The sequence below is a fragment of the Hoplias malabaricus genome, chromosome 4, assembly GCF_029633855.1.
Source record: "Hoplias malabaricus isolate fHopMal1 chromosome 4, fHopMal1.hap1, whole genome shotgun sequence".
Lineage (NCBI taxonomy): Eukaryota > Metazoa > Chordata > Actinopteri > Characiformes > Erythrinidae > Hoplias > Hoplias malabaricus.
This window is the reverse complement of record NC_089803.1, coordinates 68,023,375-68,095,463: the sequence shown is the minus strand read 5'-3', so window position 1 is coordinate 68,095,463 and position 72,089 is coordinate 68,023,375. Positions and strand designations below refer to the sequence as shown.

The following is a 72,089-nucleotide window of genomic DNA, read 5'->3' as shown; positions in this document are numbered from 1 at the left end:
TTTCGTTGTGGTCAGCGTAGAGCATCAGAAGGGAGGAGGGCATCCCTGGCGGAAGCTTCTTTAGCTTGTTTTCACTCACGTCCAGCAACATCAGTGACCTTAACCCTTTGAAGGCCCCAGTAATGCTCTCAGAGGTCAGGTGGTTTTTGCCCAGGTGGACGGTGGTCAGGTTCTCCATGCCGGACAGTGTGCCTGAGGGAAATGATGTGAGCTTGTTTCCAATTAACTTTAGTTCATCAAGGGACTTGGAGAGAGGGCCAGGAGGTTTGGTCAGCTTGTTGTGACTAAACAAAAGCTTCTCCAGCTTGCCTAGCTTGTCAATGGTCCCTGCCATGATCTTGTCACTGGTGATGTGGTTGTGGTCAAGGACAAGCCAGCGCAAATCAGTGACATTGTCAAAAACACCAGCCTTTATCTCTTCGATTAGATTGTTCTGTAGGTAGAGGTATTTGATTCCTGTAGGGACGATGGGAACATACTTCAGGTTGCGGTCATTACAGTACATGGCAGTTGGGAAGGTGATGGGACATTCGCATTCCTGGGCACAGTGGGGTGTGGATGGCATAGATTGGTGGACAGGTTCATAAGGTTCATACTCATAGTACTCATACTGGCACAGGCACACACTGATCAGGCAACCGAAGAGAAGAACACGAAGAGGGAACATAACTGCGTGGCAGAGACCAAAATAAGCTGAGAGAAAAAGAGAGAGAGAGAGAGAGAGAGGGGGGGGAGAGAGACAACCCTTATGTTCAATGAAAACCATCTCTGCTTAGATAGCAACATTATAAGAATGATTATACACACGAACATGCCTGTTAAACTTTTCGAATACTTGGATTCGAATACTTTCAAAATATCAAGGCCCAACTGCACTATATCTCTGAGAAGCTCAACACTAAATCCAAGTTTCTCTCAGGTTACAGGATACTACACACATCAATGAGCTATGTTTGTCCCTCCTTAAAAATATACAATCTCTGAAGATTGCTTCATATTCATTGTGCACATGTATGGACCCCCATTTATTTTCCTTTTCACTGAAAGCTGACACTTGAGGAATGGTAGTAAATGAAATGATGCACCATCAACTACACACTATACCAATATATAAAAGGCATTCAAGATATAGTCATTAAAGTGCTGTTAAATCTGCAAAACACTAGTAAGCATTCGAAGCCAGGATTTTTCATAGATGCAAAGAAAATACAATAATTGCTAATATAAATAAAAATAGTTCTCAAAACTTTGGTCATCTATTCTCATAAAATATCGGTTTTCAGCCAAAAAAAAGAAGAAGCAAAAAAAGAGGTATCAATCTACAGTAAATACATGCAGTAGATATTAGATTTTACAGTAATGCATCAGTCTGTACAGTTGCAGTAAGTGCATGCAGTAGATTTTATTCAGACTTTCTCAGATTCCCAAATACAGCAAACCAGATGTGGCTTTGAACAGACTCCAAACAGAAAAGCAAACAAGATCAGCAAGTCGCCCACAATAAAACCGAGATCCATCGTAATTCCCAACAGAATGCCTTGACTAACAGGTAGTAGCTGACTTACCTTTACTCTCTCTTCCTCTGTGTCAGGCTGCAGGAGGAGATGTGCACGGCCCAAGGTCTCTGGAGAGGAAGAGAGAAGGAGGGAGAGAAAGGGAGGGAGAGAGCTAGGGAAAAAGTGAGAGGAGGGAGAGAGCGAGAGACTCACCCAGTTAGACCACAGTGGCCCAGAGTGATGGAAAACAGTAGACAGTCAGACGGGAGTTGGTGGGCTGTTCACTCGGACATGATGGTCCTACTTCTGGTGTAATACTGGTGAAGCCAAAGGAGCTTGTTGTCATCTACAAAGTGGTAGTGGGTGCGAAGACTCAATAGAGAGGCGTCACAAAATATGTATATATACACACCTGTGGGGTTAACACACACACAAAAGCTCACACACACCTCCTTCTTCCTACTTATTCTGAATTGCACTGTGAAACAAACAAGCTTTTGTGAAAAAGACATGCATAAACAACGAGACATGCAGAGCATGACCACGCCTCTGCCAGCCTTAACTATTCTCTTGTAAAAGACAAATGATTACAACCAAATATTCCTAAAAAAAGCAAAATAAAAACACTTAAAACAATGGGTAAAGTCAAAAGGGGGGTGGGAAAAAAAGAAGGTATTTTGGGTGTATGTGATGCCAGCTGCCTGCTATTATACTACCCAGTCTGCAGCAATGGCGCTCCAGTTGTAAATAAGCTTCTGGAAAAATTGACAAGACGAGGCCGAAAGTGGGCCAGAGCAAACTTACATAAGACTACTGACTACTGTTGCCTCTTCTGACCGTCTGCAGTGCATGGCATTTGAGGGGAGCATGTCCAACTCTTCACAGATGTGTGGGTGTAAATTAGAAGCCAACATCCTTTCATCTTCACCCGCAGAGGTATATTTCTCTGCATATGGTCAGCACAAAGCCCGTTCCTCCAGGGCCTGTTGCAGACGTCTGGACACCTGACACCCAGATCAGTGCATAGATCTCTGCACTGCCTGCAGGACACAAGCTGTGTTATTTTGTACCTTTATCATAAACTGTGCCTAGTTGTTAGTACTTGCCTGTTCTGAAGCTGAAACATTCTTTCAAAGAACAGATTTCGTTCATACCACATTGTAGCCACAAGGATATCCTGGCTTCAATTTTATTAGTTTTATCATAAATTCTGAGTTAAATATGACCTCTGATGAAACTGACACCTAAGTATTTTCTCATGCAGAATAGTCTTTCTTTGTTGTCTTTCTGACTTTACAAATTCAAGATGTGCTTACTGCCTTAATTAACTATTGCTTAGACATGAAGATTTCAAAACATATTATGGTTCTTTGACTCAGTCAGCAGTTCTGAACAACTCAAAACATATTTTCACATCTACACATCTCGTTTACAGTAACAGTTCATTAAAAAGCCATCCATATTTGCACTTAAGGCAACAGAAGCAGCGTTCTTAAAGAAATGTTAGGCGTCTTACCTGAGGGCTCCTAATGGTGGTGTGGGGGTGTTCCTGACCAAAACTGGAAATCAAAAACCAAGAAAGTGTTACCCATTGTGCTATACATGTCAGATCATGGTTATCAGAGCTAAGCCTCCAGTTCAAGTGCTGTCTGAAGAAAGATACTGTACAGTTATATTTTTGTCTGTAAAAATAATAAATACAACACTGTCCTTTTTTTTTTTTAAAAAAGTTTTAAAAGTAGTGCATTATATTCTCTTTACCAGAGGATACTGTTTGTACCTGAACTTTTAAACAAAGAGACAGAACTGCAATAGGCTTTAGTTACAGTAGTGACAGCATTTTCACATGAAATTGCAGAAAAGTAGAAAGTAGCAGCTGTGTGCTGACTAGGTCTCTGTTTAAATCTGTGTTCTCTCAGTCCCTCCTCCTCAATACTGGCATCTGTTAGTACTTGAAGGCCTTGGGAGAAGCATTATATTGAACGCCATTATTCTCAGAACAGGGAAAATGCTCTTGGGTCTATAGTTGTCTTTCGCGTTTCATAGAATTTGATTAATGAAGAACACCAAGTTGATTCTAGCTTCACGGAAAAGCACCAAAACATATGGACTTTGGGTTGATGAATATTCAGGTTTTATGGCAAGGGAAACTTTGGGCTCCAGGGAAACCTCTGACAAGAGTTTTTTTTCTTTTCTGTAAAATAAGTTTTTTTTTTCTATTTCTTAAAAGAAATAAATCTTTCTCTTAAATGAAATGCAAGATTGGCTGATTGTAGCTGTTCAAAAAAGCAGAGAGTAGACTAACACTGTGTCATGGAGAAAGTTAAACTCATACCAGATGGCAGGGCAAAATAAAAACACACCCACACAGATGGCTGTATTAGTGTCTGTACAAGGTGTTCCTGTAGCTAAATAGTGACACCTAGATTATGCCTAATCTTAACCACAAACTTATTCTCAACAACATAAAGAAACCCAGAGTTTTATTTTCTGAAAAGAAAATGTTTTGGGTAAAGAAAAAAATTATTGTCAGGGGAAACACAGAAGAATCGTCATGATGTTATTATTTTTAAAGCTGTTCTTCAACCATGTATCATCTAGTCCAGGGGTCACCAAGTAGTATAACTAACCAGCTGCTTAAAGACTGACTTAACTTGCTGGTTAAGCAAGTAAAATCAGGTGAGTTTCTGCTTTATTGGAATGAAAACCTGCAGTCATACATTGTGCATTAAGGATAAGATTGGTGAGCCAGTTTCAGTAACCGAGGAACAGAATGCCAGGGTGCCACCCGATCCACATTGCACCAGACCCGGATTACTACCTCTCCCACAGGTGGTGGGGCCCATGGGAGAGTGGACCCATAATGCTCCTTTGGGCTGAGCCTGGCCTGACCCCATGAGTAAAAGTCTGACCACCAGGCACTTGCTGAGGAGCCCCTCCCCCGGACCTGGCTCCAGGGTGGGGCCCCGGTAACCCTACTCTGGGCAAGGGAAGCTGTGTCCCTGTTGTATGTTTCATTAGGATCTTATGGATCACTCTTTGTCTGGCCCATCACATAGGACCAGTTTGCCTTGGGAGACCCTACCAGGAGCTATTGCCCCCGACAACATAGCTCCTAGGCTCATGCAGACATGCAAACCCCTCCACCATGTTAAGGTGGTGATCCAGGGAGGGGGTGGGTGAGGTCTGCCCCGGTCTTTTCTGGGAGTGTTGGGTACTGGGCTCTTTGCTGCAAGCCATCCAGTCCCTGTATAAACAGAGCTGGAGTCTGGTTCGTATGGCTGGCAGTAAGTTCGACTGGTTTCCAATCGGAGTTGGACTCCGTCAGGGCTGCCCATTGTCACCGGTTCTGTTCATAATTTTTATGGACAGAATATCTCGTCGTAGCCAAGTGGCAGAAGGTGTCCGGTTCGGTGGGCTCAGGATCCCATGTCTGCTTTTTGTGGATGATGTGGTCTTGTTGGCTTCATTGAGCCGGGACCTCCAGCTCTTGCTGGGCCAGTTTGCAGCCGAGTGTGAAGCAGTAGGGATGAGGATTAGCACTTCCAAATCTGAGTCCATGGTAGTAAGTCGGAAAACGGTGGAGTGCTCTTTCCAGGTTGAAAGTGAGATCCTACCTCAAGTGGAGGAGTTCAAATACCTCGGGGTCCTGTTCATGAGTGAGGGAAATATGGAGCGGGAGGTTGACAGGTGGATTGGTGCAGCATCTGCCAATTGCAGACTCTGTGCCAGTCCGTTGTGGTAAAGAGAGAGCTGAGCAGAAAAGCAAATTCTTAAATACCATTCAACCTACGTCCAAACCCTCACCTATGGTCATGAGCTTTGGGTAGTGACCGAAATAATGAGATCGAGAAATGAGTTTTCTCTGCAGGGTGTCTGGACTCTCCCTTAGACACAGGGTTAGGAGCTTGGACATCCGGGACAGACTCTGAGTGGAGCCGCTGCTCCTCCACATCCCAAGGAAAATTTCAGCGTTGACTCAGAATGAGTCTGGTAGCCTCAATTCAGGCATAGCTGCACCTTCTATGGATCAGACATCAGGTGTGTTGTGGACCAAATCTGTGCTACTTCAATATTAACTCCAGTAAAAGTAAACATCCTCTGTTTATACTTTCACTTGAGTAAAAGTACAAAAGTGTTTGCCTTCAAAAGTATTTAAGTATCAAAAGAAAAAGTATTTAAGTGTCATAATTTATTATGACTCTAATGTCCTATTATAATTTTTGTGACAAGACTTTAGATTAATTTAGTTAAAAAATACTTTGAAATCAATCTTGGTTTATCAATATTTCAATACAGTGTCATTAATTAGTCTGATACTGATATCTATTAAAAGTATCAAAGCAGAAATTACTGAAGACAAACTTTGTCCATTAGGTTGAACCGAATTGCTGTGAACTTACATTTTGCGAGCAAGCTGTTTTGGGTTTTTTTTGGGCATCTTAGTTACAAGTAAAAATAGTATAAAAATGATAAATTCTTAAATAAAAATGTTAGACAATTCCATGGGTGCTGCGGCAAGTTAGGATTTTCATTCGTCCTTTTGGAATATGCAGTTCTGCTGGCACTCGATTCTGCTGCACTGACGTTGAACTGGAAAGCTCTAGGCCAACCCACTTTTAACAAAGTGTACGCTGTAACCTGATTGGTGTGATTATGTGATCCTTAGGTTTTAAAATTCACATTTTTATGCATGCATGAGACAAACGTAACAACAGAAGTCTCAAAATGTAGTAGAATATAAATTAAGATATTTTATTGTGAAATGTAGTGAAGTTAAAGTAAAAAATATAAGTACTCCAGTAAAGTACAGTAATGAATTGCATTTATTTCGTTACTCTCCACCACCAGTGGTTAGCTTAGCCTCTAACCACTCGATTGACACTTCCAGCTGCAGCATGCTGGACCTGTCTTCTCATCTCTCTCAGAGTGGCAAGTTATGAAAAGTGGAAAGTTAGGCTCAACAGAACTCACAAAATTGGAAAATGGAAAGACCTTCACATCTGTTCCACTGGCTCGTCTGTGCTATGTCCACTCACGTACATTTGTTTACCGTCTTGCCTGTCTGAATATATTTGACTAAATACTCTGTCTCCTCCAAAGGTTTGCTGCCTGTTCCCTTTGTTTCTCAATATTTTCAGGTGCCACAGTAAGCAAAAAGAAAAAAATAACTACTGTTAATACACTTCTTTGTTTTTCACTGATCATGTTTTAAGGGTCCTCCCAAAATTCATATTTTACATTTTGAAGAACATCTTACTACTTTACTGCAATATAAAAACAAGAAGACAGCAATCTTGTGGAGATGTACTAGCCTGCTAAATGTGAGTAAAAGAATATGTGAATTATGTGTGTGTGTGTGTGTGTTTGTGCTTTGTACAGCTATTGATATAAATGCAGGCCATGTGACTTTTAAGCACAAGCAAATACAAGCAAATAATAATCCATTCATGGTGAAAAAAGCAGAATTATATTAATACAAAATAGTATTCTGTTGACTTAACTCAGGATGACATCTACGCAGAGGAAAGAAATGCATTACATCATTACATACTTTATTATAATTAAACGTATTTTCTTCATTTTGAACCATTTTATCCCATCCTCCAGATCCAGATCCTCAGGTTAATGTGATCTTTTTTTTTTTTGCCTGATGTGCATGGTTAGAAATGATCTCATTCTTGTGTTCCGGTTTCCCCTCACATTTCTTTTCTTTTCACAGGTCTTTTCTACATTTGTTTTCAGCTTGTGTCTTGTGTATGCTAGACCTATATCTCTATATCTGAGAACCTCTGGGTTTTTCTTAGTTTGTTTTCTGTTTCCCTGTACACTCTAGAGTAATATGAGAGTTCAGTTCCTCCTCTCCAGGGCCTACTGATGTCTCCCTCTCTCTCAGTCTCTCTCTCTCTCTCTGTCTGTCTCTCAGTAAATAGTCCACATTTTTAGTTTAGTACCTCTTTCCTTTGGTTTGCGTTTGTGCAAATGCCTCTTGTCTCTGCTTTGTTTCTGTTTGTTTTGTGTCTGATTTGTTTCTTGAGTTGATCTTTGTTAGCCTTTGTAGCCCTTGCCTTCTTTCTTAACTCTTAAATGCGTGTCTAGTTTTGTGGCACTCCTTCTTATAGTTTCTTGTTTTATATTGTGTTAGTTCTCTAGTCCTCATTTAGTTCTAATGTGTCTTAGTGTATCTTGGTTTGTTCAGTCTCTGTTCTGTGTATTTTGTCCTTTATATTGTGTCACTCTCTGGTATTATCATTTAGGTTTTCTGTCATTTTTGTTTAATAAAATGGACACCTGTGCACTTATCTCCACCTCCCTGTTGTTTGCTCAATGTGCTGAAAAATCTGTGGGAAGCATCTGATCATTTAATAACAAATAAAGATTGTTTGATGTCAAGGGAAAGAAATACTGATCACAGGCCCTGTGAGGAATAATGGTGGCTAAGATGAGCCAAATCTGAGCAAAGATCCTGGGAAATTTATTAAGAAAAATGGGGTAATGAACACTGAACACTGTCAATGTCCTGAAAATTGTATACTCAAATTTGACAGCATCTTTTTGGGCATTTGTTTCTGGACACTTTCTCATCCAGTTACCAAAATGATTTGGTTTTAATATGGAGCTACTCCACAGCTCAAAATTGGGGGTGGGGTTAAACCCTCTAGCCCATTCTTGGAATGGTTAATTTGACCTTAACGTAGCTCCCCTACAGCATCCCATTTTTGTTCATACTTTAGGGTTGTCTACATATGGCATTCATACAGTGAAAATTAATGTGTGAAAAAAAAGTAATAACAAAAATAAACCAGGTGAGCTCATGGGAAATTCTAGAAGTTCTGCTGAGACAAAACGTCTGAAGGAGTCTCTGAGTAATATCATTCACAAGACATTCCATTACCCAGTGATTTATTAACAATGGTGGAAAACAGTAGTTCAGCTGTTGCTCTGGATTTTTCCATGCAAGAGATACCACTGGCATATGGTGTACATCATCTTCATACATAACAACCCACTCAGTGACCACTAATGACCCCTGGATGGAGGTCTGTGTGCTGTGGATGGAAAACTTTCATGTCAATGAAACTGTTTAAAAGTTTTATTAAGTATTAATGAGCAATATTGGTCACTCAGTAAAATTAACTTTGATTTTTGCACAGTTTTTGTGGTTACTAATAACATATCCTTCTGCATTTGAATTATTATATCACTTTATTAATCAAAAGCAAAAGCAGATTTTGATGTTTCAATTTAGAGGCTGTGAATGATTGCTTGGCAGCACAGTGGCGCATGTGGTAGTGTCACGGTCACAAAGCTCCAGTGACCTGGAGGTCGTGGGTTCGATTCCGGGTGACTGTCTGTGAGGAGTGTGGTGTGTTCTCCCTGGGTCTGTGTGGGTTTCCTCCGGGTGACTGTCTGTGAGGAGTGTGGCGTGTTCTCCCTGTGTCCGCGTGGGTCTCCTCCGAGTGACTCTCTGTGAGCAGTGTGGCATGTTCTCTCAGTGTCTGCGTGGGTGTCCCCCGGGTGACTGTCTGTGAGGAGTGTGGTGTGTTCTCCCTGTGTCCGCGTGGGTTTCCTCCGGGTGACTGTCTGTGAGGAGTGTGGTGTGTTCTCCCTGTGTCTGTGTGGGTTTCCTCCGGGTGACTGTCTGTGAGGAGTGTGGCGTGTTCTCCCTGTGTCCGCGTGGGTCTCCTCCGAGTGGCTCTCTGTGAGCAGTGTGGCATGTTCTCTCAGTGTCTGCGTGGGTGTCCCCCGGGTGACTGTCTGTGAGGAGTGTGGTGTGTTCTCCCTGTGTCTGCATGGGTTTCCTCCGGGTGACTGTCTGTGAGGAGTGTGGCGTGTTCTCCCTGTGTCCGCGTGGGTTTCCTCCGGGTGACTGTCTGTGAGGGGTTTGGTGTGTTCTCTCTGTGTTTGCGTGGGTTTCCTCCGGGGGCTCCGGTTTCCTCCCACAGTCCAAAAACACACGTTGGCAGGTTGATTGGTGACTCAAAGGTGTCCATAGGTGTGAGTGCGTGAGTGTGTGTGTTGCCCTGTGAAGGACTGGTGCCCCTTCCAGGGTGTATTCCTGCCTTGCACCCAATGATTCCAGGTAGGCTCTGGACCCACCGTGACCCTGAATTGGATAAGGGTTACAGATAATGGATGGATGGATGAATGATTGCTCGAATGAATGAGTGAGTGAAAAGCCAGTTTCATGAAGCACTTTGCGTCTAATAATCACAAAATAACTCAAAATATAAAGTAATAAAAAGATCTTTAGCACAGTTCACGTTGTATCACCCCTCAGCCAATGGTTTAAATTCCGGAAATAACCCGGTTTTTCTGTATTTAAATATATAGAAGATTACTCTCAATGAAAGCTGCATGCTTATTTTCAATTACAATATGTGTTATTTCACCTGTCTGCATACAATTTTAGCAATAAAGCTTCACAATGACCCCATTCCTTGATACTTGGTCGAAATAAGGGAGGTATACTCTAGAAACTGCAGTGTTTTCCATGAAATTTTACGAGCTCTATCTCACCTCATAAATATTTGGGCGTATGGCCTGCTGTGAAATCAGCATATAATCAAAGCAACTTTTGTTTTTACACTTTAGGAATATCCACACAAGGTTGAGAAATAATGAATCATTTATTTATGTTTGACCAAATGTATCTAAACACACCTTCGACTTAGTGAAATCAAAAATGCAGCCATTGTTCACACTGGCTTTTAATGGTGTAGCTCTGGAGGTCATCATGCTGAATGCCTTTCATAACTCCCCCATAACTAGTCAGTTCAGCAATAGAGCATTCAGCCTCACTGCTGTTTAAGGGGCCTTCAGCAATCAAATCCTAAGAGCAATGTTCTACCATTCAGTTTTAAAGCTTTTTTGGAAGAGTAGAGGCTATTACTGAAAAGGGGAGGACAGATCTGTTTTTAATATATTTAATTCCAGAAGAAATGTTGTAGATTCAGGTGTCCACAAACTTTCTTTTTGACTTTATGTACCCAGCTTGTTACATTTAATATGGAGTCTCTATATAAATGTGTTTTCCCTGCCTCTCTGAGCCCCGCTGAAAAAGATTGTGTATATAATCAACAGAAGTGACATTGATTTTTTTTATCCCCTTAAATCAGAATACAATGGCTGTTGTCTGGTGGAAAACAAAAATCCCATTTTAAAACAATCCATATTTTGCAATAAGACACTTTTTTCTAACCCGAAGAAGTCAAGCTATCCTTTTCACCCTCAGCATTCTTGTATAAGCATTAAGCCCATAAGGTCTAAGTCAACATCTCAAATCTGCAATTTCATGGGTTAATTTGGTTCATGGCCAAGTGCTTGTCAAATATGCTTAATAAAATAAAGCTTCATGTTTTGACATTCTGATTCTAGCTGTTAAGTACCACATATGGTTCCCATTCAGGATATGTACATGTGTCAGCACTGCAGTAATTTAATCTGTGCAAATTACGCAGGTTATTCAACCACAAAGGAGGCCACAGAGAACAGACAAATACAGATTTTGTAAGAATGAGCTTTTTAATTTTAGAGAAATGGGCTGTGATTGGAGGGACTCTTTAGCTAGAACAATAGAGCTCATTACAACAGCTCAGATGGGTCTGAATGCCCTCTCACCAGTACACTGACTCAGTTCACACAAGATGTAATTTGACCGAGTTTAAATGAAGGATTGTTTGGTTTACCGATAACACTGTATGACAAATAAATCATGGAAAATGAGTGAATTTAGAAAATGTCTGTCGGCTCTACTGTACACTACTGTAGTACAACCTTTTACAGTATTTTCTATACTGTTTACTGTATTTGCATAGCATCAAATCACTACAAAAATGACTGTGAGCACAGAGTATTTCTGTATATCTACAGACTGGAGAGTTTGTACAGCTAAAGAATACAGACTTATGAGCTGACACATACTGCTGTGAAGGTCATTTTTGTGGTCAGTACTTTACTAGGCCCTACATGGGTTTTGGGGGGTGGGGTAGTCCATGGGGAGTAGCTCTCATGAAGCACACCCTCCAGTTAGGGGAGACTGTTCAAGTCTTGTGTTCAGTGCTCAGTTGTGCTTAATCTGAACGTTTGCTTGTGCTAATAAAGCTTTAACTAAAAAGAGCCCTGCTCTACTCACCTTCTTTGACAAATTTGCTACACTGGTGTCAGAAATGGGATACAGCTGAAAAAAGAAGGTGCATTTAGCAATGTACTAAACAAATTAAAAGCATAAAGTGTCCACAGTGATAGCCAGCAAAGTGAGGTCACCAAATACCGTGCACTTTAGCTATGATTTTAGCAGCGCTAACACAGTTCAACAGGAACAGAGAGCGGCCCGAGCCATTGGTGAAAAGACTGGGCCATCCATGCAAGCTGTGGCTCAAATGCAGCATCGGAGGCAAAAGTGCACATATAATCTTAGGTTTTATTTCTCCAATAGAAACCAATGTATTAAAATTACGGAATTTCACAAACGTCCGGTATTTTGTTTTTCTAGAGCTTACATAGAATTTAGAGAAGCGTTTTGTTCACAAACTAGTCCCGCCCTCCCCTACTCCAATTGGTTCGCTTGAGTGAGAAGGGGGCGTGCTGAAGTAGCCTAAAATCTTCGGATTGCACGGTCTGACTGTAGAGCTACCGTTATTGGTCAATAACCTTCTCAGTAAACATTTAATTGGTCAGTCTGCACGTCAGTAGTCCATGTTTACATCAGGCAAACCTCTACCCTCATCTTGAGCAGCTATGCCGGAACGTAAATGTAAGTTCTTGGATGAATTAAAAAAGAAATTCCCATGTTTTGTGTAGCAAATAAAGGTGTAAAGGACCTAAGAACACACATAGGATCAACTAAGAATACAACGGCAGCAAGGGGTGAGAGCTCATCACCCCCCCCCCCCCCATTTAAAATGTGCAGAAGTGGATACTATGCAAATGGCAACCATGTTTTTCCAGTTAGAAAATCAAGAAAACATGTCATTGGACCAGGGGCGCCAAAACTTTTGCCAATGCCCGCATGTGTTCCCTTTGATGGTTTAGCAGATGCAGTGAGGAATGGCGAGTTCTTACTGAGGATAACCAAATATACACACAGCAGCAGTGCAACACGTTAAAAAACACACTACCTGCAGCCTTTCACCTGGAGATACATTACACACACTCTTCCACGTGTGCAACCACACTCTCACACACACCCACATGGTCGCACATGTGCTGCAGGAGTGCTATGTAAGACACTGAACAGGTGCAAAGGTTTAATAAACATCCTCTTAATGAAACGCACAGCAATCTGGTTAAAGTGTGACTGAAAGGACACACTACTCCTGCGTGCTGCAGCATGTGAATGACATAAGGCCTTTACCACACACACACACACACACACACACACACACACTGTAATCCTCCCTCTGATGCTCCACACTCCATTCCACTTTTATCAATGACTTCTTCAAGTTCACTTTAGATCTCAGGTGTCTGGTACAACACACACAATACCACTTGTTCTTGCACTTCAAACAAGAGATAAGTCACCTGACAATGGGTGAGTTTTAATTATGTAAAACGGCATTGTATTTAACTTGGACAAAATCTTCTAGCCACCTGCTCATCCAACATTTCTACTAAAATAAATAGAGTCTACTAAAATGAGTAGAGTCTCTAGGGAAAAGGTTTCACTTTTTGTTGCAGTAACCTATTTTTTGCTTCTCTGAAGGCTACACACTAGATGTTGGAAGATTTCTGTGAAGGTTTGTTTGTATTCACCCAAGAGAGAATGTGTGAGATGGAGGGAGAGAGAGAGAGAGAGAGAGAGAGAGAGAGAGAGAGAGAGAGAGAGAGAGAGAATTTGCAGTATGTTTTCAGGAGGATCTTTTCCACAGCAAGAAGAAGGGGTCATATTGCTTCAGTTACATAAGTGCTGCTTTCTCTCTCTCTCTCTCTCTCTCTCTCTCTCTCTCTCTCTCTCTCTCTCTCTCTCTCTCTCTCTCTCTCTCTCTCTCTCTCCATCTGTGCAGACATAAATATGGGACTATATACACATACACTAATACACTGTATCCCTGCAGTTTGTCTCTTACACACACACAGAAAGAGAGTGTTTGTGTGTGTGTGTGTGTGTGTGTGTGTGTGTGTGTGTGTGTGTGTGTGTGTGTGTGTGTGTGTGTGTGTGTGTGTGAGAGAGAGAGAGAGAGAGAGAGAGAGAGAGATCCAGTAGACCCTAGGGAGGAGGGACTAAACTCTCATATTACTCTGGAAAAACAACAGCAGGAAAAGTATAGATTTAGCAGGAGAAAAGGAGTAAATAATTTCCTGATCTGTCCACAAGGGGGCATCATAGATGTGAGAGAGAGAGAGAGAGAGAGAGAGAGAGAGAGAGAGAGAGAGAGAGAGAGAGAGAAAGTTAAATGAATAACCAGATTGCTATTTGCAAACACCATAAAACATTTTTATGACTGCATACACTTCTATCAGTTCTGTTTCTAAATCAGTTTAATGTCCCTTTTCCTTTTTTTCCTAACATTACATGGTTTAATCACTCACACATACTCCTCTTTCTTATCTTAGTTAAGAAACTGTGCTCTTTAAATGTAAACATTTCTTATTGTTTTAGTGATATTAATCATTCCAGTTTATCCTCAGAGTAAGTTTCAGCTCCAATTCCTGAACTGTTGCACCAAATATGGTAATATTTTTGAAGTATCATTCAATAACAGTGATTATTAAGATGACCAGAAGATTGTCATCTGTTGACAAAGGAAGCCAGTCTGCACCACACTGCTGTGTTTGCTCAGTGGCTCGCCTCTAGAAAAAATGACATGGGAATGTATTGTTTGACAAGTGGTGGTCCTTTAAATGTCCTTTTTCCACTGACTGAATGGATACCTGCAGCAGTAGACGGGCTAGAGTAACTTTAAAACTAAAATTGTTGGTGTGCTTGATAAATGAAAATCACATGATGTCAGTCCTGGTTCCGTGTTACCACTGCCGTCCATGCTCTTACTTACCGACAGTTCACCTCATTAGCGAACATAATTGCACAATACTCCATTGTCATACACACTTATTTATTAAGTTGTTATAAAGAGTCACAGACATGCCCCGATCTCCTGCAAATGAATATAGTGTATGACTAGGACACTGTGAATGCCTGAATAGCTCCTTGGAAGATTTTGTTAATTGAGAGTGAATGAGTGAATTACAAGTAGCCTACAAGTAGTGTTCTCATCATCAGGTGATCATAAGTTTAATTTCCAGTTATGTCTCAGGCATTCACAGGTGGGATGTCTCCGTCTCTCCCCTATCACTCAGAGTAATCCTAGTCCATGAGCGTGTCAGTTAGCTAATGTAACAGGCCTGGAGGTTAGTGTTCTTGTCCAGTTGTGTAGAGCTGTTCAACCATGTTGTGTTATGCAGGAAGCAGGGACTAGTCTTAACACTCAGTCTTTTTTTGGTACACTGAGAGACAATGGTGCTGTACATGTATACACTACATAGACAAAAGAATTGGGACAGAACACATTGAATTTAAGAGTTTCAGTGTAGTCCCATTGCCACAGGTGTTTAAAATCAAGCATGATTTCATGCAGTCTAGTTTAACATTCCTGATAGCATGGATCATACCAAAGACCATGGTACTGTAGTAGGATACTATCATTGTAAAAAGTCTGTTTGTGAAATTGAAATATCTTTCTTAGCAGATATTTAAAGAGTGTGAGTGTTATTTATGTGTATAAATGTGGAAGCACTTAGGAACCACAGCAACTCAGCCACAAAGTGGCAGAGCACATAAAGCTACAGAGTCCTGAGGCGCAGTGTGTAATAATCAACAGCAATCTGCTGACTCAATAACTGTAGGATGCCAAACCTGCTGTTATAGCGGCAAAGGGGGAACCAATTCCACATTAATGCTTGTGGATTTAGAATTGGATATCAAAAAATCTGTATATGTAGGTGTAAGTCTGTAATACGTAGGTGTCCCAATAATTTTGTCCATATAATGTGTAGTTGTACATCAATCTATAAAAAGTAAATATATAATTATATATTAAAGATAAAACAGTGGTTTTGTGGCCCATTTATACATGATATGTGAAATTTCTCTTCATTCACTTTTACCAGAAAAAGGGGAACATGTTACTTACAAAAGGTTCAGTGTAATATATGATTGAACACGATATAATATGATATTTCTGGCACAATTACCCTCCCCAAGTACCAAGTAAATGTAGTGAAGATGTATCCTTAAGGTTACCACACCAGTCAATGTTACGTACAGTATGGCTGAGAACCAGTGGCTGGAGTTTGTTGAGGAAACTGGCTGCAGAATGAATCCAAAATGCCCGGGGATCCCTATTCTATCCATTTGTCTCCTGAACACACATCCTATCTTTTTGATTCTCGTGAACAGGGCAGTTTCTTATTATAAAGAGTAAAAGCAGTGTGTTAGCTTTCCCAAAGGAATTTATCAGGAAAAGGAAAAAATAATTGTATTTGTCAATGGAAAGTCAATGAAAAAGTGATGGTATTCCAATTAATTTTGGAGTATTTCTAGTGGTTCATGCCTCATGAAATTTTCACACTGTGTTCAAAGGATGTTTTTGCTTTTGACAGATATGATATACACATTATAGAATTAACTTAGTGGTGTGTGTAAAAAAAACATATATTATAACCTGTACAGGGTGTGTTCATAACTTGTTGTGTAGGCTCTGAACCCACTGCAACCTGGATTAGGAAGTGGCTACAGAAATGAATGAATAAAAGGGTCTAAATATATTTTATTATTTTCACCCTAATTCAAATCTTCATTCATAAAATCCAAGAATTACATACATGTACCAGGTGTGTGTGTGTGTGTGTGTGTGTGTGTCTGTGTAAGCCCCCAGAGAGTGTACGTCTAGATTAGACTAGATTTGGTTTCGACCATGAGCCCCGTTTCAAGAGAGGTCACCTTTATTGCTGATATATTAAAGTTTGAAATACTACTGTAAGTGCTTGTGCTTTAAGCAAAGAGAGGGAGATTTTTTATACAGCATTTATGTACAGCTTCTATACATGAGACAATCACTAACATGACAGAGGGGGACATGCTTGTCCATGTCTACTTGCTCCTTCATCTCCTCCTCATACTAACACAAAAGAAGAGACATCAAAAAAGAAAGAGAGAAATACACACACGCATGTAGCATGGCACTCAATACACCACTCCTTTTGAAAAAGCAAGCATATAGGTCTTTGGGAATTGCTTCTGTTAAAAAGACAATATAGTTTATTCTATATCTTGAAGAGCTATGTTCACCTTGGCTGCATTTTCTATACTATGTTACATGGCAGTGGGGTTTAGGATGATCAGAGAACACAAATGCAAATAAACTGAAAGGAAAATGATAAAACACATCTGAAGCAAGAGGAAGAAAATGACTGCAATGAGAAGTTTCTCTTAATTCAAATTTCCTGCTATGTGAAGTGAAAATGGAAAATGTGCGTGTGACAACACGCCGTGAACACTACTGCTATGCAGGTAATAATAGTTGAGTACACCTATTAAACCAGCTTTTGACCCTTCACTGCCCGCTCAGCAGGCCGGACTAGTCATCGGAGTTTAGGAAATGGCTTAAGTCCCAAAGATCCAGAGAGGCCAGGAGTGGATCTTTATACAAACATAAATCCTCATTTAATTACATTCTGCTGAGTCAAAGGGATATATATATATATACACACATATATTTGTGTGTGTGTGTGTGTGAGTGTGTGTGCACTTGGTTATTCTAAGTGGTCATGGCTTTTTTTATTTAACAAAGAATCAATACTTATAAAATCAAGATTAATCTTCTCCACTTTTTCTCTAATTCCAGTAGCGCTATATGGACATACAGGAAAGACAATGAGAGACAGAACCTAGAGCTTTTAACTACACTAAAGTTATCGGACCATTTTTTTTTTTATGGATAACTTATTGATATGGTTATTGCCCAGTACAATGTGTAGAATTAGTGAATGAGTGAATGTAGCATGGTTTCCTGTTTGAGCGTCACTTTAGTGGACCCCAAACACGCTTTTGAGTCACTTGAGTTACAACATTTGAATTGAGTTTACACACTCGTGGTGCTGCTGGAAAGAGATGGGATGAGAACAGTGATCAGGCGCTCAGATTGGACGCTCTACTTCTTCCTGTAGTTGCCCAGCTGAATGGCGGAGCGGTCAAAGACACAGCGGAAAGTGACGGGTTGAACTTCCCAGTAAGACACGGGGTTACTGAACAGACTGATGCCAGAATACATCGCCTTCTTTGTGTTGTAGCTTGGAGGGCAGAAATCTTCTGTTCCAACATTAGAGATCTTGTTGGAGTGGAGATAGATCACCTGGGAAGAGGGAAGACTGCAGTGGTTAAGGACTGTCATCATTAAAGCTACCCTCCAATTATTTTTTACTATTTTTCTAACCGTTGTCTGTATATTTTGTAAGAAATATGCTGGGAATGATGCAGGCTTTTGTATTTTGAGAGATCTGTGGGATTTGGCTTATGTGCATTCAGATCTGTCAAACCCATCTAATGTGTGTGTAGTGGTGCAGCATTGAACACCGGTTCCCCATAGGACTCCTTAGGATCATCACTGGCAACCTCTCAGCTCTCATCTGTTGCAGGAATTATTGCTGGAAGACTATAACTACATACAGTACTGTGCAAAAGTTTTAGGGACCTGAGATTTAAAAAGCTATTTATTACTGCAATAAATATTTATTTGCGGGCAGCACGGTGGCGCAGCAGGTAGAGCCGCAGTCACACAGCTCCAGGGGCCCTGTGAAGGACTGGCGCGCCCTCCAGGGTGTATTCCTGCCTTGCGCCCAATGATTCCAGGTAGGCTCTGGACCCACCGCAACACTGAACTGGATAAGGGTTTACAGATAATGAATGAATGAATGAATGAATGAATAAATGTTTATTTGCTCAAAACAAACAACAAAAAAACAGTAAAAAATTTGAAAAAAAATTAAATTATTACAATATGTAGTGTTATTCTGTATGTGAATGTGTTGGTTTAACCCTTTCCAAATCTCTCCTCGTTGTAGTCTAGTATAATTTAAGGTTATCACTTAATAGCTAATTTTACCAGTTAATTAATACTTCTTTATGTTATATCAAGGGTGATGTTGATTTAATAAATCCATACCCTCAATGAGAACAAACGTTGGTCTTCACACTCGCTCACTTTTTTACCCTTTTGCATTTACTGTATTATTGTAATACAATTTTCTTGTATTCATTTTATTATGCATTTTTCTAAACAGGAACCACACTTTTTGAGAAGATTACTCAGATTCTGCACAGTACTGTACATTTATTCGTACATTATTTTAAAATAAAAATTATGCAGTCATTTCCCAATAGGTTTTCAAAGTTTAGTTATTCTGCACTAGCCAATACATATTTTTATTAATCTGCGCATGTAGCTTTGTAGTGCTCGGCTGGTGGGATGTGATACAGTGGCTGGTCTTGAGCTGTTTATGTGTTTTCATATGTGTTCACCTGGATGTATTTGTGCTCAGGCAGGCCAGGGGGCACACTGGTCAGAGTGTTGTGGTCCAGATGTAGCTCCCGCAAGTGAGGCACCATGGCCAGAGTCCCATTCTCCACAACACTGATCTCATTATTGCTCAATCCCAGCCTTAACACACACACACACACAAAATCATTTGTAACAATACAATGTTCTTACCTAAACATCAGATGATTTTTTCCTTCTGTTAAGTAGAACACAGAGGTCTTTTCACTCATCCATTTATTGCTTTATGTTTTAATCAAGGGAAATGGTAAGAGTCCAAAACTTTAAAAGAGTCAATACACGAGAAGGTTACATGAGAACTCTGAGCTTCATGGATACAGCCGTGGACCTGGGCACTGCAGATGGAAAATGGGACTAACAGTTTTCTGCCTTTTCTTCATTTTCCAAAATAAACCAATGGATCGTGCTGAATTGTATTTATGTAATTTCATGGCAAGAACCCCTGAGCTTAATCATTTTCATATGAACCTCACAATTATCACACGATAAAATTAGATTGGTTAATTTTGCCCAGTACCCTTTCACAAGTCTTTCCTATGAAAAAAGCTATGGAAACTGGAAGAGTGTGACTGTGGATGTGGATGCTGGGTTTGGGTTCAGTGGTTCTGATTGGCTTAGAACTGAAAGGTTGTTGGTTCTGTTCCCAAGACTGGCAAGAAAACTGGGGGTGGTGGGAGTAAAAGAACAGCACTGCCCTCCTCCCTCAATCTATGGCTGGGTGGCCATTGAACAAGGCACCGGACCCACAACTGCTCCCCGGGCACCGGAGATGGCTGCCCACCACTTTAGGTGTGTGTTCACAGCCCCTAGTGCACTAGTGTGTGTGTATGCTCACTGCCCAAATGGGTTAAATGTGGAAGACACATTTAATAATTTAATAATTGCACCACTAGTTGCAATGCATCATATGATATCCACACCACTATGCACTGTGGACTGATTCTCATCAACAGTTCAGTAGTGGAACAGGGATATTGTCTCTGAAAGAGGTGGTGGTGCAGCCAGTGCATACTGGCCTTGGCTTAGAAAAAATAAATATGAGTGAAGTGAAGTCTTACTTGGCCAGGTTCTTCAGTCCTTTCAGACTGTCAGTGGTGACTTTGGTGATTTTATTCCCATCCAAATGAAGCTCAGACAGAGAGCTGGGTAGACCTAGAAACAGCAGTTTAGTTACAGGAAATAGTTGTTAAAAATGGTTTTAAAATTGTCTGGTATAGTTATATTTAAAACCTTATATTATTTGTTGTAGCAAGAACTCATTCCACACTATTTAGGACGAAATATACCCTATCCCTCAAATGTTTAGCACTAATTTGCCCAGTGTGTTTACCTTTGGGGATGGCGGTAATATTGGTGTCAGCGATGCGGATGTAGGAAACCCTCTTCAGATCTGCAAAAGCCCCTCCATCCACTCCTGAACTGGTCAGCGGGTTGGAGCCAAGCTCTAGAACAAGTGAAAAACTTTGTTAAGGTAGTATTCATTTCATTATTTATGCATGAGAAAATGGTAATATATTCAAGACCATGTTCATCCTCCACTATAATCCATTGGTATGCCAACAGTGAATAACCGGAAAGGCCTGCGGTCTGTGATTGGCTGATCTGTGCAGGTGTGTTCCATGCCGAGGGCCACAGCATTTTAGCAAAGCTGGGGCGGCCATTTCACACACGGCTGAACAAGCCCCAATGGAAAAGATTTTTAGTGAGTTTGGGGGACGAATACATATGAATGTGCACTGCAGTGAAGTGGAAAACTCTGAGTATCTGCAAGGAAACACACAAATATGCACAAACACACACACATTCTTGTACAAATACAAACAATGCCCTCTGCAATAACTTTAATGAAAAACAGACTCTTGCACGTTATGAGAAAAATCAGTGGAAAAATATTCTAAATGGCCATTTGAAGACTTGTACTTGAAGGTTGGGGTTCTTTTGGACACATTTACACATATATTGGGTCTACTTTTAATTCTGACTGGCTTTTAACATCATAGACTTTGTCCTTATTCTCATGCCGCTGATTTCTGTCCAATCACATTTCAATATTTTTGTGTGTTACCACTATAGTACACTTGTAAATCCTTAACTCTTCCAATAAATGCTCTTATTCTTTTGTTGTTTCACTAGAGGAGGGTGGGTTCCAGAGAGCATGGCTTTTCATTCTTGGCTCATATCAGTGTTTCTTCATGTTATTGTGAGGGAGTTTTTACAATGCCATTGTCGCCTTTGCGGCACTCATTTGGGGCTGGGACCTGGATGTCTGTAAAGCTGCTTTGTGTGAAGTCAAGTGATAAAAAAAACATCTATAAATAAAATGGGATTGAATTACATTTTCCTAGAAGTTTTTCAACGTGACACGTGGATATGTTGCACTGTTATGACTTATGCTCCTTCATCAAATCTCTGTGTAACTGTATGCTGCCGGCTCTAGGGATTGTTTGGATTCACTCCATAGTGCTGTTCCACGAGTGTCACATAGTAACAGACTCTTAGCCTCAAAATAAATGCAATTAAATATTTAATGTATCAGATAACTTTTTAATCCTTAACATCTGGTGCAAATACAGCTGCTAAAAACCACTGCAAACACTGCCACAAAGGCATCATTTTGTCTTGTAAAACCAATCGCCAGAAATACATGTCTGTTACTTAACATTTAAAAGAACAGGGAAGGTCACTGATGGAACATTGTAGCTACTGAAGCTTTTCTACTGAGCCACATTCTGTTGATGGTCCTCCAGAGAAGCAGAACTGGACTAAGACCATGACCCCACACTTACCCATGACGATGACGTGTGCCATGCCAGCAAAGGAAGCTTTCTTGATTTTGCTGATCTGGTTCTCATGGATGCGCAGCTCCTGGATGCTCTTGGGCATGTTGGCAGGAACTTCCTTCAGCATGTTCTTGGAGAGGTAAAGCCTCTGGAGGTTGACCAGGGGAGCAAATGCCTTGGCGTGAATGATGGTGATCTTATTGTTTACCAAGATAAGAGCCTGGAGGAGCCAAAAGGGTAAAAAAATAGTCATCAGGTTTCAATGGGAATGTTGTGAACTGAGGACACTTGTAAGAACAGACAGCCTCTGGATATTCACTGCCTGCTGTTGTTGTTTACATTCTGTGCTGATTAAGAAGTGTGTGGTAATTATATAACAACTGAGTTGAGGCATCAACAGCATTGTTCCTGTTCTATCAAGTTTCAGAATAACCTTGAACACTACTGACATCTTGGAAATATAAATGGACGATTCAGCTGCAAAGCTTTTGAAAGGACTCTCTGTGTTTGTTTCCTTTTACTGGACCATGAGTGCCTGAAAAGTGTGGATTAAGCTGTTAAGCATTTGGCTGTCCAACATGTAGGAAAACAAAAGGGATTGATACTTAGTAGTAGTGCCTTTTCCAATAGCAGTCTGCATTCGAGCAAATAAAATGACCATTTATTTCCTCAGAGGTAATTAAACAGTTCTGGCAAACACAGCAACGTGGATTGTTCTCCAATTTTTCTCCGGATCAGATTTAAATCCCACTGGAGGCCTTTGGATCCAGGCTGTTAAAGGGTTAGCCTATTCCAAAACATAGAGTGAAAGATTTCTCCCTCCACCCAATGCTGCTGATACATATCCAGACAGGCAGAAATGCAGGGAATGTGTTGATTCTCACAGGGGCAAGTAATGTACCGTAGAAACTGAGCTGGACCTGTGACAGCACCCTGTATTTACTGTGCTTCAGAAAGCACTATTAGTGTACAGACAGAGGGCTGATTTCCAAAAGTGGATAGTTTCCCCTCCCTGCACCTGGAACTGCAGGCATATGTTAGGACTGGGAGAATCCAAATGGAGAGTGAAGTGGGGGAGGTTTCAAATCGCATTTAGTTGTCTTCGTACGATAGTTGTATTACAGTGATATGATGTATAAAACATGAATCTTGAACATGAATACATGGTGTAACATCATGCTCATGCATGTCTCAGCAAACAGAGGACAGGAGTCCAGACGAGCTGGAGATGATCACTGTCTCTGGATGAGTAATTTGGACCTCCACCCAGTAATTTGCATGTTCCTAATTAATTTGAGAATAACATGGGTATCTGTTATCTACTATTACAAACGTCACAGGTCTCATATGAATACCCTGCCCTGTATGTAGCACTGCGTGATGGGGGAGCCCTAGCTATTGGTTAGAACTAGTGATAAAGGGTACATATAGATTTCAGAGTGTATGAGAGTATTTCCTGTATTGTTTTCTCTTGCTATTAGATGCATCTTGATGCAGCAATATTATCTGATTGGTCTTTCCTTACACCTCTACCATTGTTGTGTTATACTCATTATAGTGATTTTTCCCAGAGACAGAGCTGTGTTTTGATACCTGCTGGCTATTCTAATATTGTCATTTTAAAAGATTATGATGGCAGACACACTGTCTGATCTGTTTCCTTCAGGAACACGCCAGAGAGCAAATCACTCCCCTACCCCCAAGTATTTTTAAAGAACAGATTGGTTGGAATTCTTTGCAGATGAGATAAATATTTGAGTATCCAGTTTCCAAACACCAGGAACATTTTGGACTGTGCTATTTTTCATTCCCTTTTGCCTTTGAAGAGCACATGAAAACTTGCTTTCAGTGATCATTTGAGATGTTCTAGAAAGCTCTACATTTTAAACTTTCTCATCAGAGTTAAATGAGGACAGCCTTACGCAGTGCACTTTAGATCTGAAAGGATTTTGTAGTTGACATGTTTCTGACAGTCTAATTTAGTGAATTAAAGCAACAACCATGAGAGAGAGAGAGAGAGAGAGAGAGAGAGAGAGAGAGAGAGAGAGAGAGAGAGAGAGAGAAAGATCTAGCTTACATGAAGCCCTTTAAGGCCTTTGAAGTCATTCTCTCTGATCTCGCTGATCTTGTTGTTTTGTAGGTCCAACAGAGTGGTGTCTGCTGGGATATCCTCTGGAACATTCTTCATCCCTGAGGAACAACAAAGGCAGGATCGATAAGAATATTTGAAGGTGATAAATTGGTGTGTGTGCAAATGCTGAGCTTAGACTTTGAATGTACTTTTCAACATTAGCACTGTTACAAGGAAAGCATGCATGTAGAAAAGCAGCTAGTGTCGAAAATGGAACCTGTCTTAAGATGGCTTCTTGCCTTGGACCTCACTGAAGTGTTTCTTCTATCCAAGGACTGTTAAAATAAACCTTACTCATCCACTGAATGTGTCTGCTAGTTAAAAACGTCCCCTGAGATGAGTGATTACGATGGAAGGAATGCAAGGAAAACATATCAGAAAAAACTCTTGATTGTTTTCAGTGGGATTCATCTGGCAGACAAAGGTTTCTCTGTGAGGCTCAGAGCATGGGCTGATGGGAAAGTGAGTTTTTTAGGGGACTCTGGAAATTTCCCCACATTAAAGTGGTCACTGGCTGTGGATCAGGTCGGCTGCTCTCTGTCAATTTTATGGCCAGAGAGTAATGACAACCCTGAGGTAGAGTCCAGTGCTTTGGCCACTAAAGAAAAAGGCTTTTAAAATCCAGACGGACATTTTAGATGCTTATGAAACCACATTGACTTAGACTGCACCTATATTTATATACGTATAGTGTAGTCTATACTTCAAATCATTTAGAATTGTATTCTGCAAAGTTTTCATCAACATTAACTTGGTAATGCCAAGAAAGGACTCGAGTGGGATGAGTGTGTAAAACTGTCCACAGGTGTGAGTGTGTGAGTGACTGGGTGAGTGTGTGAGTGACTGGGTGAGTGTGTGAAACTGTCCACAGGTGTGAGTGTGTGGGTGACTGGGTGAGTGTGTGACTGACTGGGTGAATGTGTGAAACTTTCTAAAAGCTGTGAGTGCATGAGTGACTGGGTGAGTGTGTAAAATTGTCCACAGGTGTGAGTGACTGGGTGAATGTGTGAAACTGTCTAAAAGGTGTTAGTGTGTGAGTGACTGGGTGAGTGTGTGAAACTGTCTAAAAGGTGTGAGTGTGTGAGTGACTGTGTGAGTGTGTGAAACTGTCTAAAAGGTGTGAGTGTGTGAGTGACTGGTTGAATGTGTGAATCTGTCCACAGGTGTGAGTGTGTGGGTGACTGGGTGAGTGTGTGACTGACTGGGTGAATGTGTGAAACTTTCTAAAAGGTGTGAGTGCATGAGTGACTGGGTGAGTGTGTAAAACTGTCCACAGGTGTGAGTGACTGGGTGAATGTGTGAAACTGTCTAAAAGGTGTGAGTGTGTGAGTGACTGGGTGAGTGTGTGAAGCTGTCCACAGATGTGAGTGTGTGAGTGACTGGGTGAGTGTGTAAAACTGTACACAGATGTGAGTGTGTGAGTGAATGTATGAAACTGTCTAAAAGGTGTGAGTGCATGAGTGACTGGGTGAGTGTGTGAGTGACTGGGTGAGTGTGTGAGTGACTGGGTGAGTGTGTGAGACTTTACATGTGAGAGTGTGTGAAACTCTTTAAAGGTGTGAGTGTGTGAGTGACTGGGTGAGTGTGTGAGACTTTACATGTGAGAGTGTGTGAAACTCTTTAAAGGTGTGAGTGTGTGACTGACTGGGTGAATGTGTAAAACTGCCCACAGGTGTGAGTGTGTGGAGTGACTGTGTGAGTGTGTGAAGCAGTCCACAGATGTGAGTGTGTGAGTGACTGGGTGAGTGTGTGAGTGACTGGTTGAGTGTGTGAATCTGTCCACAGGTGTGAGTGGCTGTGTGAGTGTGTGAAACTCTTTACAGGTGTGAGTGTGTGATGCCCTGTGATGGTGGTGGGGTTTGGGAAATTTTCTCATGGGCCAAATTAAACACAATGACAGCTCTGTTATACAGCATTGGTTCTGGAACACGATTCTAAAACATTTCTGTAGCTAATGATCTTAGTACATTTAGATATTTTTCATAAATTAGCCACAATATCGATCTAACCTGACTGGCCTAAAAGGTGAATTCTCTTGCCGCAGTGTGTTTCAATAGGTCTAAGTGTGTGTAGTAAGGTTTATGACATGCCTGGTGTCTGAGCTCCCTGACCTTAGACTTCTGTTTCAGGAGAATATAAACGGAATATGTCTCACAGCCCATTAACATTTCCACAGTGGTGTATCCTGAGTAGCTCGGGTTAAAGTGAACCACTGAGTGTACAAACACTGGAATTCAGAGGTGGGCAGCAATATGACAGTAAGTGGGAAGGAGTGATTTATTTCACCATTTTTGACATGAACCATTGGCTATATGAGTTCTAACATTGGGCCTAAAAGCTTTTCTCTCTCTTTCTGTCTGTGTGTGTGTGGGGTGGTATATAAACAATTTGGAGAACTTGTCACTGTGTATGATATAACAGCAGCTGACTGGGCACAATGCAAATGGCTCAGACACTCATCGTTCCAGCGTTTGTGAAAGGTGTTTCACGAATGGTTCCTTCTGCTCTGTTTAGTCTCTGGAAAAACTCGTCTCACGGCTCAGACCACTGACATGGATATAGGTCAGGCATGAACTATTTACACTGAATGGACTTGTCTATTACAGTTTACTCAGGATAATACGAAGATTTTATCAACATTATAATACCCGCCAAACAAGGCTGTGTAAACACTTCTGAAATGTTGATTACATCCGCTGCATATTACAATTTACTGAAGATAATACATAGTTTATATCAACAATATAATGCTGGAGAGAAGGCTTGCTCAGCCCTTCTGCATAAACAGTTCTGAAATGTTGATCACTTCACTGCACGTGATAAACAGAGCCCGATTGTGGCCGGAAATAGGAAGGAAATAATATATTTGTAATTCCATAATGAACTGTCACATGAGAATAAAACAATAGTGTAACCATCTGAGGCGGAGGTCAAATGGAAGGCAAGAAGTAAGACAAGGCACATGAAGAAGTCCAGCTGCTCTGCTGTTTAATAATTTTCTTTTATTTGGTTATCGCCTCTTCTCTCCACTCCCAAAGACAGCAGAAGTGTTTTACGGCCTGGACACTGGCCTGTGTGTTTTACACTACGTCTAGCATGGACAGGCTTTGATTCTGTCCAAAAGAGTTTTCACGCCAAATATTTTAACGATTCACAAAGATCTTCAGTGTAGGCTTTGGAAACAGAGATTGTGTGTAATATTTTATGAATGTCAATAGAACATTTGTTTGTTCAACTTTAGCAGAACATTTTTAACACTGGATATGCTGCAAAGTCTTTACTGTGAAGTTTATGAAGTCACCAATTATTAATCCATTTTTAATCACATATTACATATTATATGGAACAAAAGGTGTTCTATTATTATAGCCCTTTTTGACAAGGTGCTATATAGAAGCATGTATAGCACATTCTCCATCAATCTGAAGAACCCTTTTATGATGCAAACACACCTTTAATCTGGCAAAAGGTTTTTCAAGTGTTCAGGGTTATATATAGAACCATTTCCTTTACTAAAGAGCTCTTGTAGAACCAACATTTTTAGGTGTGTACTCCTACTGCTATTGGACTACACAACTGGTGTGACGATATTGAGAGAGAGAGAGAGAGAGAGAGAGAGAGAGAGAGAGAGAGAGAGATTCAGAATATGCTGTGCATTGCAAAGAAGTGTGACCCCTGACGTCATGGTTCAGATTGTTCAAACGTGCTTTCATCCTATAACTTTGCAGTTGGCTCAAGTCAATGGCCATGTTATATATGCACTTACTGACACAATCACTTCTCTAGGAAACTTGTGTGTCTACACATTGCACACACATTTCACATTGGGGTTTCATCCTGTAAGCAACAGCAACAGCAAAAACACACAAACATACCAGAGTCTCCACACATTTCCTCAGCAAACGGGTTCCATTTACAATCAGTAGCGTTTGGGCCCTGCTCAGTGTTTTCAGTGCTGTTTTCCACACAGCTGTGTTAAAGGAGCTTGTTTTTCACCACAAAATATGGGTGAGTTTAGATGGAGAACAGGCCTGTCAACTCCCCTCCCCTGCCCTCAGTTTCTCTCCCCTCTCCTACCCCTTCCCCTCCCTTCCTCTCTTCCTTTCCCTCTCCTCCCCTCCTCTCCTGCCCTTTCCCTCTCTTCCTTTCCCTCTTCTCTCTCCTTCCACACAAGGCTGCCAAAGCGTCTGTAGAACAGATGAGGACTGGAGGATAGTGAATCCAGCCTTTTCTCCTTCTCTGTCTCTCTTTTCCTCTAGGGAATGCAATGTTACTTTATGAAATAATGGAACTTACTCTTCCTCAGCATTTATTTGTCTGACCATCTGTGATCCTTTAACAGACCCAGAAAGGAGCTGAGCATGATTACATTGCCATAAGCATGAGCTCTCACTGTTTGTAAAAGTGGACTGGTAACAACTTTGCTGTTTTGAATTAGTTTAATAAAGTCCGCCAGAACCGTCAGGGTATGATTCATCCAGAACCTGGAGTTCATAGTAGACCTAGAATACTGTGCAAAGAAATCAGAGAATGCTGCCCATGTGTTTATTTTCCAGTTAAAATGCCCATTGTTGCTTTTCAGAAGGTATTTCAGAGAATTGATATATAGGGGAAAAATGGCAGCTTCCAGACATGGAGTTAAAAAATATGAAAAGAAAAATACAACATTGGACTCCAAACAACCACACAAAACCTGATAGAGCACCAAAACTGACACATTATGGTGCTTTTTCCAGTGTATTGTACCTACACTACTCAACTGTGCTCACTTTCTGGTAACTGATTGGTTATTAACTACTACAGCTGCCCCACAAAATGTAGCTGGTCATATTGCAAAACTGTAAAGGAATTGTGAGTTTTGGAAACCACATCAGTGGCAGTAATGTTAAGTATTCTTGTTGTTGTTGTTTGGGACTGACAGCACTGTCATCAGTACAGGCAGATCAGCAGTGCTTCAATGTTGCACTGTCCAGCTCTCGTTGGATTATTTTGTTGGCCACTGATCCAAGGAGAATTTAAACCTCTTCAGAATAGCATGGAGTAATTTAATGATCTGCCTCTGTCATTCAGATAAACACAAATGTGATCACTGCTGTTGCTTGGAGAGTTTACAGATGGCCTGTTTCTGTGCATGCTTCCTCTGTGAGAAGACAGCTCAAGGCAAAGTGTCCACCCTTCAGTTTGTCACTGTTGATCCTACTGATACCTGAAACTGGTGGGAGAGTAGGGCAAGCACATGCTTCTTCTGTGAGATGTGAGATCAGTCCATCACATCATTCACTATCACTAATGCAACACCCTGAACACTTTAACACACCAAAGGAGAATGCAAACTGCCCAGATCTGTCACATCAGTTGACGATGTGAAGATGTTTGTGCTAGCTAGCCCCATGAGCAGTGAGAATGGGGAAGAGGGCACCATCTTACTCACACAGAGAGTGAGCCAGAAAGGACTCTCAGCCTCAGATGGCTTCAGCTAAGATTGAAATCACAATCTTCTGACAATACAGCAGCCATTCTGGAGCCCCCAATAGTAAAGGATTTATATTATATTTAGCTGCTGAGGTTTCTGTGTAATTTCTGCTAAATATAGCATATGTTTCAGCTTGTTTCTTAACAATGAAAAGATAAACAATGTGTACCTAATGGCTTTTTTCACTGAAAATTACATCAATGAAGGTTGGTCTTTGACTTTGGCACAGTCCCGTACATAGCAATCAGTTTACATATAGTTTAGCCTGGAAATTGTGTTTAGATTCAAACTGGATGCAAACTGGAGTTTAATTAGAGCAAGAAACCCAGGAATGATGATGAAAATTTAAATTTACCACAAGTCTGGAGGACTAAAGGTCTTTAAAAAATAGGGAAGAGCTTCGGAGTCACTGAGTCTACTTCAGTAAAACACAAACACAGACCTCACAGTGAAAATCTAGTGAAGACAAAGAGGATAGAGCTCAAAAAATGAACACATTTTTGACCTCTTTCTATAACAAATACTCTGCTGCCGAAAAAAACTAACAAAAAACTGATTAAAGATAGTCTTAAACTTTTCCAGGTTGAAAAATAGAAAGATAAATTCACACACACCCACAAGTCTGTGGAAGTAATTAGGAAAAGGAGGAAGCTGTCCTGCAGCCAGAGCTTGGTTGTGTGTGGACGTGAGTTACATTTCAGGGCATGTGAGAACATTTACTGTGGCTTACAGACACAGGCACCTTATTAAAGCCATAACTTGATGATGGGCAGATCAAGCGGGAGCAAATAATTATTCATGAGTCTATAAAACACCTTCACTTCTGCCTGTTAATGCACATCAGTTCCAACTGTGAAATGGTGTGGCTTTCACAGACCTGCAGCTTAACAGCTTCCGTGAGGCAAATACCATCTCATTTTTGGGGAAGTCAAAGCTGATAGACTTATCACTCTGGTGACATGCTGAAGCCAATGAGCCAAAGTTCTGCCTTGCTGATTAGATATATGTTTCCTTCTCCCTACACTGGATCTTTGCGGAACTGGACATACAGAGTATGTCAGAATTAAGTGCACATCTGGAGAAACAGCCTGAATCATTTTAAGGGGAATGTAGATTGGGGAAACTGTCATGCCAAATGAGTTAGGACTGTTCTTGTTACTTCAAACCACATAACATCATAAGGAAATATCAAGGATAAATATGATACCAGAAAAATACATGGTAACTTTAATACTGCTGGGCGATATGACCATAAATCAATATCAGAATAAATGTTTAACTGATTACGATTAATAAATATGTTTTCATCTTTTGCCCTCATAGTTCACTGACAAGTCTTGTGCTGTGAATATGCTCAAGTATTAAAGCTGGGGCATTGTTTGTAATGTTGCTGAGAACCTGACATTGTCTTTTTTTTTTTTTGAGCCATGAACTGTTCATATTTGGTGATGTGATAGTGCTTCAAGTGTTGAAACAGGCTTGTGGGATTAACTCTGGTTGCAGAAACTGTTTATTTTATCAGTGTTCACACTTGACTTCTGTTCGTCACCACTAAAATACATTGAAACCACAGATTAAGCATTTTACGTTGGTACAAGCTGCTTGGTCGGCCTCTGTGTTTAGGTTCACCTCCATGTTGTTTCCATGTGGCAGATTGGATGGGGCAGAAACATGACTATGCTTGGTAGTGTGGTTTTAAGGGGACAGTACATAAAGGAACAGAATTAAAAGAAACATCAATTTAATCTATATAGGCAAGTGTACATCAAAGTTTTGAATGTAGATCTAATTTATTTCTGATTAATGGCCAAGCCCTAACAATTAACGTCTAGTTAAATTCCAGGGTTGTTAAAACATGGCTCTGGATCAGATCATGGAAAGCTTGGTAAATAAACTGTATTCAATCAATGAAAATATTATGAAGACTCCCCAAGTGTCTATAATTATTTATCAGTTCAAGTCATCCCCGAATGCACACAGTGCCACCAGCTTCTGGAGGTTGGGATGGTGATCACGTGCTTCCTTAGAGACATAAGGCCAATGCAATGCTTCTTTTCCAACAGTTGCTGATGAAATGCCACTGAACACTCTAATGTGCTGGACGAGAATGCAAACTGCCTAGATCTGTCACATTAGCTAGCACAATGAACAGTGAGATAAGGGACTACTGGAATAAGACCAGGACCACTGGCCTTGAATGTCTAAAGCATCACCAGGGAGCGAACTAGTGATCTCCTGTTGATAGGATCAAGGCTTAGGGTCAGTCACAAGCTCCAAAACAAAACACAGCTAATGCACCAGTGTGACACGTTTCATCCATGTGGAACACAAACACATTTGAATATAATAAGATTTCTAAGCAAGACTTTAGTGCAGTGAAATAATTATACTGCACTCTGTAGAAGAATGTCTGCTTAATGGCATAAATATACTGGTAAATATCAAACTGATTTGGTGACACAGAAACAGCTCACCTAGATCAGAGCACTGCACCACGCGTAGGTGGCACTGGCAGCGGAAGGGGCAGACAGGTCCAACAGGCATTTCTGGAGGTGCAAACTCTTTAGTTATCTCTGGTAGATCGGCCGAACCGGGCTCATCCTCCATCATGAAGTCCAGGAACCCCGACTGCTGGAAGGGTATAGCCCAGCAGACGGACACCAGGAGCAGAGTGAGACAGGCCAACCTCATGATGTCAGTGACCTGCAGGGCAGAGGAGACAGGGCAAAAGCCAGGAGGTCAAAGGTTGAGTGTTTTATATGGCAGCTGTCACAGAATGTGGGGATCAGTTCATAGGTTGAGGCAAATGTGAGAAATTAGGGTTTAGGGTTAACCATTGTCTGTTTGTTTAAAGAGAAGAGTCAATAAACAGCACCAAATGCACTATTCAGAATTTGTCAGTGAACGAATTAACTGTAACAAATTAAACTGGAATTTTATGTGAGATATGAATGAGCTTTACTTTACACATAGGGTTGCCTATATAAGTGTAAGCACCTTCAGTGCAAAGATGCTGCATGTTTGTGTTTTATTTAGCAGATGTGTTAAATTAAATTAGTTGTATTCAAGCTTATTTAAGGGTAATTAAAAATATAGTTGAACCCATGTGATTCTGTGACCAGGGAAAATGATGGAGGCTTTGTTGACAGACTGTAAAACCTTTGGTCATCCAAATCAGCCTATAATTATATATTTTTGATTACACTTTATTTTATTTAATTATTATTTATATTTTGCACCAACAACAGAGTCCATATCCAAGGGCACAACCATGCACCCACTAACCTGCACCACAGGTGTGTGTGTGTGTGTGTGTATATGTGAATATAAACAAAATCTTATCCTTAGGATCAAACCATAATAAACAGTGCTGCAAATACTTTCATAACAATTTATCAAACGAACAGGTCGTGAAAAGAATAACAACTGACGTACCAAGAACTCAAAAATTATTTATATGTATCTAATAATTTAATATATACGTTACATTTACATCAGTACTGACATTTCTTTTGGTATAAGGTGGGTCCAATTCTTGTCCCATGTGCCACATACCGAGACAATAAAGAGGTATCTACTGTGTATTGGTTATGAAGTACAAATACAAAGTCAGGAACAAATGTGATAAGGGCTGAAAGTGTCGAATCTTCACAGCTGGCAGAATACATTAGGCACAAGGTAGAATAATTCCTATAATATACAACAAGCGAAACCTCTTTATATCTAAAGGCTAAAACATCTCGGCCATGCTTTATGAGTAATTATAATATAAGATAGACGCATTATAGCATCAAAACTCCAAATAATATGTCTGTCAGAAATGATCAAAAGGAAACCTAATTACATCCCATCAGCATTAAAGCATTATGAAAGAATGTAAGAAGGTGTTAAAACGTGCCCCAGGAGCACAGGCGTCCCACAGAGTTAAGCTCCAGTGCTCATTAAACGCAGGACTGAGCTGCTCCTGAAGAGGTTCATGAGGTGCGTCAGGTGTATTATATTAGAGCTGGAAGAGACCTCCGCAGGAGGCTGGCTCTCCAGGAGCAGAGCTGGAAATACGTGGTCTACAATGAACACTTTTAACAGATGCCCCCTTGGAATTTGGAGCTCGGGGTTATTGCATTTGACCTGGTTAAATACCCTCAGCAGATGAGATTCATTTCACCTTCAGTCAAGGAGATTAAAAGTGTCCTCACTCTGTAGAGGCATGTCAGTCATATACAAGCCTCTTTCACTTACTATATACACACATGCACACACTTGTGTCTGTGAATTATGGGGACATTACATAGATTTTCTTTTGTTTTTGGAGGCTTATTATTGACATTTCTAGAAATACTACTATCTTAATCTTAACCCTAACCTTAACCCAATTATAAAACATGTCAATGATTTACATTGTCGGGAACTAGCTGATGGTCCCCACAAGGACAGTTCCCCACAGTTTGAGTGTGAAAACAGGTTTCTACAGGTCCCTGTCATAATATAATATATTTCTGGTACACACACTGATGCATCGACATATAAAGAGTACATTTGAACTCACACAGTCCTGGGAGGGAGCCTTTTGAATCAAAGGAAAATTGCTGGGTAACTAAAATTCAGGGTCATGTCAGGTCTAAACATTTTTGCCTCTCTCTCTCTCTGCCTCTCTCTCTCTCTCTCTCTCGCTTTCTGTCATCGTCTCTCTCTCTCTCTCTCTCTCTCTCTCTCTCTCTCTCTCTGTACACAGTGTAATTACAGTACAGTAATCCAAATGTCATGGTAACTTGGGTAGCTATGAAGTTTAAACTTGACAACCTCATCCCCAATGCAAAAGCCATGATGCAATTCACTGCACACTCCTCTGTTCAGTTTGATCCATATCAGTGCTCTATAAGAATCTAAAACCAGAACTTCTTCAAACCATGGTAATAAACAATGAAAAATATACCATCATGACAATTTAAATAATGTTAATTTCTGCTCACACTAGTGACCTGTATCCACTAGAAGTCTTAAATGACACTTCCCAGGACACTGGTGTGATTTCACTCTCATCCTATAGTTATGTTTATGAATAATCCTACACAAAATCCTAGTTGGATAATTTGCATTGGTATTAGTATTAGCAATAATGTAAGTAGGTAAAATAAAATATGCCCTGAGGAGACAGTCATTCCAGACTGGGTTTTTCAGCTTTATCTGTATTTAATGTTTAAGCAAAGCTAAAGGGGAACATTCACATTTGGCTAATGTTTAGTGTCAGAAGGCTTGGAGTCATGGCAGAGATTTCAGCAAACCAAGCAAGAAAACCATCTCTGAGGATGTTTTAAACAGGGAGGACCCATGTACCAAGATTCTCCAAAGAAGCATCACATCTGTACACTGCCATTCACAAGCGCAACCACTTCAAAGTCTCAGACAGAAAGTCCATCCAACCAGGAACACAGAATCAGACCCAGCAGTTGATGGAAAAGACGATGTGTAATTTTAAAATGACGAGAACCTAGCAACACACCCAGACTTTCAGAGTTGGTAATTGGCCGAAAATGAAATTTGACCAACGTTCCTTGAGGTGGTGACAGAGGAGAGAAAACAAGTCAAACAGCTTGTCACTACAATATTTTTTTTCCTATCCAAGGCATGCAAGGTTCCCTAAAACTGTTTGAGAGTTTTCTAATGCACAGAGATATTAAAGAAATCAGACAATCGCTTCACAGGGCCAATCGCTGCAAGGCTCTCAGGCCAATGATCTATCCAAATAATATATATTCTTCCTCATGACAGAGTTTAGAATGGCTCCAAGGCACTGACTTAATCAGTTGGACGAAACCGAGTACCTCTGTTTCCAATCCAAGAGAAGGAGGTTAATCAGAGTCCCACACATATCGGGTTCCAAGCTCCTGCTGGCTCAAGACACGTACAAAATGACAAATGGAAACAGCAGGAAAAGTCTCCAACGATGTGACTTTTGACCCTTGGTTCCTGCAACTCATCACTGCTGATTGACCCTGCAGGGATACGTGCTGGAAGCAAGAACCTCATTCATCAGAACGGTCACTATGTCATCTAAAGGACATTGTGCTGATTATCCATCATTCCATCCAAAGCTCAGTATCACAGATAGAAAACAGCTGGACCTCTTGGTATACAATCATACTATCGAAATGAGTCCTTGAGCCAGTGTTATATTATACAGATGTGCCCAGTATGGAATTGAGATTATTAGCCTCAGATGCTCAGTAGACTGAAGGAACTCCTCTTAACCTGTGCACCTGGAGCTCTACTGGTGGTCTCCCCATCACCAAACAAGTTGAGGCAAGAGTGAGCCTCCAGCGCAGCTTTCACATATTAATGGATTCCTACCATGGCTTTCTGACCACCTCCTCCCCGCCCATGAGTCTCTAGGAGTGAGTGCTCTTACACACAGTTCAGCAGGGCGTAATCTGAATTTAGGCCACATTCTGTTAAGGCAACAAGGTGGAGATCCTGATGAAAGCTGAAACGTTAGAGGATTTGGTGCTGCCTTGTCATTGTTGGCACATGGGAAAACATGGCAGTGATACAGGCCTGTTGTGACAAGGATGGTTTGAGAACATGCTTAATCAGCATAGCCTGGAGTAGAAAGAAATTCCATGATTTATCGAGTGCCAGGAAAGAGCTAGGTAAGAGCTAGATACTGCATTCAATACTGGATATTCCACATGTGCCTTACAGCTAGTTGCCTCAGAGATCAGTCTTCTCAGTTCAGATGTGACTTTAAAGCCTTAGCTTCTGTTTTAGGTATCGGTTTCTTAAAGCAGGTGGGATTTCTCTTGTTTGATACCATTTGAATATAACTCAGCATGTGTCTCTTCATTACTTCCTTAGAAATTAAATAAAGACTTAATCTAACATTTTATAAAACAAAACCTCGGTGTTGAACATGTGGAATATGTTTCTGTGGCTGGCCATGAAAGAACAAAGAGGGCACATAGGCTGTTGTCTGGTATTTACTTACTGCTACTGAAAACAGCAATATTTGCTCACTGAGTATTGACATTGAATTTTCTTTTTCTATTGTAATGAATCATTTTTAAGAAATGTTAAAATATTACAGGACACCAGTGGTGATATTCTTTTTGTATAAAACTATATTGTGTGGCCACAATGTTGTAAGGTGTGGGAATTACATATTTAAGTCATTGCCATGACTTACTGAGGTGTGTGGTTGTAATAAGCAAGTTTTGGCTTTGACTTGGCTGTGTAGCGCATGGAAATAAGATAATTAAGCTGTTCCCAGTGACTTATTAAGTCATGGCTAAGCATTAGAAGCCCATTCCCATGCTTTAGTAAGTTGTGGCTTCATGTTGCATACTCATCAACTCCGTACAATATTACATTCCACAAAAAAAGTGTTTACAAACACAGACGCAAAACCATGTGGTGACACTGGCATAAAATAAACCATCGGATACTTGGTCATTTCATAGACTTTCTCAGAGTGTCTAGTGTGAGATATCAGGCAGTGTATCCTCAGTCGATAGCAGTGGCAGTGTGGTGTCTATGGGCACTGAGTCACTGATATCACCCGTGTTATAACTAACTAAACATAACCTCTGCTTTCTTACACTCTGCTGGACAAAACAGATAACTGTCCATGTGGCACACAGTCTTTCATTTATCCATTCCCAACATTATAATACTGGGCTAACCAGCAAACCCTGCCAGATCATTACAGTCTCTCACCCCTACTGGAAAGCACTTCACTCCTGTGGACCCTAGAGACAGCCTGATCGAATCAAAGCCACGTGTGTGTTCAAGCCAACAAAGCTGTGCTGCTAGCTTTTTCCAGCCTTGAATACATGCCTGGCCTTGTAAAGAAAACTGGCCAAATGCATCACCCCTGCTCCTCAGACCTACAAAATTGAGAAATGGGGGTGTGCAGTTCTCAAAACAAAGCTCCCAAGCCTAACTTTCCCTGCTCTTCCTTTCTTTTTTCCACCCTCTGCCCATGTCTTTCATGGTCGCGAAGTCTAGGCTGTGTTAGAGCAGGCCTTATTTGTCTCCTCGGGCAAAAAGAAGTGTTGGGGGGGATGATAAAGGGTTTATGTTTCCTGTCTTCCCTCCTTTGCTTGTCTTTTTAAGTTCTGACAGTTCTAAAGAACTGGCAGGAAGTTTATAACAAGCTGCAGGAGATCAATAGCACATTATCTATTTTAGTTTCTCATTCAATGTGGAAAGGACATATTGACTAATTCGGCTCTGTGAAGTTGCCTTTTCGTAGTGCAAACCAAAAATTTGATTAAGACTCTGCTTCCATCTAACCTTGATCAATCATCAATTTTACTGTGGAATGTAAAATTCAGTAGAAACAAAAAATTCAATAAAAATACATTTTAAATTTTAAATTTTTAATTTTTAAATTTTAAATTCTAGTTTAAATTTTCAATATAAAATTATGAACTATGATGTATGGTTACACATTTGACAAACACATACATTTATATAAACAACTCCATCCAGTTATTCTCAAAAAACACATTTTGGAGTGCAGGGGGCTCTTTAACCTGTAATACTATGTAATTAGTCTGCTGCTCTATTGAAGTTGTACTGCAGTTAGAGTTGTGATAGAGTTTATAAGCCGTATGAAGTGAAGGGTTTAAGCCTGCTCATTGTCTAATTAAATATACAGTATTTATATAGGGCTCCTTGTCATTGTGTTTGATGATTCTGTCTCAGGACACAACTTCCCCTGGCATCCTCCCATATCCCCCACAGTGCTAAAGATTTCTCTACAGGTTGATTACAGTGGAGGGGAAAATAACATGTAATTAAAGCGGAGAAACAGGTAATGAAGTTGCTGTGCTGTGCTTATCCGCAGAGGAACTAAAGGAAATGATTCAGCTGACACACTTTCTTGTAAATAAAGTTTCTACTTTAAATTAATCTATATATTGGAATTAAATACATTAAAAAAAACATTAGAAAATGTCTGTATTTACATTGCATGAAAATGTAATGACGAACAGACCAGTAGAAACAGCCCAAATGTATTAAACCAATAATATACATTGGTCTTAGCCAACTACAGTAGCAATAGCTATATTTTGTCTCTATTATAAAAGTAATTACAACCTCAATAACAAAATAATCACAAAATAACACAGGCTTATATCCTAAGGTTTGTGGACAGCCTTCATATTCACTGTCAATTGCACACATTTTGGACACAGAGCTTGTATTAACTTCATTGCACCTGGGGCAATGGGACAATAAGACAATGAGAATCCATGCCCAATGCCAGGCATCAGTTCTAGGTGTGTAAAGCATTCAAACTAGCATTTAACTCTGAAGCAGTGAGGGAACATTACTCTGTAGCATTCTTATGAGAACCAGTACCTCATCTCCTTAATGTTCTTTCTACTGAATGCCATCAGATAGTTACATGAAAATGTTTTTAAAAATCTAGTGTAAAGCCTACTGAACCTAAAATAACAACAAAAAGAAGTAACACTAGAGGATCATTGGTTCTCTCCCATTTTGGCTAGGCAAGGATTTGTTTGAAGAGCAACAATTGGCAAATTACATAGAACACAATATGGGCAGTCATGGCCTAGTGGTTAGAGGACCAGGCTTGGTACTGGAACATTACTGGTTTGATCCCCAAGACTGGCGAGGACATCCACGGCTGAAGTGGATCCAAGGTACTGAACCCACAACTGTTCCCTGGGGATGGCTGCCCCCGCTCTGGGTGTGTGATCACAGCACCTAGTGCACTAGTGTGTGTGTGAAAGACACATGTCATTGTAGGTTATACAATGACAAATAATGTCACATTACATTGTATAGTCCTCTAAACTGTTCACTTTACTCAGAGACACCTTGACTCACAGACACTGATATGACTGCACCTTTAATTGTCGAGAATCATAGTTAATATTTATTTTTATTCTGCTCCAACACGCCTTTACAAATGATCTTTTGAGGTTTGAAGCATGTTGAAATGCACCGTGTAGGAAATCATTCCATCCATCCATCCCCGTCTTCCAATTGCCCTTATCCATCCACAAACGTTTAGAGGCCTGTCTGCAGAAGGGCTGTCAGCAATGAATCACACGAGGTATTTATAAGGCTATGGGACATTTAGAGCATGTGTGCCCCTTTTAAAGCCATCAACACCCTTATGTGTGCACTCAAAACACTCGTCATCTCAAACCCCTGTCCACTCTGAACTGATCTCCACAAAACAAATGATCTGTCTCTTGCTTGAAATCAGTTTTCTATAAATGCCCAGAAGACTAAAATATCTTGAGTGAGCTCATTAAATGTGAAGTTAATGACTGTAATCAAAAGTAATTTTCATACATTTTAAAAGATGTTTCCTCACCATTTGTTACTCTCCAGTCTGTTTGCGAGCTCAAACCCAGGAAAATGTGTTTATGAAGCTCTCTCTCTCTCTCTCTCTCTCTCTCTCTCTCTCTCTGCTAACAGCAGAGGCATCTGGAGATTTTTTAGACAATGGAGAGAACTCCAAATGTTAAAAAGCATTTTTGCTGTTTTGAATTATTTAAGGTAGAAATATCTCAAAACTCTGGCGATGGCTAACTGAGTTACCCAAAGTGCTACAAAACTAACCAACTCGAGTTTTGGGTTTCTGTGGAAATGCAAACAGTTATTAAAAACTTACAGACAAGTTCTACCTCAGTCATGTATAAGCACCAGTCATTTTTCCCCTCAGACACACCGTTCCACCTTAAAAGACATAGAGCTTTGAACTGCGTTAACAATAGTAGATGATTCCTTTTAGGTTTAAACAGAGGTGGCTAGCACTGAGCACTGAATAATGTGAACTAGTGAAGCTCCAAAACCAGTGCTGTGACCAAAATCATTTATATTTGTTCAAAGGAACATTGTAGTCATGTAATAGAAGTTCAAAATCATTGGAATGCTTCACTGACCTGCAAAAGGGAGAACTGAACCTTTCTCATTGATACTCCAGGCTCAGTTCTGCAGAAACTGCACCATGGAAGGAAAAAACGGTACGTAGAGTTATATTTCCTTGGTGCAGATTGCACACAGGGCAGCGTGGACCAATCTGAATTTGGCAAATTAGCATTTACACTAGCATTCTCGTCATTTTTCCAAAACTACAGGTGCCAAAGGTACAGCCCTGAAGCAGCAGTAAAAGTGAATGAAAGTCTGCCAGTACTACAATTAATCAAATATTTATGAAGTTCCACACATGCGGCCAGTTACAAAATCCAAGAGCACATGATCATACAGCACACACCCTCTTGTCAGTGACAATATATCAAATTTAAACCTAGTTTATGGAGCTATTCAGCGTTCCAGATAGAGGTACTACAGTAGATTAACTATGAGATCTTTCAGGAATTTATGTCCGTGCAAGAATCTTTCAATGCCTTAAAGTCATCCAGTGTTCCCCATATGAAAGTAAACACTAATGAATCCCACTGCCTATGTGTGATTAAATGAAACACAATCCATTAAATAAATCACGCTTTAAGCTGATCTTAGAACTCACTCAGATCGTTCTGCAGTCGAGTGGTCAGAGCTTTTCCAGACCACTAACACAAAGTTAATGCAGCTGCCAAGATATAATTAAGACTGTTCTCACAGGCCTCAGAGAAAACTCTATTATATTGAAAAAGTGACCTCACTATGCTCTTCAGGCACTGAACGACCAGGATTCAGGACAGTTTAAGAGGTGGTATGTGAGCTGTTAAGCCACATCAGAACTATTTCATGAGAGAAAAAAAAGACAATATGCTTGCTGCCATTAACCGCAGAAATATTATCCCCAGCTTGAAACGGGATTCATTCCTTTGGTCCAGCCCACAGCCCTTTTTCAATATCCTTCTCTTCCTTTGCTTCCTGACCTTTATATTAAATGTGCTTTGTTTGACCAAATGTAATAAACAGGGATACTTTGGCTTGGGGCTAGCGTTAGAAATTTCAGCTATTCCAGTTATTCTGAAGGAAGAAGTAGAAGAAAAACGAAGAAGGGGGAAAAAAAAGAAAAACAGGACGATAGCCAGTGGCCAGCGTGGCTACTTTTTGGACTCTCACCTCTGAAAGTTACAGGCCAGATGGAGAACCCTGGCTTGAGAAGAATATTCGTGGCATGGGCTAGTAACTTGATCTGAGGTGGGAGAGGAAAAACATGGCCATGAAATCTGCAAGTGTTCACTGGGAGCAGCATCAAGACACAAAATGTTCCCAGTGGTGGCGTTCAACAGCGTTTCCCAATCTTCACTCTCACGGGACAGATCATGCGGAATTGGAATATGATGTAAAGCCCAAAAGTGATGTGGATTTGTCTGGACCCTGACCCACCCCCTCCCTTCCCTCTGCTCCCTCCTGCCTTCTCTTAGTCTCTCTCTCTCTCTCTCTCTCTCTCTCTCTCTCTCTCTCTCTCTCTCTCTCTCTCTCTCTCTCTCTCTTTCTCTTTGGTTGTGTTTTGAGTTAGTTGGGAATTTTGTGGCTGCTTTGCTGGGAAGTGCTCAGTCATATCTGCCTACGGTCGGAAGGAAACAGTATCATTATAGGATTAATGAGATGTGGGTGCCAGGTACTCTCTTTCTCTCTTTCTACCTCTCTCTCTCTCTCTCTCTCTCTCTCTCTCTCTCCATTCTTTTCCCCATCTGCATGCCTTCTTGGGGCAAGCCAATGCCATGAGAAAAGAGCTTTAGAGCTAACTCCCCCAACAAAAACCACAGACAGACTCACAGTTAACTTCTCCATTCGTCTCCATCCACATTCTTCATCCACAGTTAGAGAAGAGCTTTCCAACAGGTTATGGTCTGTATATTTAGTGTGCATGTGTCCAAATTAAAAAGCCATTTTCATATTAGTATCAGAACAATCAGAACATATTAGTATCAGAACAATCATTTACAATGTATCAATTCCTGCACGGTGTCACACTCTGCAGCAATGTAGCCCCGCCCATTCACCTGGAAATTATAAGGAATGTTTAAATGTGAATGAATATGAAAAAGAGTGATGGAAAATGATATTGGAACAGTGAACCACGTCTGTTGTGATTCATAAGACTCCCATTTGAAATAAATATCTAAATAATAAACATGTATTTTAAGGAGTCATTCATTAACTTCTTGTAAATGTATTGAATGACCGTACACTGGTATTCAGTGTGGACTGCAAGGTCTACAAAAGGAAATGGCCAGCTTGAACATAAAAAAGAAACATATGGGATAAAAGAAACCAAGGGCAAGATGATTGTGTTTCCATTTGAGACAACTTCAGAAAATCTGTGCCGTCTTTAATGCCCTGCTCATTTTGTTCTCGGCAAGACCACGCCATTTTGGGGAGAATGCCCAGATAGCAATGAATTTTCAGCCCAAATGTGGCACATCTGCAGTTCTCCTATGGCCCACATTTGGCCTTGAAAAACAGGCTGCCTCATCACTGCCACAAGTCCACCTTATATGGACCAGATGTCAGGTGTGATCTGGACCAAATCTGACATCTGGCCACGCAATGTGCCGTAAGACAAGTCAAGTCCGGCCCACATGACACGTGCCAGTGCCAAAGTGACACAGGTTAGGCCCAAAATGTGTCTGCCATCTGGGTGATAAGTACGGGCCATGCCCGAAATAAAAAGCGTGAGGCACACAAATTTAATTGTGTTTTGTTATTTGGAGAAAAACAGTGAATATTATGATTTTGACCAAACTAGAGGTAAAAGAGGAAAGAATGTTGGAAATCAGAAAACACACACATGCACACACACACAAACATATTTACATGCAGCATCAGGTAGGCCCACTTGCACCACACGTTAATGTGGTATGTAAACACTGTTAAAGTTGCAAAGCTAGCCATTCAATCCCTGTCCATATATGGAACAAAGCTACAAACAAAACCCAGTACATTTACATACCTACACCTCTTCAGTTACATAGCATTGAATTTGCCCCGCCCATTCATGCTGAACATGCAGTACATTGGATCCCAGGATGCCTTATAAACTGGGGTAGGATAAGGGGCAGCCAATTAGAATCAAGGTAATTTGCATATTTATGACAGCACAGTAATCAAAGCTTTAAGAGATACATGGTAATTTAAAGCCAAAGCCACACAAACAGTTAAGTGGGGAAAATAACTTTGGGCCACTGGGAACACTGTAAAGTGAAGTTAAAACATATTAAACGAACAGGCAAAAAAAAATCAGCAACTCTCACAATTTCCCACATAATCTCCTCAAAGTATTTCAACCCACTCTGAAAACCAAGCTCCTCACACTTTCCAAGGGATGTTACCCAAAGATCTACAGAACCATTCCTCCTTTTGCTCAAGTTGATGCTCTTTTTCTTTTTTTTTTCTTTCTTTTTTTTGTTGGTCTTTTTCAATGTATTGAGATGAGTGTAAAGGGTCTCCTACCTGTGTTGTATGTAAAGAGCAGAAGATGAGAGGACGTTCAGCCACAAATCCAGACCGAGTGATGGGAGTGGAGCTGCAGCACGGCAGGCCAAGGGCTGATCACTGTGTGAACGCTCACAGCCAAGCAGCAGGCAGGTGTGCTCAAGCAGGGAGGAGGGGACGAGAGACTAGCAGCTACAGAGAGAGAGAGAGAGAGAGAGAGAGAGAGAGAGAGAGAGAGAGAGCAGATAGCAGCAAGCAAAGGGAGGGAGCAAGAGAGAGAGAGACTGGGTGAGAGAAAGAGGGAGGGGTTGTTTCGTGAGTTTGAATCCCTCTTGAATTAGATAATTGGTGGAGAAATTCCTGCAGTTAGAAAAGCAGCTGAAAGAGGAGAAAAAGGAAACAGTTATATGAGTGGGAAAAGAGAGAGTGAGAGATTGATAGAATGAGAGAGAGAGAGAGAGAGAGAGAGAGAGAGAGAGAGAGAGAGAGAAAAGGCTGCAGTCAATGAACAGTGAGTGTACTGACCATCATTCAAACTGTGTCATCTGGTAATGATAGGACCGCAGCATAGGATCTCTTCCTCTCTTTCTCTCACATTCTCTCTCTCTCTTTTCTTTATATTTCTTTATAGTCTTTCTTTCTGTAGTAGAAACATTCCATCCTTCCTACCCACCACACTTTTTGTTTGTCAGACTGTCATTCAGTGGACTTTACACAATTACTCCCGCATACACACACACACACACACACACACAAACACACACACACACACACAGAGAGAGAGAGAGAGAGAGAGAGAGAGAGAGAAAGAGAGAGAGAGACTGAAAGGTTCAGATCTCTATTAGAGCTGTTTGTTGTTGGATGTGGAAGTGGGCGAGGGTTTGGAGATGAAGGGGGGAGGAGGAACTGGCTTCTGCTCAAAATTAGTTACCATAGCCATAGTCTGAACTCAAGCCATGACAGTCCTCTCTAACCCTCTTTCTCCCTCTCCCTGTTCTTTTTCCTTTCTAATTTGTTTTTGTACCCAGATTGAGAGATTAGGATAATGGGTTTAGTTTAATCCTCTTAAAGTGTTGGTGCATTTCCTCAAACTCTGAGTTGTGCTTTTGAACACAATACTTTATCACTGTAGTAGTCTACATTAAAAAAAGAAAGAACACTAAGTAGCACCTAAAATTACAACTTCAAATTCACTTTTTGATTTTGAATTTTGATTTGAGAAGGAATAAAAAGCAGCTCTGGACACCCTCCCCCTTCATTTCAGGGCAGTGCTGTGAAAATTAATTACATTCTGCAACTTTAGGAGGAGCCAAGGAGCAAAATTACCAAATCTTACCTAGTATTATTTAATCATTCATTCATACATGCATTCATCCATTCATTGCCTGTAAGTGCTTATCCAGTTCAGGATCGCGGTGAGTCTGGAGCATAACCGGAATCACTGGACACAAGGCTGGAACACACCCTGGAGGGGACACCAGTCCTTCACAGGGCGACATTCACTCACACCTATGGACACTCGCCAATCCACCTACCAACACGTATTTTTGGACTGTGGGAGGAAACTCATGCAGACACACCAAAGTCCTCACAGACAGTCACCTGGAAAGGGGCTGAACACACAACTCCAGGACGCTGGAGCTGTGTAAAAGGGACATGTAGACAAGTCCAGCCTTCAATTCCTCATTCATATGACTTTAGCTTTGTTTATATTTATGAAAAAGTTGTAACTTTTTAACTCAATCTTGCTCAGTGTGTAAGGCTTTGCCGATGTTACAATAACCTAATTAAGATCTGCACATGGGACACAATATAATTTATAAGTGTATTTATTTGAAGTGTTCTGTAGACCATCATGTATCCTATCACTATATAAAATTCTTAATGCTGTCTTTATTGTTGAATTCTCTGTGACCTCTGGTGTAGTCCAAATAAGTATACCTAGTACCTAATAATGTGAACTAATTTCTTAACTGAACAAAAAAAAAACCCTCACTCTTCAAACTGCTGAGGAAGTGAAATATTTTACTGCGTCTGGCCATAGAAGCAAATCACTTACAATGGTTTTACCTAAAAACAAATTTTCTTTGCAGTTAGCAAGAAGGACGTTTTCCTGTGGTAGAAACAAAATATCTCACAAAACGTTTTTGAAATTACACTCACATATGTGGGAAAAACTCAAATGTTTGTGCTTCTAAACCCATTCACTGAATAAGGTAAGTAACATTGCCCAGCTTGTTAACTCTAGTGAGTTAGCGCTAGGTTAGGCTAATCTTGCATACATGTTATATGTAGTCAAGTCCTGCTAGCAACTGCCATGGGCAAAATATGACGTGACTGGTCTAGTCTTGTGGAATGTTGTGGATGATTTACAGTATAGTAACATTAAGGGAACTGTTTAGCGAAAAATCAGATGTACCCCCAGATGGGGGCAGTCTTTACAAAAGGGACATTGTGCAAATTGTGCGGACAGGGAGGTGAGGCTAGGCACAGTATACTCACTTCTTCTGATTAGACTGTCTCTTATTATACTCTGGATGTCCCCTTTATGGTTTCGCTGCTAGGTAAACAAAATAAATGGCTAATTAGCTAGCTAGCAATATTCATGTTTACATCTGTTGTAGTGCAAATGTCAGAATGTTTGTTTCAATAAAACATGTCCATCCAGTTGTTTAGCAGTTCACTCCTTGTGTATTTCAAGGTTTCAACAAGTTACTATAGCGTTCAGTTTGCTAGCAAAACGGCTCCAATCTGCCAGTGCAACGTGAAAAATAAACACGTTGCAATTAAACTATGATTAAACTCCCACTATGCTTTCAGCATGTTTCTTGTTTAGTTTCAGATGCCTCGTGTCCCCATCTGCAAAACAAAGCCACTGTTAGATTGGCCATGTTGAAGGATGTTTATGTTGTAAATGTACTAGCCTACAGTCAAACTGTTGGTCTCTTTTTGCATTCACAGTTGCTTTGTTTGTTAAAACTTGCAAGCATTTTGTAGGGAATGAATACTCTTGTACTCTTGTAGAATAATATAATAATATATGTCCATAATCAGGTAGACAATCACTTTAATTACTGAATTAAGCTACTTCATAGGTCACTTATTATGGACAAAGGGATTAAGCTGCTATGCACAGCTTCTGTAATGTCTATGGTAATATAAACTCTTCTGGAGCAGCTGTACACAAGCTTAATTCCAAGCAGCAGCTAAAGAGCTATGAAATCACAAAGCATTGATGAGCTGTCGATTTTGATCCATAACCAATCATGCAATATCCGTACCTGAACTCACTAATGCTGCTGTTCTTGAGTGCCATCAGATTTTCACGAAAAAGTCCAAAATCTATTGTTGAAGCTGTTTCAAAGGCATAAAATGTGTTACATCAGCAAAAGAATGAACCAGGAGGACAAATACCTGACAAATACCATTGATTTCAGTAGAAAGGTTGGACAAGTAGGTGTCCAAATATTTTGAACGTACACAGTTCAAATATGTTTGAGTAACTTGTTCCCAGAAATACCCCTTTTAGTACATTTAAGTTGTCAGATTTCATGGTAATTACAGCTTCATTCTGAATGGGAGATGGGAAATGAGCCATAGCAAATGTGAAGATGATACCGCTTTAGAAAATACACTGCCTCTATGAAGATTCTTCCAAAGGTCTCATTTATAAATACGGCTTTACGTGACAATCTCTGCCAGCAGCTTTAATGCACGTAGCATGTTTAAGTGAAGAGTAAATCCCAAAGCCAGAGAGCATTAAAATCATTTGCCAGTCAGTCTGTGTGTGCATGTGAGAGAGAACAGGTAGAGTCTTGCCACTGCCAACGTGTCTGTAACTACAATCCTGCTTCCAAAAAACACAAGCCTTAAAAAGCTTTGGAGAAGGCCTTGGACAAAAAAAGTGGTGGGAAGGAAAAGAGAGAGAGAGCATGACAAAGAGAATCATACACTCTCTCCATCAACTGCTCTTATTCCCTTCTACTTTCCTTATAATTACATTATACTTTTTTACAATTGCTAACAAGCATTTACCTATAACTAAGACACTTTTTCTGAACTCTAAACACAGCAACACATCTACCTCATACAAATAGCCAAATAGTTAACCTTCTGCTCAAAACCACTTTTTTGTTAATTAAATACTAAGGTTTTGTTTCAATATTCAAACAAAACTTTTCTTCATACACTAACCCTATCAAAACACAGCAAATCTCTCACTCTCTTTTTGCTTCTGTATGTTGTTGTAGACTCACACTGACCACTCAGTCCAGAAAGCCCTTTTAGTTGAGTCCATGTCATTGACAGCACTTCAACACCAGTGTATGTCTCAGAGTGAGTTTAGAATCAGGTGTGATTTATTCATTCATTCATTATCTGTAACCCTTATCCAGTTCAAGGTCGCGGTGGGTCCAGAGCCTACCTGGAATCATTGGGCGCAAGGCGGGAATACACCCTGGAGGGGGCGCCAATCCTTCACAGGGCAACACACACACTCACACCTACGGACACTTTTGAGTCACCAATCCACCTACCAATGTGGGTTTTTGGACTGTGGGAGGAAACCGGTGCACCCGGAGGAAACACGCAGACACAGGAAGAACACACCATACTCCTCACAGACAGTCACCCGGAGGAAACCCACGCAGACACAGGGAGAACACACCACACTCCTCACAGACAGTCACCCGGAGAAAACCCACACGGACACAGGGAGAACACACCACACTCCTCACAGACAGTCACCCGAAGAAAACCTACACGGACACAGGGAGAACACACCACACTCCTCACAGACAGTCACCCGGAGGAAACCCACGCGGACACGGGGAGAACACACCAACTCCTCACAGACAGTCACCTGGAGCGGGAATCGAACCCACAACCTCCAGGTCCCTGGAGCTGTGTGACTGCAACACTACCTGCTGCACCAACGTGCCGCCCAGGTGTGATTTATCTACATCAAATTTTTCTCAACTTGTCATTGATCTGTTTATTCAGAAATGCTTATCGTTTATTTAAATAGAGCTTTTCAGCTGCTGATGTTCCAGAAGTAGATGTTTTATACTGTATTTAAGGATTTGAACAGTAGGTTCTCATTTCTGTCACTCTGTGTGCAAGCATTTATAAATGAGTCAAGAAAGATCCATAGTTTTGGTTTTGGGAAAGCTTGTATGTGCAGAAAATTTAATCATGTTAGAAACGTTAATTTACTGCATATTTTGTGAAAACAACAGGAAATTGTTAAATGGTATAGTTCACAACTGATAGATGTTGTGCTAATTGTGTTTAAGGATTTGAAAATGTGAATGCAGGTTGGACAAAGTGATGTAAGCAATTGTAAAAAACTGTAAACACATCTCCCTTCATCTCTAAATTTATTATTATCACCTGAATGAGGTGAAGCTGTTGTACATCAATCCACAAGATTATCCACAAGATCCACAAATCCACAAGATTAAAACCACTGATAGATTAACTGAATAACACTGATTATCCTGTTACATTCAAATCTATCAAGGGGGGTGGGGTGCTATAGCAGACAGCAAGTGAAGCAGGAAAAATAGGCAAGTGTAAGGGTCTGTGGGGTGTTCCTGGTAAGCAGTGGGTAGAATCTACCAAAAATGCTCCAGAAAAGGACAACGGGTGAATTATCACAAAGTCAATGATGCCAAAGGCACACTGAGGTGAGAGAGATAAAAGAGGTCAATATGGGCACATAGCACCATACTCACTCTGATCTAACACACTTCTGTCTGTGCCAGAGTTAACATTTCCAGCAATTTCCACTACTTTAGCTCCACTGTGGAACTAAAGACAGGCTAAGTGACTGAGTGAGTGAGTGAGTGAGTGAGTGATTGATAGGGTGAAAGATTAAGTGAGTGAGGGAGTAAGGAACTGATTGAATGATTGATTAATTGAGAGAATGAGATATTGACTAACTAAATTACTGAGGGACTGAGAAATGTACTGAACAATTGATTGAATGACTGAGTGAGAAATGAAATACCTCAGTGAGTGAGTGAATGAGCATTTGTGTGTAAAGGTGCTAGAAATTGTCCTCTAAACAGATCCATGTCTTATGCTAATTCACAGACACATTCTGTACATGAGATTGGTGAATGTAAAAAAACATTTTTGAAATGTAAAGAATCTTCATTTTGATTTAATTCTGTGAAAACTGAATGGTCCTTGGGGGGAAAAGTATTTTTCCCAAAGAGGTTATTGTGACTCAAGCGTAAAGCAGCCTGGTTGCTTAGATTACTTAATAAAACATATGTCTTCGTTTATATACATCCCTTGCTGTGGTTTGGTTTGGTTTGTGATCTACAGAATAAACAGGGAATGAATGAAAGGAAATTAATGAATAGTTAGAAAAACAAGGCCTAAAGACAGCAGTGGTTCTGCTATTACATTCAAGAAATGCAATAAAATTATGGCACCTGCTGTTTTATACATGGATTGTGTGTGTGTGTGTGTGTGTGTGTGTGTGTGTGTTTGAAGGAGTACTTATTACAGCTTGTTATAATTACATAACAATTTCTTCTAAAATGGAGAATTTTTAATCTGCATATGCTACAGCACCAGCATTAACTTTTCTGGAATACTTGGATGATTAGTTCTGGATCACACACTCCACTCCAACTCACCCCGAGGTGTTGAATGGAGCTCCATCTCTGAAGGGAACACAGTTCCAGCACTGCACAGCTCAATGCTGGTTAACCATATCAAGTTGTAAATGGTGCTGGAAAATGTGATGTTGTTTAAACCAAATATGGTGTGTTTTTCTAAGGGAAGAATGTTTTTCTTAGGGTTGAGTTTCCCTTTTCTTATCACAGTGTGAGTCTACAACCTGGTTCTGCTGTTTCAGTTACTGCAAACAATCTGGATTCAATCAGGGGGTAAACAGCACTGCCTGAGTGATGTGTTGTGTCTACTTGGGTACTGGCAGTGTTAGTTCTAGTTCTGCAGAGATGTGTGTTTTCTCTAGGCTTATGTGGCTGAGACAGACAGTAGCACTGATGGAGTCTGTTAGATCCATCAAGAGTTTGGTGAAACCACTGTTTGTAAAAGGCAGTTCTGAACTCAGGCACAGAGCTAAACTATGGACATCCCCACCCTCTAGAGCTCAGGACATGTGGTCATAACATGCTAGAGACTGGATTTCAAAATGAGAAAACAATTTTTGTTTACGCTCCACTACAAATTTAGTAATATCTTGGTAAAACTGCTTGGGAAAAACTTCAGTTCAAGTACATCTCATGCAAAAAAATACTAAGAGACTACATTAAACTGGTAATCTCAGATACCTAGTGCACCATTGCTAACACACAGTTTAGTTTCACACACAAATAGCATTATACTCATCAATATATTGGCAAAATATTAACCCAGCATTACTGACTGAATGCAATCAAATCATCACAGCCATTGCAGGAGAATAGAGACAGTTAATGCAACAAAGGTGGACAGATGAACTCTTAAAAGTGTATATGACCACAAATGATTGGTTATAAATGTATATTGCGTAAAATGTTTTGCACTTATTTAAATGTTCTTTTCTAATACCTGGTGCTCACAACTGATATAGCTGCCAAAACTACTGTGCAAAAAAAAAAATCAGTTATTACACAGTAAATTCACCAGTGTTAAATCAACACTATTAGTGTTAAATTAACACTGTTTGTGAAATAATTTGACACTCTCAGTGTTAACACTAATAGTGTTGATTTAACACTGGTGAATTTACTGTGTATTTTGATGAAATATAGACATAACAGAAATCACTCTAGATACTGGATAATAGGCTTAAGGTTAAAAAGGAAGGTCTGTTTGGACCCCAAAACATTGTGGGTAAATAATTGTGCCCAGCTGATCCCATGATTTCAGATTATCTGTCATTTCTTGTCGATTGGCAATTGTCGTTTCCAATCTGTCTGGGATTTTTAGTGCTAGCACAACAGCAGTGTTTAGCTCTCAGAACCGTGCAGCAGCCTGATAAACCATTATGGTGAAATAAAAAGAACCAACTATGTCATTAGTGGCACAATGAAACCAGCTCTTTGGAAAATCTTGGTTTTGAAGTCTGCGGTGGTCAAAAGGAAAAAAAACACACATTAATTTCTCTGTGTGTTCACACTTATAAAAGACTCGTCATGTTACAGTCAGAATTCTTGCATGGCTTCACACCATTGATCTGTAAACAGTGATGTATGAAACATACTGTAATGTTATAGACTGAAGTCTGTCAGTAGCCCAACACTGAGTATTGTAGCATTCTTGGTTCAAAAAAAAGAGAGGTGAGGACATTTGCTTTTTACAGAACCTATCGAACAACCAGCAGCCATGAGAACTTCAGGAACACCCATCCTGTTCATGACTAAAGAGCTCAAAACATCGGGGCGGTGGGATTGGTCACCAACATTGTACGGATTATGGGGTGTTAGCTTATTCCTTTAATTAAGAGACCACTGTTTCTGTAGACGAAACAACACAGGAGACTAAACTAACACCCTACAGAACTAGTCTACACAACATTAGCATTAACAACTTCAGCAAAAACATTAAAAATGTTTCTCCTTGGGGGCACATAGGAAGCTGTGTCAATCCCAACAGTATATTTATGCATAAAGTCAATGAGGTACAACGAAAAGGCCCTTCCTTGCTTATGTCACATGCGCAGCTAACCGTAAATCATTTGCATGACATGCAATGTCAAACCTACCCATCAAATGTCATTCCTGTCAGTGGATTCTTTATGAGTGCAACCATTCATTCATTCATTCATTCATTGTCTGGAACTGATTAAAAACTCCAGCAATACTGGTGTGTCTGATCCATTTGAACCAGTTCAACACACACTAACATGAAACCATTATGTCAGTGTCATTGCAGCATGGAGAATTATCAACCTCCCCAATCATATGTGCATTGTTGTGGCCCTGACAGCTGAAGAACAGGTTGAATGGTGGCTAAACATTATGCAGAGGAAACTGTAGTATGGTACTAATCACATGAATAATTCAGCATCTGAATAAATCAATTAATGATTGTATTGTGGTTGTGCAAATAAGCACACAAACAGATATCTCTCTATTGTTATGTAATAACCCTATAAAATCTATTTACCTTATTCTCATGGAACTGGGCACCACAGTGGCTGAATAAGTATAAAAAAGCTCTAATAATCAAAAGCTGAAATACAAGGTTTACTTTGAGATTGGCTTTTCAGCATGAGATGGGATACACGGTTTGTTCTTTTTTCATTTTGAATACACATTCTTACGCCTGACCACACAAACACAGCAGATAGCTTTGCAGCTGAGTGTTACTTTGTGTCTAGTGTTCTCTATTAATCATCAAGGGTTTTGCCTCGCTATTGCAACAGAGCGTGGTTCAGCATTTTCCCAGAAATACCACACACAGGTCCAGTAACGAAAATGCAGCTCAGGGTCCAAATGTGTCCAAATGTCTCCAGAATACTAAAAAAAAATGTTGATGTTACTGGGACGTTTGAGTGATCCCCATGATAACACTGTGGCTTTTCTGCCTAATGAGTTTCAGGTTTAGAGTTTTAGAGTTGAGTTCAGTTAAGTTAGGTCCAGGTGTTTCATGGCTGAGTTAAATAGAGAATTACATAAATGGGAGTACATACTACAATAGAACAAAAGTTTAGTGAAATGAAGAATCATTATAATCATACACCCACCCTCTTCCTACTGGCAGCCACCCAAATTATATTGTTCCAATCCTACAACTTCACTCTAAGATTGCTGTGGCCATTTATGATCCGATCAGCAACCAGCTACCCTTAAAATCTATGGTTACTCATTGAGCCCATCACATGAGTACCCAAACCACCCACTGCATCACTATCTCTTCATAGGAGTCATCAGATAGTCACCTCCCCTCATCAGTGTTTCACTGAATTAAGCCCATGACACCTCCAGAAGGCTCAACAGTGAAGTCTGGCGTCCCAGAGCCAGCCCTCTCCAAGCCAGCTTTACAGTCTTACCTTTCCCTTGAGTATCAACAACCATAAATCCACACTGGCCTCCCTTGTGACTAGGGACTAGGTATAGCACCTAGCCCCACTGGCACTGTTAATGCATGCTCCGTGCCAGAGGTTCCATGTGATCTTTACATGCTACATCACCAATCACCACTACAGCCTCTACAGTGCATTTCCTCATCTAGTCTGTTCTCCTTATCTACAACCAATGACTGGACCTTTCAGCTGTTTCTGATAACTCCTTCACAGCTGCCCTTAGTTTCTGGCCCCTGATGCCAAACTGCACAAGCAGGGATGTGGCAGAATTGGCTACACATACCCTAACACCTATCTCCACCGGTCTTACATGTTCCTGCCACCCGCATTCCTTCAGCTCAGCCGCCAAGTCCGCATACTTGAGCGTTTTCCTTTCGAATGCTTCATCTACTGCATCCTCAAATGGAACTGTTAACTCTGTGAAATCTGTTTACTTTCAGAGTACAGCTCCATATCTGGCATTAGTGTAGTTAACGTAATGTACTACGTTTTGTATGTGTTTTACCTACATCCACCAGCAATTTCTAATCTTGTGTTTCACCCCCATCTACCAATATTTATAGCCTGTGCGCGCTCTTGAATACGTCCCCTTCACGCACAAACCTAATCACTTTATTAGTACAACCACTTGTCAATGCATTTACCTCTAAATGTTTTCTGTCCAACAAACATGATAAAACGCTTAGCACCTGATTATGTCTCTATGTATATCTCCCCTGCAACAAACAAATCTTACAAGCTGATAGAATATGCTTCAGTGTGCCAACCCCTGTACATAATCTAAAACTAGTGTCTTCACCTACCCACTGTCCAAGATTTTGTGGATTTGGAAGGATATCATAAGTTGGTCCAAGTAAAAGCTTAGTATGATGTGCCTCCATCACCCACAATTCTTACCAAGTTATCTTTCACTTCTCTACATTTTCCCAGTGAAGCCGCTGGCCTTGTTTTGCATGTGACGCTGCTGTTGCACACTGTGCCACCTCTTCCTGATTATGAATAAATCTAATCATCATTTGCCTTCTCACTGGTGAGGTAGCCTTACTAAAAGCTTTCCATGAATCACCTGACCCAAGGTCTGCTCTTCCACATTGCACTTGGCCAATCAAATCCCTTAGTACTAATGAGCTCCTGGCTACCTGCACTGCTACTTGTGGGTTTCACTTCCTTCCTGCTTTTGTGACTGGTGCTGCTGCTTTAACCACTGCATCCCTCAAGCCTGACAAAATCATTTTGTGACTCACCATTGCACATTTAAATTTATCAACTAAACTAGTGGTAGCTCCAGTACCCCTTTCTCATACCATGCCACACTAATTAAACACTGTGGCACCCCTAGCCACTACCTTATAGCCTTGTTCATAATCCTTTACATCTTCTCTACTTCTGTGATTGAAATGTCATATACTGTCAATGGCCATCTAATACGAGGCAGTAAGCCAAACTGCAGACACCACAATTTCAACTTCTTTGGCAGACATGATCTATCTGTGTGCTATTAATAGCCTTCACCAATTCAGCCTTTATTCCCACAACTTGGTCGGTATCATTAAGCCCTGCATTATACCATCTAACCAAACTCTTTATTGGTCTGTCCAGTACTGTAGGAATCATTACTTCTTCCATCCAAAAATTTTCCTGTTGAAGATTCTTTTGACAGTCGACAAACTTCTAGACGTGCTAGACGACAACTTTTAGCCTAGCATTCCTTAGATTATCATTTAACTTCCCCAGCAACCACTATGTGCAAGGCACAATAGTCGTCAGAGTCATTATGTCATCCATGTAAGCCTTGATTGGGGGAAGCCAAGTATCATCACACAAGCTCTCCCTGCCTACGACCCACTTAGAGGCCCTGATTACTACCTCCATCACCATCATAAATGCTAACAGTGAAATCTTACATCCAGCCATTATACCTATTTCTAACTGCTGTTATGACATAACAAATTCCCCTGTACAAAAGCAAAACTGAATATCCTCAAAATATGCTTTAACAAGCCTAGTAACCTTATCTAACCTAGTGATCTAATCTTATTTATAGGTGATGTTTTTACTTAGAGACATCCAGGGGATGAAACCGAAATCCAAATTAAGTATTTACATATGATTTCCAGACCTGACTCAAAAACTTAACCCAGGGCCAAATAATGTTCATTTTGAAACCCAAACCAGCCCTGAATCTGCTCACATAGTAACAGACTCATTTTTAATGTGTTGGGTTTGTATAATAAGCACTTGAGGTAAGGAAATCATGTTGTGATGAATTGACATTATTCACATATATAAAACACTGTTTGTAATATTTATGACATTGCTAATAAAACCTGGCAGGTAACATCATTCACCCTCTTCTGTCCAACTGTTAGTCCCAATGATCCTCATCCAACTGCTACTGTATAAATTTTGAAAACATTTTAATCAAACTTTACAAGAAAGTAGAAATAATAATCAAAGACTTTTCCAAAAGTAAAACACACCTCTCATCAGCCACAGCATGAAGCACAAAGGATGAATTGAACTTCTTCTTCAATATCGCTCAAGGGCATATTTACCCAATCCCCAAACTTTGGTTTTCCAACTACCTGACAAGACTACACACAAGAGAAAATACATTACAGAACATATCTTCCAAATAAATCCAAGTCTACTAAATAATAAAACAGTTCATCAGAAAACACACCCATGTCCATATCAAGTGATATCTGAAAAAAATCATATCGAACTGGCTCAAAAACAGAGGAACATAAAGTCGGAACCCCTTCAGGTTAAGTCAGGTATCTGATGCTACCCTACTCAAATGAAGACAAATTTGGCAGGATTTCTGCCTCAATATTTATTATGTAATGCTAGCTGTAATCAAATGAAAGGCCTTTCAGTGTTCCAAGTATAGTGTCATAGGCCTGGAGTCCACCCTTCTATTCACAAGCACAGCTTGCAAGGCTCAAAGCTTTGACTTTACTAGCAGGAATTTCCGAACTGTGTAAACAAGTTGATTTTATAATCTGAAAATCCTCCTGTCCTCAGCATGAGAGTAATTAAAAGAGCTCAGAGCCAGCTCCCAGGTTCACTTTGTTGTCGGTCCATAAGTCTGAATATTCTTGCATTTGGGTGTATGAGTCAGTCCTAGCCTAGTGAAAGACCTCAGGGCAGAATTTTATAGGTCTTTGATGAACAGACAGTAAGTGCTTTTTTCCTGCCATAACTAGAGTCTGCATATACCTCAGACTTAGGGCAATTAAATACAATGCAGTCTATTTACATGTACAGGAGTGAAAGTTATTTGTGTCTATAAATATTTTGACACACATTCAGAGTTTCTTTGGGGTTTTGATAGGAAGGTGTACTTGGGCATTTTGACCTTAGGTTCTTGTGCAACTGCTCCAGAGTGTCTCAGTTTCTGGTCATGCTGTGTGTGCACAAAAATTTCTATGTACCCAATTACTGCACCTTAAAGTAGTTACATCATTGATAATCCCAAAGTGTGCACAGTTTTCAACTTTGGGCTATTTTTTGAACTATGGAAAATCCCAATCAGTGTTTCAGACAGTGTTTTGTGGCTAAGACTGAGAACAACTGGGTGGCTTTTGCCCATTCTTTAATAACTGGAGCAAGGCTCATCTGGATCCATCTGGTTTTGATCATTTGCCCTTATCCTATGCTGCCAAATGGCCACAGCACTGCCAAATACTCACTTTTACTTCACCAGAACTTCTTGGACTCATAAAACAAATTCTATCACTGACCATGCCAAAACCCAGTAAAAGAAACCAATGATCCCTGGTTTGTAGATGTGAAAAATGAAATGAACTTTTCAAAATATAAGTTTCACTGCAATAGCAGTGCACTGTTGAAGCCATTTAACCACTAGACACTTTTCACTGCTATTATATGGATGACTATTGAAGCTGAAGATATGCATAATAATGTAAACAGCTGTTTCACAGTCTAATGGCTATGACCTAAAAGTGTAGATGTCAGCAGAATCGTGGCAGACATCTGTTAAACATCAAGGTTCTAAGGATGTGATTCACTTTTTTGGGGCCAAAACACACAACAAAATCCAAAGTGCATTTTTTTAATAGGGAGTGAGTATCTGTGAATAAAAACATTAACAACATCATCAAAAACAGACTAAATCTCATAAAACGACTTGATACAAATTTGCCTTTGTCTTTAATACTTAATAAAATCATAGGCAGAAAAACTTGTTATTCTTTTCTTTTAGAGTTTTTATATACAATTTTATTTCCATTTTCAGCCATTGTCAGTTCAGCCATTAGTCATACCCCAATAACACAATGACATAAACCTGGGAGAGGGTGGGTAAGAAAACACTTTCACTGGCGTGTGAAGTGCCACTGCTTCTTTTCTAAATGTGGCTAACAAAAAGTTACTGAACAGTTCAAAACAGTTGGAGCCGAACACTAACTGTCTTGTACTGTTGAGTTAAGGGCAGAGGAATTTCCAAACTCTAAGAAGTTGTCATCACAGACATGTTTGGTGTCTGGCTAATGTAGCAAACTGGAAACTTACAGTTTCTCAAATAGCCACATGCTAACTGCAGCCTTCATTCATTCATTCATTCATCTTCTGTGTTTCCTTGAACATATAGCTCCAGAGCCTAATTGTTGGGCTTAAGCCTAGAATATACCCATTAACATACAGGGCATGACATAAACTCAAATTCTCCTACACACTCACACTTGTGGACAATTTCACACAGCTAGTCAAGAGATTAAAGATAAAAGAATCATTCAGCATTACCAAACAGTGTCAGAATGTCTTCTAACTACTTAACAGATGCTAACTGAAATCACTTAAGGTTTGAGGGAAATAGACCAGCATATATTTACTGAGACCTGCAGTTAGCATGATGCTAATACATAAATGCCTTGGCTTCTATGACTTGTTAGAAACATTAGCCTCACAGATGTTGTAAAAAACATGACAAATTATATGTTTCTAAGATTCAGGGTATAGGGAATGTTACAAAAGCACAAACAGTTGTCTATTTTTGGCAGATATAGACAACTATATATATCTATATATGGCAGATGTTATATAAATTCTTAATGTTAAAGAAATTGTAAGGCTAAGCCACATGCTCGTAAATAAGACCAGCTACCAGCAACACCTACATGTGTCATGTATGCTATTATTTTAAATACCAACAAAGTCAAACTATCATATCACAGTTGGGACAAAAAAAATTATCTCAATTTTTGTAAATTGTTTGGCATAATTTAAAAACTCCAGCTGAAATTTACATGCAGTCAAAAATTTGAGATGTTTGGAAAAGAAATGGTCACATTTTCCTTGGACTAAATAATTGCTGCATTATTATTTATTTAAGGTTAATTTCTTTCCCTGTAAAATTACCTTTTTGAACATTTAAGGTTTTTATTAATAACAGCAACAGCAACTACAGATTCTGATTTATATTCTGAAAATCCAGCATGACCAAAATGAATGACCTGTTATTCATGTGCAAGACCAGGACACACCATGCTAGACCAGTTTAGGCCATCCTCACCAGCAGTAGAATTCATATTGTTCAATGTAATTTTTTTCTAATCAGTGCACTGTAATTACTGTAATTCATTAATTCAACATCTCCCATCAATGAACTGCTTTGTAATGGATAAAATCATGGATATTACCTTATACCACCTTAAATCAACATGCACTTTATACACCTGGTCCATGACTATGCTTAACTTTCCAACAGGTGTCAGTACATTTCACCACCTTTGCTTCCAGTTCCACTGCCACATTCAACAGTTCAGAAACATGCTGAAGACTGCATTTGATCTCTCAGCACTCAAAGGCATATTTACTTTTTTGGCTTAAAAGGGAGTGAAATATTACTCTCAAAATACATTCACTTACACATGCTTCAAACTGTAACATACACAGTCCACAGAAATACAGGATCTATTAAGGGATTCTGTTAACCCTCAACCTAGTGTTTCACCAATTTCCAGCCAAAGATTGAGTAAAATAAAGTGACTGTAGTTTTTGTTTCACCACTCCTAAGCAGCAGGTATTGGAAGTACATAAATACTTTATTTAACTATATAAATATACCCAGACTTATCTAAGGGAGTATCGTGTTAAAATCGTATACCCAAGTGAAGGTATAAACGTCCAATTTTTTTCACATCAGGATTCTTTTCTGTTGACATAAAAATGAGAAGGAAATAAAGCAGAAGATGTGAAGAAGATGTGAATGTCTATACACTAAAATATTTAGAAAAAAAAAATGGAAATTTGGTTTTATTCCAGAAACATCCTCCAGCCTTGGAAAGATGGAATACATTTTTCCTCTGACTGATGTGGGACAAAACCACTGCATCTTTTCAGACTGTCACTAATGCAACCCCACTGATACATTTAGTGCATCAGAGGACAGAAAGGGCCATTTCACCCACTCAGAGAGTGAGGTCTGTGTCCCGGCCTTGGACAACCAAGGCATCACCTGGGATCAAACCAGTGATCTCCTGATGATAAGGCCAACACTTATACTGCGGTGCCACAGGTTTGAATCTCAAGCTGTAAGTGTATCAAATTATCTGTAGTTTTTAGAGTATGTAGGGTGAGTACCACATCCAACCGTCTAACTGCAATAGTAAAGCATAGAATACAGCTTTCAAGTGACACTAATAGGCCTTTAAGTTAAAGTAACACAAGAGGTTGCTGAAATATTTGGGATGAAAGTCATGAGAGGGACATAAAGTGCTCGGCCAAGATGAAAACTTCCCAGCTTCCAGCTGCAGTGCAGAAGGAAAAAGAGAGGGCTAAACCTCGAGAGCAGTTGTGGAGGTGGTGTGTATGTGTATGTGTGTGAAAATAAAAAAAACATGAAGGGGCCAAGAACCTCCATCCGAAGTGCAGACAAGAGTATTATTGGTGGCTTTGTTAATATAAGTGTGTAGAGAGATACCATAGTAGTAGTAGTAGTAGTGTGTGTGTGTGTGTGTGTGTGAATGAGAGAGAGAGAGAGTGAAAAACAGAGAGAGAGAGAGAGAGAGAGAGAGAGAGAGAGAGAGAGAGAGAGAGAGAGAGAGAGAGAGAGTTTTCTTTGGAAAATACCTGTCAGCCTGTAAAATATATGATATCTTTACTGGTCTCTCCAGGCTCAGAAGTATAGTTTGGTATGTCTGGCGCTCTCACTGTGCATGTGTGTGTGTGTGTGTGTGTGTGTGTGTGTGTGTGTGTGTGTGTGTGTGTGTGTGTGTAAAAGTCATTATTGGAATAGCAGTACTGTGTCAGGAAGTAGAACCTCGGCTGTAAAAGGCACTTGAAGCGAAAGTTAGAACTGCTTTAAGTGATCATTAACAGAATTAATGCAATTAATATAATGTCTTTACTGTTCATTACTTATTCGTTTCTCATCCATGGCAGAGTTACACCCACTTTAGTGTTAAATCCCTTCAGCCATTTAGTGTTCAATAGACATTTTACTAGATACACATCTGTGGCCTTACTAGTTTAGTAGTCTAAAAACACCTTTTTTCTCTAGTACATTGTTGGGCCACTTCTAGCCTGGATACATGATGAAATAGGGTTAGGTTTGGAGGCACAAAATGTTGTGTAAAGTATCCTGCACACACAATTACTGCTTGAATGGCAATAAATCTGGTAACTGGGCATGGCATATGTCCTAGTACGTCAACAATCACACACCAATACGTACATTACCCAAGAGTTGCCATACGAGAGCTGGAAAAAGCTTATGTGCCTTTTTGGTAAAACAGTGTCTAATGCCAGCCTTACTCCAAGTGATTTTTCAAGTGATTTCACTATCGCAGACAATTTTCCAAAGCTGGAATAAAATTATGTGGGTCTGGTGGGAGTCACAACCCATTGTCTTGATTTTTTGGTGAGAGGAAAGGTCAGGAAAGGTCAGGAAAGCAGTTTTAACTCACATCGTTTTCTCGTCTTGATGCTTCAATAAAGCATAAATAAAGTTGTGTTTAATATTATCAAAAGTTTATTGTGTTTTATGTGTAAATTATGTTTCTGAGGCTGATCATTTTAAAAAGACGCAATTTACCAATGAGGCCCCATTTATAATGCGGCCCCACCACGTCGATTCCTGATGCAGGGGGCTCCTAACCAAGCTGCTGTATTTGACGAGTTGGCAGTGAGAACGTGGAAGTGGCAGACACTAATAAAATTGACGGTGAAGCGGCTGTCAGTTATGAGACTGTGGTGTAGTGCGTGAAGTTGTTCAGCCCGTAACTCAATTCAGTAATCCAACCCATGTTAGAAATTAAGAAAGGTATTGTAGACGTACATTTATTGTCACTAAAGTTACACACGGTGTAAATGTACTTTTAAGAGTGCTACAGTTGCTTTAAAGTCCAGCTGTGTTCCCTAAATATCCTCTTCTACAGGAGTTATGAATATCTGTATGCTTGTACATTAATACAACTTAAAAACCTACAATTAATATAGAATATGGTAAAATTATGTTCCCTATCTAAAAGTACTTAATATGTACTGACAGTTTTTCTGAGACTGAGGAATCTAGTTGCAATCTTGTAATTATTGAGACTGAAAATTTTCAGTCTCTGCAAAATCATAGTTTGCGACTAAAAACTCTGTGACATTATCTTAAGATGTTAGAGGGTGTCAAAATTAAGTCTTTTTAAAGTCATTGCAAAGTCGTCAAGTGTACGGTTAGCATAGTCAGACCACACCAGTAATCATTTAAATGTTTAAAAAACATTCAGATGACATTGATGTCAAAGACTGTCTGGAGGTGGAGGCATCAGGAACATACAACTCTGCAACACTGAACACAGAGATCAAACACTGTAGAAACCTACAGTCCAAGATGAAGACCAATGAAAAGTTCAGCTCGATGTTTAGTGAGCGACAGACAGAGATTATAGGAGGAAACATCAATGGTGAGGATCTCCTCTTTTCCAGCACTTCACATAAAACGGCTCTGAACAATTGGCTGAAATCACTGAAGACCATCCCAGACGTGGTGACATACAACCTGCGCCCTCTGCATTCAGTTCTGGGTGAAAAACACCATGCCAGAGTGGGCCTGAAGAAGGCTGTAGAAAAATATATTCTTAAAAATGCCTTGAAAAAAGTCTGCTCTGGGTCTTGTAAGATAGGCCACAAGAACAGTGCCCGGGATCGTTGTGCTTGTATTTGTGAAGCAAATCAAAATATAATGTCCAATTGCTGCCCACCTGAAAAAGGCCTTGCATCACTGAGGGTGTACAAGCTCTATGCCAAAGGTTTATATGGTGATACCTGGGGCACAACTGATGGAGTTGTACAAGTCAAATATGGGAACACAATCAGACGCACTGCAGAGATTACTGATGATGATAATCCCCGCTGGAGAGAATCATTTGATTTTGGTCCTGTCAGATTGTCCATGAGTGAAAGTCTCACTTTTGAAGTGTATGATGCAGATCGTTACTGGAACAGTGACCTTCTGGGAACATGCTCATTTTCTCTGAGAAGTGGAGTTGTGAGTGATGAGTGTGTTTTCACCCACGGCACCTTCTTTTTCTCCTATTCTGTAAAATGCGCTCCAAGTCTCCAGGGTCCAAAGTGTGGAGATTACAAACCATCACCAATGGCTGCCCCTCTGGCCCAGATCTTTCAATCAAGAAATGGCATTCTGGCTAAAGACCTGTGGAAGCTCCAGAATTACACAAATGCGCTCCACTTTAAATGCCTTTTTTGCCTGTGTTTTTCACTCATATTCTTTAAACAGAATCAGCAGTCTGTGACCTCTTGACACTTGACACATCTACACTTTGTGTCTAAATGTAGACACCCCTCAAACTTCATGAATTCATCTACATTAGGGAGCATCCATTGTGGAAAAAGATGTTCAGCTGTGAACACACAACATGTATATGCTCCGTTGCCAGTAGAACCGGACATTCTAGAGCAGCTGCAAATGAGCTTAAGTTCATCATGCTCAGTGGCAGACCAGAGTGTTATACATGCCTCAGCATTTGGCTGTGGAGCAGAGAAACTGGAGTGGTGTTTGGGATCCAAAATGAATCATCCAAAGGTTCTCATGTACAAATGCCGTTAAACTTTCACAGCAATGGGGGGCAAACTTAATACCTACTACATGTTGGTGCCTAGAAATGTTGGATGAGCAGGCATCCACAGAGATTTGCTTCTATGGACGACACATCACCAGCCATTTTGTGTCTATGCTGAAAAGGAGACAATGTATGCAATGTGGCCAATGTATGCATGAAGTAAAAGAGATATGTACTGGAAGGATCTGGCTCTTAACCAGTGGAGAAATCCCATTTGTAGCATGTTCTGGTAATTATGGTGCAGGGTCACTTCAGAAAAGGGTCAAGTGAAAACCGCAGGGTGAAGCAGAGAGAGAATTTCTCAAATTGTTCTCTGGAAACTTGTCAATGACAACAGTACAAACAGCTGCTCCCACCCCCACACATCCGATTGTGTAACACACACTCACACTCAGGCCCGTGCTCACACACTCAATGCTTGTTTTTCCTTGTCACACATGCGCACACTCACAACGCCACACGCAGTTAGGAAATGCATTAGGTTACATTTAAAGAATTCTTGAATTCAGAGAAGTAATCTTTGGATGAACAGGACGAGGCCTCAGATATCAGTCCCTTGTCTGAGTCCTATTTCAACTCTAATACAGCCAAGAAATACATTCACAAATAACACATACTCAGTTAGAAAACTGTCACTGTGGTGGTAAGTGGTAAATTCAGCCAGGGAACATCATTTTAATTCTGTTATAATTGTAGATTTTTAAGTTTGTATTGATTCCAAATGCCCCATTTAATATCCAAGACTTATATTATATTATTTTATTTTACATGGTTCTATAATGAAATCTAACAAATAATCACCCCTCCCTCTGGAGAAGAGAATGTGATGTACCGTTAGGAAACAGAACTGGACTCTAACACAACTGTTGTACTTTTAAAGATACATTTACACTGTTGTAATTTAAGTGCCAATAATCTACCTGTACTGTACCTTTTTTCTGAGAGTGTACATATAGCATCAAGTCCAGCCTCATCCCTCCAGTGTAGTCTCATCCCTCCAGTGTTGTCTCAGCCATCCAGTGTAGTCTCGTCCCTCCAGTGTAGTCTCATCCCTCCAGTGTAGTCTCATCCCTCCAGTGTTGTCTCAGCCCTCCAGTGTAGTCTCGTCCCTCCAGTGTAGTCTCAGCCCTCAAGTCCAGCCTCATCCCTCCAGTGTAGTCTCATCCCTCCAGTGTAGTCTCATCCCTCCAGTGTAGTCTCATCCCTCCAGTGTTGTCTCAGCCCTCCAGTGTAATCTCATCCCTCCAGTGTAGTCTCATCCCTCCAGTGTAGTCTCATCCCTCAAGTCCAGCCTCATCCCTCCAGTGTAGTCTCATCCCTCCAGTGTTGTCTCATCCCTCCAGTGTAGTCTCATCCCTCAAGTCCAGCCTCATCCCTCCAGTGTAGTCTCATCCCTCCAGTGTAGTCTCATCCCTCCAGTGTTGTCTCAGCCCTCCAGTGTAATCTCATCCCTCCAGTGTAGTCTCATCCCTCCAGTGTAGTCTCATCCCTCAAGTCCAGCCTCATCCCTCCAGTGTTGTCTCATCCCTCCAGTGTTGTCTCAGCCCTCCAGTGTAGTCTCATTCCTCCAGTGTAGTCTCATCCCTCCAGTGAAGTCTCATCCCTCCAGTGTTGTCTCAGCCCTCCAGTGTAATCTCATTCCTTCAGTGTAATCTCATCCCTCCAGTGTAATCTCATCCCTCCAGTGTAGTCTCATCCTTCCAGTGTAATCTCATCCCTCCAGTGTAGTCATATCGCTCCAGTGTTGTCTCAGTCCTCCAGTGTTGTCTCATCACTCCAGTGTAATCTCATCCCTCCAGTGTAGTCTCATCCCTCAAGTCCAGCCTCATCCCTCCGGTGTAGTCTCATCCCTCCAGTGTAATCTCATCCCTCCTGTGTAGTCTCATCCCTCAAGTCCAGCCTCATCCCTCCAGTGTTGTCTCACTTCTCCAGATTAGTCTAATACTGTCCTCTCATGTTCCCAGTACACGTTCCTTTTTCTGGGACAAGAAAAATGTGTTTGTTTTGAAAAAATATACAAAAGCTTTTTCCCCGTTGCTCATGTTAGTGCACTATTTAATGTAATCATATAGGTCAAAATGTTATTACACATTAACTCACACAATATATTAGATTTACATTAGGTTTACATTCTCTGTCAACAGGCTTGAATATATAGTGCCATCTTATGGTTCAATTACAGCAAACCCTGCTACGTTATTTGTTTTGTTAGAGTAAGTGTGAACAGAATGTCTCAACAAACCTGCTGCTGCTATCATTTGTGAAAAACATCAAATCCTAGTAGCTGCAGTAAGAAATGCTCTAGACCAGACATTTAGCAAATATAACATGTCCTAACATAAATCCTGACCATTAGTTTCACATTTTCAACATTTACCAGAGTCCAGATTAGTGTTGGGCAGCTCAGAGCCCTCACTGAAGATGCAGCCGTGCAGTTTTAAAACTGCATCTTTGGGCCAGTGCTAGGAGCTGCTCTGGGGTGGTTCAAGGCAGTTTTACTTTCATAATGACCCATTTAGAAGGAATTAAGAGGTGGTGGGGCATCGCCCTAGTATTTCTATACGTGGTGGGTCAAATGCCCACTGTTGGATTGTGCAGCGGAGGAATTTCCGCTGCTGTTTTGATGCCTTTATCCATTGTACCACATCTCACTGGGTTTCCAGTTGGTAAAACAACCTCCAGGTAAACACACAAGGTGGTTTTCCATCCACCAAGTTTTGTGAAATATGAAAATTCATTCATTATCTGTAACCCTTATCCAGTTCAGGGTCGCGGTGGGTCCGGAGCTTACCCAGAATCATTGGGCACAAGGCGAGAACACACCAGTCCTTCACAGGACGACACACACTCCCACCTAGGGATACTTATGAGTCACCAATCCACCTACCAACATGTGTTTTTGGACCGTGGGAGGATACCGGAGCACCCGGAGGAAACCCACGCGGACACAGGGTGAACACACTGAACTCCTCACTCGAACCCACAACATCCAGGTCCCTGGAGCTGTGTGACCCTGACACTACCTGCTGCACCACTGTGCTGCCCTGAATTATAAAAATGCGCATGAAAAAACCTGGTTGAAAAATGGCCAAAACAAAAAAATATATACATATTTCCATATATATTATAAATACTGCGTACGTGCCGGAGCCCCTGGCTTTTAATGGACTCCCCACAACCCTCCTTCCACACTTTACCACTCTGTTTTCACACTAGCGCCCGATTTTAGTGCATGTGTGGAATATAGTAGACACCGCAGCAATGAGCAAAAGTCAGAGTCCACACTGCATGTTATTTTTTTACGTAAGTGCATTTTTAATATAAAGAACCCACTCGGATCTCTGCCTCTCCCTCATTTCGATGCCATCCCTGATCATGGATCCCCACGCCATCTGTAATTAATAACACTGAACATTAATTCTGTATTATACCATCTTTTTATGTGTTATTGCTAAGGGCTGAAAAAAATATTTGTGTGTCTACACCTTTCTCTCTCTCTCTCTCTCTCTCATATAAGGAATAACCATCTTTATCAGTTTATTGTTCCCAGTTCCTGCTGATTATTATCAAGGCCATGGCCCCTCACTTAAGGAAGTGGTCTTCCCTATCAAAAAGCTGAGCTTTGAATCACACATCTTGAAACATTATTCAGGGCTTTTATATCTCCGCCCTTTGAATGTAGTGCATTCAAAGGCTTGGTTAACCACAGCAAACATGTGAGCACTTGGCATGGCACCCTGGGAAACCCTGACAAACTGCTTGGACATGATGCTTACATCCAACTAATCCTGGCTTTAGCTTTTATCTCTCCCATTAATGAGCAACTAAAGCATACAGAGCCAATAGTTTTAGCTGGCAGTGTTTTTTGTTCTTTGAGCTCAGCCATTTTTGACAGATGTTCAAATGTCCATGTGAATGTGGCCTTGCATCTGGCTGAACTAATCTCGAGGGCTTGGAGTCCATCTCAAAAAGCATCAGTCTCTCTCCAGTTCCATAATTTGTTAACTGTGAGTTGACTCCAAAGATTTGGACACACCGCAGTGATGTTACTGTTTAGACAGCTTCGTAATGAAAAAAGCCTTCTACTTTTCTGCCCATGCTGTTTTGAACAATAGACACCATTGTAGGTAAGTGCTGTGCCAAGATAATCTTGTAGAATACATACTTCAGTCATGCTTTTCACTTGCACAAGCTAAAAAACACAATATAAACAAAGACTTAGGAGAAACATTCATCTTTCCCGGCTGTAAACAATACATCATTGTTTTCCTGGTAAGGAAGGTGCTTCTGTTCACGTTGTGTTCACAGGTTGAGACCTTTTAATTTTGTGCAGGCTTTCGGCACAAACCTTCTGTTCTCACTATTTGGAAATGTAGGGTGGGTCAATTTCAGGATGATCTGAGACCAAATGTTGAAGAAGTGCTGCTTGATTATGGCAAAAATCAAAATCCTGATTATTTTGATCAGTATTGAGTTCACAATTATTTAACACATTTAGCGTCATGTACTTGGGCGGCACGGTGGCGCAGCAGGTTAGTGTCACAGTCACACAGCTCCAGGGGCCTGGAGGTTGTGGGTTCGATTCCCGCTCCGGGTGACTGTCTGTGAGGAGTGTGATGTGTTCTCCCTGTGTCTGCATGGGTTTCCTCTGGGTGCTCCGGTTTCCTCCCACAGTCCAAAAACACACGTTGGTAGGTGGACTGGCGACTCAAAAGTGTCCGTAGGTGTGAGTGTGTGAGTGAATGTGTGTGTGTGTCTGTGTTGCCCTGTGAAGGACTGGCGCCCCCTCCAGGGTGTATTCCCACCATGCGCCCAATGATTCCAGGTAGGCTCTGGACCCACCGCGACCCTGAACTGGATAAGGGTTACAGATAAGGAATGAATGAATGAACGTGTGAGGCTTTAGGAAGGGGCTGAAACCCCAACACCATGAAGTAGTGTGCTCAATTTCTACAAAACCCAGTAGCTGTCTCATCTCAATGAACTTGTTTCAGTGTTGTTGGAAGCCAAAATGGGTGACATAATGGCACTACAGTTAGTGTTGTGAATTCCTGAATGAATAAAGTTCAAACTTGTCAGTTATAACTAAATGACTAAAACGAACTCTGGTGCTATTGCTTCGCTAGTGCAGTTCATTAATTGCAAGCACTCCCTTTCGAATTCTGGTGCACACCAAACAAGTAAACTGAGTCCACCTGAGGTGATTCGTTTCAAGTATGAATTCAGTATGACCCAAATACCAAATACTATCTAAATAAATCAAACACAGTTGTGATGTCCCAAGGTATAACAATAGAGTGTATCAAAACCAATGAGCCAAGGACAAAACCCCCAGCTTCTCTCTACAGTGGACCTTCTTTGGTTCATGCAGTGGAGGCATTCTGCCACAGTTTTGACACCTTTATGTATTTTAACACCTCTTGCTGGAACTCTAATGAATCGCAAAATAAAAGTCACATCATATATCACTTTTTTAAATGTGTCAGTGTGAACTCAAACAAAACCCTGACTAAAATGTAACAATGTATCAGGGTCTTGTTTAGTCCGGACTAAAGGAACCAAACTACAAATCTGAACACACCCTAAAATTTGAATAATGACCCAGCCCTGTGTTGAATCTGTGTGAGCTGTAAGCACTGGGAAAATGTTGTGTAATGACTGCAAAATATCAAAGCAATACAATGTGTTCAGGACATTTTCTCTGAGCTCCTCGTGTGACAAATATCAGCAAGCATTGTCAATCAGCATTTGTGTTCATAAAACTCTTTAGAGTGGCTGTCCAGCCAGTGAATCTTTAGCCATGTTCTTAGTCCTTCTTGTGTATCTTTCTCCTCCTTGTGTTGAATGGAGCAGTGTGAGTCTTTGTGTTTTTCTCTGATGGTCGCCCAGAGTGCCTGGTAACTCTGGCTGCCAGTTAAAGCACTTTCTTTGTGTCTGTGGGGTCTGGGAGACCTGCCATGGCTTGGTGTGTTTTTATCTAAAACTGTGTGTGTGTGTTTGTGGTTTGAGCGAGAGGTAGACATCTTTGATAGTCTCCTTCTTTGTTTCTGTTTATTACAATGGATGCCAACATCGCTGTCTAGAGTACTTAGGTAGCAAAGGCTTGATCTGTGTTTTGAGGTTCCTGCCAGGCAAGCCATGGACCTGTTGTAGATTGTTTTGTGACTGAAGATAAGCAGAGCAGGCAGAAAACAATGCACAATGTCTCCAGCTTACCCCCTCTCCACTGTTTGCTTCATGTCACAACTTTAAAACGAGGCATAATGAAAGTGACTGGAGTAGTTACTGTCTCTGTATCAGTCTCACCAGGCCACTAATTTCTCCTGCAGATCTTTTATAGTGCAGCCCACCTGATATGTTGCAGTGCCTCCAACGGGTTCCATGACATAAAGGCAAACAGTGAGTCATACCTCCCCTGCTGCCTGGAATTCAGCCATCTAACCAGAATTCCAGAAGGCGGGAGGGGAGCTGGGCTGGGGACGGGAAAGGATTACAACCACAGATTGCAGGACCATTCCTTCACAGGACTCCCAGTAAAATCTCAAGTAAAGACAGCTCAGCACAGCTATGCATCTGATCTCAGTGCAAGATTTACACAGTGTTAAAGAACACTACGTAATGTTTTACCTTAAGGTTGTAGCTTCATAAGGAGAATAGGGCCTCAGTTGTTGCGATTCTAGGCTCAGCACTGCAGAAACGGCACTATACAACTTTTGGAGGAGGGTAGGAAATCACCTCCCCTTCCAGATTCTCTCCACTGACTTCGGTACAGTGCTGTAAAATTGAATTATACTAGAGGGAGCCCCAGGAGCAAAAAAGAAAAAGAAAAAGAAATAAATCTTACAGAATGTTTCTTAACCTTGAGATGAAAAGCGACTCTAAATCCGTGTCCATATACCTGTGACTTCCTAAAGATTTCTCAATGACTGGTTCCTTAAAGAGCAACACCTGTGGACTTTTAGCCACGTCATCCTTCTCCAAATTTCTTCAAGATTCTGGATTTACATCTACAGGTCGCTGTGATGCAGTCATTGCTGAGGCATTTAGAATGTGGTTTCAGTTTTTTTTATTGTGCCGCATAAGTTGTGTCTGTGCTCCTAGGTCCAAATACCAAATGCTAGAGGTCCAAGGTCCAAATACCAAATGCTAGACCAAACGAAAAGAGCCCTCTTGTCAACAATAAGGCTGCAATGATTAACTGACATAATCGACAACATCGATTGTAAAAATTTGGCAACTTGGAATTTCATTGTTAATGCCCCATTCAATTATAATTTGTATTTATACAAGAAGCGCTGGGATAGTATCAACTAAACTTACCAACAGTCTCCCAGATGCAGCGGAGCAGGCTCAGCATGCAATAAGTTAACATATGTCGTTTAGCATGGCTGGATAAATAAATAAATAAATAAATAAATAAATAAATAAATAAATAAAACCCACATTCTTTCCAGAATTAAAAATAAAAAAATAAAAAAATTAATAAAACCCGTCCTTACATGGTGCAGCCATGCTTAAACAGTGCTTGGCAACACTGCTCCTAAGTTTCGTAACCACAGCTCCAGGGGTCTGTGAGGAGTGTGGTGTGGTCTCCCAGTGTCTGCGTGGGTTTCCTCCGGGTGACTGTCTGTGAGGAGTGGGGTGTGTTCTCCCAGTGTCTGCGTGGGTTTCCTCCGGGTGACTGTCTGTCAGGAGTGTGGTGTGTTCTCCCAGTGTCTGCGTGGGTTTCCTCCGGGTGACTGTCTGTGAGGAGTGGGGTGTGTTCTCCCTGTTTCTGCATGGGTTTCCTCCGAGTGACTGTCTGTGAGGAGTGTGGTGTGTTCTCCCAGCACTCCTCCGGGTGCTCCAGTGTCCTCCCACAGTCCAAAAACACACGTTGGTAGGTGGATTGGTGACTCAAAAGAGTCTGTAGGTGTGAGTGAATGTGTGAGTGTGTGTGTTGCCCTGTGAAGGACTGGCGCCCCCTCCAGGGTGTATTCACACCTTGCGCCCAATGGTTCCATTGGCTGTGGACCCACTGTGACCCTGAACTGGATAAGTGGTTACAGATAATGAATGAATGAATGAATGAATGTATGAGTGACTTGAAATAATGGTGCCTCTTAAAAGGGCCTTAATATTGTATATGCAGCAAAT

The 72,089-nt window shown here is 40.6% G+C and overlaps 3 protein-coding genes across 3 annotated transcripts in view; 1 reads left to right on the top strand and 2 right to left on the bottom strand.

Moving 5' to 3' along the window:
- lum (lumican) overlaps nt 1–1,745 on the bottom strand; it is a 3,449-nt gene extending 1,704 nt beyond the window's left edge. The window contains exons 1-2 of the mRNA XM_066669141.1: nt 1,566–1,745; nt 1–693 (exon numbers count right to left, since the gene is read on the bottom strand). The exon at nt 1–693 is cut by the window's left edge and continues 213 nt beyond it. Of these exons, the coding sequence (XP_066525238.1) occupies nt 1–667 (667 nt within the window). The 5' untranslated portion in view covers nt 668–693; nt 1,566–1,745. The remainder of the gene's footprint in view (nt 694–1,565) is intronic.
- A 14,515-nt stretch (nt 1,746–16,260) lies between these two features.
- Nucleotides 16,261–43,995, bottom strand: dcn (decorin). The gene is made up of 8 exons (XM_066668593.1): nt 43,830–43,995; nt 31,913–32,141; nt 23,912–24,024; nt 21,841–22,054; nt 20,385–20,498; nt 20,113–20,206; nt 19,018–19,156; nt 16,261–17,851 (listed from the first exon to the last, which is right to left on the bottom strand). The coding sequence occupies exons 2-8, from the start codon at nt 32,127–32,129 to the stop codon at nt 17,651–17,653; spliced, it is 1,092 nt and encodes a 363-aa protein (XP_066524690.1). The 5' UTR covers nt 32,130–32,141; nt 43,830–43,995; the 3' UTR covers nt 16,261–17,650.
- An 18,586-nt stretch (nt 43,996–62,581) lies between these two features.
- On the top strand, nt 62,582–63,634 carry LOC136695080 (perforin-1-like). The gene has a single exon (XM_066668890.1). It carries the CDS (start codon nt 62,582–62,584, stop codon nt 63,632–63,634), a length of 1,053 nt encoding a protein of 350 aa, XP_066524987.1.
- The last annotated feature ends 8,455 nt before the right edge of the window (nt 63,635–72,089 follow it).

Bases quoted from the DNA above. Each gene is read 5' to 3' on its own strand.
- dcn (XM_066668593.1), bottom strand. From the start codon at position 32,129: ATGAGGTTGGCCTGTCTCACTCTGCTCCTGGTGTCCGTCTGCTGGGCT. The intron at 22,055-23,911 runs GTAAGCTAGATC...TGGCTCCTCCAG, and splicing joins AAGGCCTTAAAGGGCTTCAT to GCTCTTATCTTGGTAAACAA. The intron at 20,499-21,840 runs GTAAGTGTGGGG...CACTTGTTCTAG, and splicing joins GGCACACGTCATCGTCATGG to AGCTTGGCTCCAACCCGCTG.
- LOC136695080 (XM_066668890.1), top strand. From the start codon at position 62,582: ATGTTTAAAAAACATTCAGATGACATTGATGTCAAAGACTGTCTGGAG.